Source organism: Hyperolius riggenbachi, chromosome 6, assembly GCF_040937935.1.
Source record: "Hyperolius riggenbachi isolate aHypRig1 chromosome 6, aHypRig1.pri, whole genome shotgun sequence".
In the NCBI taxonomy this organism is placed as follows: Eukaryota; Metazoa; Chordata; class Amphibia; order Anura; family Hyperoliidae; genus Hyperolius; species Hyperolius riggenbachi.
Window position 1 is genome coordinate 68593426 of NC_090651.1, and position 72089 is coordinate 68665514.

At 45.7% G+C, this 72089-nt stretch overlaps 1 long non-coding RNA gene across 1 annotated transcript; it reads left to right on the top strand.

Annotated features, from left to right (window-relative positions):
* The first annotated feature begins 12010 nt into the window (after window positions 1-12010).
* Window positions 12011-57574, top strand: LOC137522453 (uncharacterized). The gene is made up of 3 exons (XR_011022300.1): window positions 12011-12252; window positions 12987-13077; window positions 57493-57574. It is a non-coding gene; the product is annotated as an uncharacterized lncRNA (long non-coding RNA).
* Window positions 57575-72089: the final 14515 nt, after the last annotated feature.

The window sequence follows — 72089 nt, forward strand, 5'->3', positions numbered from 1 at the left end:
TGTTTGTTTGTTTCTCTTTACTCTATCTTTTATAACTATTACTCATCCTAAGCCAAAACCGTCACATAAAGTCCTAGTAGTCCAAAAGATCCAGGCACTGTGAAACATTTCCTTGGTATGCAGAACATGAACTTGTATTACTTGGACTACTATCCAGTGTATGATGTGGCATTGGGCCTGATGCTATTCCAGGTGATAAGTAGCTTGCAGATGCGAGCTACTTATCACCTTGCCATCGCACGAGGATTACCGGCAAATCCTATTGCCAGTTTCACTCGTGCGATGGCCGATCGTTAGGGAGCATTACTCAGGCGAAAGCCTGAGCGATGCTCCCTATTCCCGGGCGATGGGGAGCGAGGTTTACCCTGTGGTGCTGTCCATCAGCACCACGGCCTCGCTCCCCACACATGCGCACAACCTGCCGAACATCCGTCGCCATCTTCCGCCGCTGCATCTGGGGGTCTCCTTTAATAAGGAGACCCCCAGAGCTCCCCGCCGGCCGCCGCTCGTCTCCGCAACCCCCCACAAAGCTGAATGCTTAAATTCCTTACCGCTGCTTTACACCCGTCGGCCGCCGCATCTCGCCGCAAGTCCCCGCTGTGTAATTACAGTGTACGAGTTACTGTAATTACACTTACTAATAACAGAGTCCCGGCAAAGCATCTTTGATTCAGCCGCCGGGGCTCCCCATTGGTTCACAGGCTGGACCAATGAAAATTGGTCACTGGCGAGCCTGACAATTGCATCAGGCCCTGTGTCTTATTCCTTATTACCAGTATCGTGCTGTCTGTCACCCCTATTACCCTTTGTAACCTTATTTATTGTAAAGTGCTGCGTAATATGTTGCCGCTATATAAATCCAATTAATAATAATAATGTAAGGCAGAGAGAGAGAGCAGAAGATGGGAGTTTTCTTCTTGACCAAAGTCATAAGATAGAGGAAGAGTTTGAAACTTTCAGGATGAAAGATGCCAAACCAGCTAATTCTCGTATGGAAACAAAAATGAATAATCAAGGTGAACAATCAAGGTGAAGGTGACATGAATAATCAAGGTGCCAAACAACTGCCAAACAAAATTGGTCTTTGATCTTTCATTTTCCAAAGACTTGTATTTCATGTGTGTAGCTAGCTTTATAGCGAGATAGCCAGAGGATCATCATTACAGCCCCAAGGCTAGTATTTTTAGAAATCAGGTTCCATATAAAGCCTGGTACGCACATCCAATTTTGATTAGCCAATGATTGGACAATTTCACCACCTCCATGTAGTATGAGAGCCTACCCACGCAATGGGGTTGAATCACTATAACAAATAGCGTGCCTTATCAAAGTTTACACACCTTCTCAGAGTTAACACGCCTTATCAGAGTCGACATGCCCTATCTGAGTTAGCGTGCCTTATCAGAGTATCATAGCAAGCGCTACAATCTTATGCCTGCTAATTGGCAATGACGAGAGCTCCACTCGTCCTGCCCTGAGCCCCTGTGGGTCCAATCACTTTAAAGGACATTATCCCTGCACTTTGATTGGCTCAATAGGCTGCCTGTCAAGTTTCCTGTCAAGTAACAGGCAGCCTATTAGACCAATCAAAGTGCAGAGATAATGTCATTTAAAGTGATTGGACCCGCAGGGGCTCATGGGAGGACGAGGGGAGCTCTCGCCATTGCCAATTAGCAGGCATAAGTTCCTAGCACTCGCTATGCTACTCTGATAAGGCGTGTAAACTCTGATAAGGTATGTTAACTCAACCCCAATCTGTTCATAATATTAAAAAACTGTTATGGAGAGGTGGTAAAATTGGTCAGTGATTGGTCTAGAAAAATTGCATGTGTGTATGAATACTTAGGATTACACCTCAAGAGATAAAACAGGAGGAGCACAACACAGACCCATGCAGGATTTTAACCGAGACAAGATGAGATGAGATGTGCAGCTCCGAGGAAGACATTAATATGGAGATCAGATAGAGTGTTGATGAGTGAAGTGTCTGTGCAAATTATTATTACCTCATAATGCCAATCCTAACAGGATATGATAAATCTACCAACAGCTGAAATAACGTAAAACATGATGTCATAAAAGTAACTTAAAAAATATATATTAATACTGCTTACCATGTGTGTCAATAGTGGCCTGTGACTAAGCAGCATACATTAGCATGAGAATACTTAGCACACGCATGCAGTTTAAGAACATATAATAATGTTAAGAAAGAGGACAAGAGAGGCGGATGCTGGACTTTCTTCTGACAGTGATTAAGTTTATTTTGTAACTGTTGTATGTAAGGCCTCTACTGGTCCTACGTCTCATCATGCCATTTATTTGTTGCCATGGCAACACTGGGAAGGAAGCCTGTGGAGGGATAAAATTGCCCATTCGTAGAGAGATTTGATTGTTCACGTAAACAAAATAAGATTGGATTGGGGAACAAAAACCTAAAAGATTTCAATCAATCAATTTGAAAAAAATCAATAATTGTGTTCAGGAGTCAAGGTGGCCATCACTCATCGATTTTCTCATTCGATTCCTTGCAGATTTGATTCATCTGCTGGGAATCAAATGCTCAAAATGTCAGATTGAGTTTTTAAATCAATTTTTTGCTTAAAATCGATGGAAAAATTTAAAACAATCAGGGTGGGGCTAAAGCATTGGCCGATCAATGGCCAATGCCATGCACTGCATCGAAAAATGCGATTCTGCAGTTTGATGGATTTTCAATAGATTCCCTGCTGGAATCTATTGGAAGTTTATTTGCAGTGTATGGTAGGAATCAATTCTTTTCAGAAAGAAATTGATTGTTTTGGAACATTGGGTGGAAATCTATAAGTGTATGGTCAGCTGTAGTCTGTGGGTGTCTAGCATGGAGACCTTCAAGTGAACAAGTGTGCCGTCTACCTATGTACCTAAAGTTTTGTAGACGGAACTGTAGCTGCTGCTCAGCATCATAGCATTGTTCAGGCCAGCTTCAGACTGTTCAGACACCACCCCGCACTGCCAAAAACAAGGTAATCCCTGTCTGTCCCTTCCAAACAGGAAGTGATGCTCACTTGCGGTCAGTTCCTGTTTGGGAAACACGGAAGTCCTCGGAAGCGTATTGTAAAAAATGTGCTTACACTAGTGCCGCCATCCATTTTAAAATCCCTGCATCGCCATAGACTTACATGACTTCTAGTCCGCCGCACATCATCGCAGAGGTCACGCGGTAACGTCGGTTTGTCCGCATGGTAGATCAGTGACTTCCGGCGCACCCCACTACATCACATGCTGTATGAAAACACCCATAGGCTTTCATTAGGTTGGGTGCGGTAAAATTACCCTCCGTACAGCACCAGTGTGAAAGGGCCCTACAACTTAGCATCTCACGGCAATTTGTTTCTCTGCTGAATATCGGCAAAGCATGCCATGGCCGTGTAAGACCACCTGAAATGCGCAGCCAGGAGAGCTGCTCCAGTCTGACTCCCCCTCTGAGCTGTCCCCTTGATCATCTTGTCTATTAGGATCCCACGTGGCATCCACGGCAGTATCATCATCATCATCATCATCATAATCATCCTCCCCAGCTTTGCTTGCATCAGGCACTTCCAAAACTGCACCATCAGCAGCTACTTCATCATCCTCCTCCTCACACCTTACGTCCATAGTGTCGCCTAACTCAGACATATGAGGTGGTGTAACTTGCTTAGCGCCTTCATCTGGTTGTAACAATAATGGCTGTGAATCAGTTAATTCCCCACCAAATAACTCCTGTGAAGTGTCAAATGTAGTGGATGTGGTACTTGGAGTAGCACTGGTGGAGACGGAAGATGAAGTGTTCTGTGTTAAATAGTCAACCGCGTCCTGACAATCTAGGGAGTTGATGGGATGTGCCTTCTTCTGAGCACTGTACTTTGGTCTAGGGCCACGCGAAATCACGTCAGCACGACCTCGAACAGACCTGCTGGGTGGCCTGCCTCTGGGTCTGCCTCTGCCTGTTGTTTTGTCCATATCGGGGGGGATGAAGTGAAAGGTATGTACTGACTTGACTAATACAATGTGCAGTCACACAGGTGCAGTAAAAGGTATGCACGGACTGGTATATTAAACAGAGTGCAGTCACACAGGTACCGTGAACAATTATGCAATGACTAGTATTACAAATGTGCAGCTGTCACATACACAGGTACTGTGAACAGGTGCAGTGACTGATGGTATATAACACTGCGTGTGCTCACGTAGGTAGGTGCACTGAACAGGTAGGTATGGAGTGATTGGTATTTCAAATGTGCAGCTGTCACACACACAAGTACCGTGAACAACTATGCAGTGACTGGTATATAATATAACACTGAGTGCGGTCACGTAGGTGCACTGAACAAGTATGCAGTGACTGGTATCAATACAATGTGCAGCTGTCACAAACACACAGGTACCGTGAACAGGTGCAGTGACTGGTGGTATATAAGACTGCGTGCGCTCACGTAGGTAGGTGCACTGAACAGGTAGGTATGCAGTGATTGGTATTACAAATGTGCAGCTGTCACACACACAGGTACCGTGAACAGGTGCAGTGACTGGTATATAATATAACACTGTGTGCGCTCACGTAGGTAGGTGCACTGAACAGGTAGGTATGCAGTGATTGGTATTACAAATGTGCAGCTATCACACACACAGGTACCGTGAACAGGTGCAGAGACTGGTATATAATATAACACTGCCTGCGCTCACGTGGGTAGGTGCACTGAACAGGTAGGTATGCAGTGATTGGTATTACAAATGTGCAGCTGTCGCACACACAGGTACCATGAACAGCTGCAGTGACTGGTGGTATATAACAATGCGTGCGCTCACATAGGTAGGTGCACTGAACAAGTAGGTATGCAGTGATTGGTATTACAAATGTGCAGCTGTCACACACACAGGTACCGTGAACAGGTGCAGCGACTGAATGGTATATAATATAACATTGCTTGCGGCCACGTAGGTAGGTGCACTACTGAACAGGTATGCAGGGATTTGTATTACAAATGTGCAGCTGTCACACACACAGGTAGTCAGTGAATGTGCTGGGCCTGGCAGTGGCACAGTAGGAATTACCAAGGGGCCAAGGTCCAGCAGCTGCGACTGACTGGCAGGGCTGTATATGCAACACAAGTGTCTGTGGGACACACACAAAAAAAAAAGATCACAAGAACAAGATTAGCTCTCAAAAGAGCTGTTGAGGACGAGCAGTGCTTTTTAGCAATAAGTATCAGCAAGGAGCAAGCTAACAAGCCTAACACAAGAGCCTAAATAAGCTTTCCCTATGTCTACACAGCAGGCTCTCTCCCTTCTCTAATTACTGCAGCCACATGAGTGAGTGAAAAGGCTGATGCTGCCTGCCTTTTATAAGGGGGGGGGGCTCCAGGAGGGAGTGTAGCCTGATTGGCTACCCTGTGTCTGCTGACTGTGATATAGAGGGTCAAAGTTGACCCTAATGATGTAGTATAGGGGATGGGTCGAACTCGCATATAGTTTGCGGTTCACCGCGAACACGAACCACCGAAGTTTGCGCGAATAAGTTCGTGGTCAAACCATTCGGGCCATCACTAATGGTATGCTTGCATGACTAGGGGCCTGATTCACAAAGCGGTGCTAACCCAGTTAGCACGCCTAAAAGACTTTAGGCGTGATAACCATTGCACCACGCTGGTGAAAAGCCAGTTTAGGCGTGATAAGTTTAGGCGTGATAAGTTTAGGCGTGATAAGTTTAGATAAGTTTAGATCGCACGCAAAGTCCCGCACGCAAAGTAGCGCCATTAAACTCTATGCGAAGTGCACCAGACTTTGCTAGCGCAAAACCTTTGATCAGCTGTGCAGTGCGGTGCTAAAACAGTTGGTGCTATAGTTATCACGCCTAAACTTATCATACCTAAACTTATCACACCTAAACTTATCACGCCTTCACTGAGTTTAGGTGTGATAAAGGGCTTTTCACCAGCGTGCTAACTGTTAGCACCGATTTGTGAATCAAGCCCTCGGGGTGTGCCAGGCGCGTGACTTGGGGGGTGTCTGAAGTGTGCTTTCTTATCTCAAAAAGTTGGGAGGTACGGGAATGCCAGGCAACTGGTATTGTTTAAAAGGAGATAAATATGGCTGCCTCTCATATCCCTCCTCTCACTTCCTTTAATAAAGTTTGCTAAAATTCTTGCAGCGTATACAGCTGTCGTGCAGGGAATTGTTCCCTTTCTCCGTGATCGTTTACTTACACTTTAAATTGCCGTATGAAAGCATCACAATGGCGGTGCCAAATGCTGCGTCTTCTCCTCGCTTTGCAAAGTTCTCGTCTAGAAAGTGCTGAGTTCTGGCACAAATCATTGCGCACTTTTTTTTCCCCCTCTCCAGAATAAAAGCTTGAATGTAATAAATATATGTATGCCTCTTATGTCTGCCGCTGTCTGTCACCTCCCATCTCGAAGGGTGGCTCATAAATAATTGATAATATTAGGATGCTATCTGAGATTCTTTTTGGAGGAGGACATATGTGCTGTTAACACAGAATTTTAAGCAAGCCATTATCACAGCATATCAAATATCTCTGGGTGAGTTCATTGTATGACAGCAGCGACTGAGACTGACATCAGTACACGCTTTGAGAGCAAAACGTCAGGCACTGAGCAAGAGAAGAAACACCAGGCTCTGCAGATTCTACAAGAGGGACGGCTTGATGAATTGGGGAAAATTAATGGATTTTTCAAAAGGCCGCCATCCGTCCTGTGCTGTTCGGGGAGCTGGGACCTATTCATTTGGCGGTTCAAAGGGTCCCACCTGAGCTTTAATGATGTTACAGTGCTGAAGAGTGATCATAACACGACATTATCTATGGGTAAGCCAGGCGTGTGCTGGTGTGCTTTTGGAGAAATATGAGCAAATTCAACAAAACTTAAATTTTTTTTTTACTTAGTTGTTCACACTATTAGATCTATTAGGCACAAAGGTATTCCAAGTCCTGTTTAAGTGTTCAGTGATCATGTTTATCTTTGTCTAGCCTATTAGCTGTATTCAAGCAAACCACCTGCTCAGAAAGCCTCCACCAGCTACTTCCTGCAACTCAGATGATATAAACTGGAGGCTGCAGTTTTCTGAATCAACTTGTCCAAGGCCAGCCTAGAAGCCACCGGAATAATTCTAGGTCAACTCTGTGTGTGACTTTGTGTGTGTGTGTGTGGGGGGGGGGGGGATCTGGCCACTCTTCTTACTATGGAAGGGGGGAAGGCAGAAACTGGCAGCACTCCTTATCTGCTTGGGGGGGTCGGTGTGGTGGGCTTGCTTCAGGTGGCAAAACTTCCATGCCCACTCTAGAGCATAATAGTTCTGAACCAAGCAGCAGCATTCCTGCCCACAGCTTGCTGATAATCCCTTAAAGGGATACTGTAGGGGGTTCGGGGGGAAAATGAGTTGAATTTACCCGGGGCTTCTAATGGTCCCCCACAGACATCCTGTGCCCGTGCAGCCACTCACCGATTCCGCAGCGCTATACAGAGTACATTGTCTTGTCACTTAACTGTCCTTCAGAGGGGCTCACAATCTAATCCATTGTTAGTTGCACTTTGCACTTTATTGATTAATGCAATAATATGTGAGTTACACTTATGTTTATGCCCATTTTTTGCTGCGGCGAGCTACACGCGTCGCACATTAACACTGACCTGGTGCCCCAGATCTCCCTGGATCCTACCAATGCCCCTGGCAGCTTACATTTTCCTCTCAGTTTAGGTGCCCTTTAAGATGTTTATCCAGCCTTAACCACTTGCCGACCGCACACTCATACCGTGCGGCGGCAAAGTGGTAGCTGAAGGACCAGCGACGCAGATCTGCGTCGCCAGGTGCCTCCCTAATTGATCAGGAAAGGCCGCTCGCGCGAGCGGCTGTTTCCTGTTAGACCACTGATCGCGGCTCGCAGACTAAATGTAAACGCAGGAGACGTATGTCTCCTTTGTTTACATTGAACGGCGCTGCTGCGCAGCAGCGCCGTAAGGCAGATCGGCGATCCCCGGCCAATCAGCGGCCGGGGATCGCCGCCATGTGACAGAGGACATCCTGTCACAGGCTGCGCAGGACGGATAGCGTCCTGTGCAGCCCAGATCACCATGGGGGGCAGGTAGGAGAGGGAGGGGGGGAATTCCGCCGCGGAGGGGGGCTTTGAGGTGCCCCCCCCCCCGCAACATGCCTATTGACCGGAGCGATCAGACCGTCCCTGCACATCATCCCCATAGGGGGGAAAAAAGGGGGGCGATCTGATCGCTCTGCATGCCACCTGATCTGTGCTGGGGGCTGCAGAGCCCACCCAGCACAGATCACAAAAAACAGCGCTGGTCCTTAAAGCGGAATATAACCCTGCATTTCAACTTTGCTCTAAAACATTATTTACAGTATATTATATGCAACCAGCATTTTTTTTTTACTAGACCAGCATTGGAAGGGTTACACAGTGCTTTTAAGTTCCTGGAGATTTCTGCAGACGCATCCGAAGCTGACATAGATACATTTTGTTTACATAAATGTATCTAAGTGTTTAATGTGACTCATCTCTCTGACTGAGAAGGGGTTGGAGGACAGCCAAAGAGTGTGTAACATTTCTCAATAGATACATATAACTAAATAGAATGTAACAATCTGAACTTCTGCATATCTCTCCACGGAACTTTAAACCTCTGTGTTTAACCCTTCCAATGCTGGTCTAGTAAAAAAAAAATTCTTTTTGCATATAATATGCTGTAAATAATGTTTTAGAGCAAAGATGAAATGCAGGGTTATATTCCGCTTTAAGGGGGGGTAAAGGCTGGGTCCTCAAGTGGTTAAAATAGGCCTGTTTGCATATAGCAGGTTTCCAGCTGCAAATACAGCTATACCGGTAGTAACAGGGGGGGGGGGGGGGAGTTAAGGAAAAAGCCGACACACTCCTTATAAGTTATATGTGGCGCGTTAAACAAACTTAGAGCAGCAGCCCACCCTCTTCGGTTAGGGAAGTATGATGCTCAAGGAAAAGACAGGTTTATGAAGCCATCATCACTAGGGTTAGTGTCTGCTACCTGGTAATAGTGCCAAGATTTGCTTTTCTATCCATTAGCGGTAATAGCAACATTAATGTGCTTTTTACAATATTCTCTTGGGCGACCTCTCACTGCTGGCTATCATTTGCAGTGGTAAAATGCATACTAAAAAACCCTTATTTTTCTTCCTCTTATCTCTAAATATAAACTTAAAATACATCCTCCTTTTTTTCACTTTCCAGAACATGGCTAATGCTAACAACTTTAATGGCAGTATAAATAATAACGTTGCAGAGTGTTTGGCGTGGAGGGAAGTTGTCTCATTCTTTCACTGGATTCTGCAATCTGTCTGCGATCAGGCGGCTGCCAAGCCAGGCAAAATGGCTGTTTTTTGGTTTGTTTTCATTTTTGGCTTTGTTTTTTCTAATCCCAAATTCAGATACAGATTTATCAATACCATGATTAAAGAACACCTGTATGAAAGAAAACTGCCCCTGGGGGGAACTTACCTCGGGAGGGGGAAGCCAGGGGTTGTTCTAGTAACAATTGGGCCCCAGGGAGACACGCCAAACCAGAGAGACATAAGGGGTCCCTTTGTTGAAGTTGGGGGAAGACACCTTAGGGGACCCCTACAGACTCTGGGGTCATGGAGCAATTTCCCCTTTGCCTCTATGGTAGCACCTGCCCTGGGGAAGCCTCTGGATCCTAATGAGGCTTCCCTGTCCTCTTCAGCCTCAGGGATCCAGCACTGGCAGCCCCTAAACAGTACACAGCAATATTTACAATCTGCACTTCTGCGCAGGAGCAGTCCCAGCTTCCACTCGGGCTCTGGCAGAAATACCCGAGCCCGATCTGGTCCAAACTAATGCGCAGGCGCGGATTGGGCTTGGCTATTTCCCCCAGAGCCCGACGGGAAGCTTGCATTATGCCTGTGCAGGAGAACAGACTGTAAATATTGCCACAAGCTTCGGGGGCTGGAAGCGCTAGATCACTGATGCCGAGGAGGACGGGGGAATCCTTATTAGGATCCAGAGGTAAGTAACCCTCTTTTTGCATTACAGTTTACATTAAGCTTAGTAGGCAGGACCTCACTGGCTATGGGAAGGGGGGGGGGGGGGAGGTAGCCCCAGGTAAGCTCTGTTTTCCATTTTGCACCTCTGCTCAGGGTCCCTTTAAGATCACATGACTGACAGATGGTGATAGTTGGCCAATGGAATGACCTTAGTGAGACAGGTTGGGGCAGACACAATTTCCAACTCAGTCTCACTCCATACACACAAGTAAAAAAGCCTATGAGCAAATCACACTGACGGATGTCAGATGTCAAGATGGCAACTTCTATGTTTTCATAGTGCTTAAAGCGGACCCAAACCAAACATTTTTTTAATTAAAAATATTTAGTTGCACCACTCTGACACATACAAAGATAAATAAACACTCTTTCAAACCTATGATCATTTCAGTGCATGCTTTTCACCCTTCTCTTTTCATAACTAGGGTTATACAGGTGGCAGCCATTAGCAATTCCTCCATTGCCGGACACCACCTACTCCACCAGTTTGCTGGAAAAATCCCGGCAATTTGAAAGGAAGGGAGGGGTTCCTCCAATAAATGTAAAATATTTTATATTTGTCATCATGCAGCTGAAAAAAGGCTGCTATTTATTATTATAATTTAGAAAATAGATTTTATTTCTGAAATCTTGTATTTTTAATTTGGGTCCACTTTAACTGCATAGGGTTTGAGCATAGATAGTGCCCTGACACCCTTAATATACTGTACACACCATCAAGTATGACAGATTTTCACTGTGCTCTTTTCAATATCACCTTTCTATGGGCTCCCAATTCTTTTCTGTCTGGTTATGTGAAGAGTTGCTTACAAATATGCCATGCAGGTACTTATCCGTTAGCCGGGCGCATCCGGCAGGTGGCGCTGTTGTAGCGAATTTGGATGCGCTGTTGTATCTAATTTGTATCTAATTCCATTCATAGTTACTGAACGTAGTACTGTGTGAATGGAAGCGCCGCAGGTGGCGCTAATTACATTGTTGATACGCACGATACAGTGTGTTAATGGCAAGGAATATACATTGTATTTGAAGTGGCCGGAATGAAAATGAAGGCGGCGGCAATGTAACACATGAAGCCGCCGCCGCCGCCTTCGTCTGTTCTCCCCCTTTGCCCTCTCGCTTGTATACAATGCTGCCAGCCTGCGGGGACATGCGTGTCCCCCCAGAGTCGTTCGTCGCGGCAGGGAAGCCTGCTTGTTTCCTTGCGACGAACGACTGTGGGGGGACACGCGTGTCCCCCCCAGCTGGCAGTGTTGTATAGAAGCGAGAGGGCAAAGGGGGAGAACAGACGAAGGCGGCGGCGGCTTCATGTGTTACATTGCCGCCGCCTTCATTTTCATTCCGGCCACTTCAAATACAATGTATATTCCTTGCCATTAACACACTGTATCGTGCGTATCAACAATGTAATTAGCGCCACCTGCAGCGCTTCCATTCACACAGTACTACGTTCAGTAACTATGAATGGAATTAGATACAAATTAGATACAACAGCGCATCCAAATTCGCTACAACAGCGCCACCTGCCGGATGCGCCCGGCTAACGGATAAGTACCGCCATGCACAATCACAGTGCTGTATTGGAATCACAATAATGTAGGCATGTGTAGGGAGCTGTGTTTTCATCACTCTGTGAGCTGGTTTGTACTCTGGGATGATGTGGATAAAGTTGTGTGATGTTTACTACCCCTTGTTTGCTGGGTTGCAATCTCCAGCCTGGGAGGCGGGGTCTGCTGTTCCGAGGAGAGCTCCAGGAAGTCTGTGTTAGTGATGGGAATTCCGGCTCTTGTCAGAGAATCGGCTCTTCTGAATCGGCTCCCATTAAAGAGCCGGCTCTTACGGCTCTGAATCGACTCTTCATTAAATATCACTAGACGGTAAAAGCCCCGCCCCCGTCTCCATGACAACTCCAGACTGCTACTCTGACTGGGGCAATCCCTCCTGCTACTGCTCTGCTCCACCCCATACACTCCTACAAGCTGCAAGAGGAGGACTACATCTCCCAGCATGCCTCAGCGCCCTTTATTACATAGCAAAGCAGAGCTATGTGGGGTGGCTGAGACACCGGCTCTCCTCAAAGTGGGCGCCTGCTAATCCTGGGCTGCATCAGCTCTTTTATTTCCATAAATCTGTATTTTTTCCACACCAGACTGACAAGCCAGTGATACTGTGAGTGTGAACAAACTGCTGCTGCTGTACATAACCTCTATGTGTTTGCAGCATAGTACCCTATATTAACTGACAAGGCTGGATTTATACTTTTACGCGCCTGTGGCTCCCTTTCCATATACAGCAGCCCCCCTACCATTATGTGCAGCCTCCTCCTCCACGTAGAACAGCTCCTCTCTTTCGATGTACAGTTCCCCTGGAAAGCAGCTGCCTTATTCCATGTGTTTCACCGCATTTGCAGTATCCATTTTCCCTTTTCAGCCTTCTTTTCCTTATGCCTCCCCCATCTACCATGTCCAGAGACCTCATTGGGCAGCAGCCACCCAAGACCCAGGCCTATGTGGCCTATCCAGAAATGTTATTATTATTACTGGCACTGTACTCAGTATTTGTGAGTCTGTGCTTGGATATACAGTAGTATTATGTATATTTTTGTACCAACAGGGAATCATATAATCTTAGTCCTTGTCATTATTCCCTGGCGTGGAATATCTAGTTAGCTCTAGAATAGGAACCAGTATATAGCACAGAATAATGTCAGGTTAGGCATCTGACGGTCTATAGGGAGTAGAGGTCTGGTTACACTGACAGATTAGCCAAACAGTAGGGATTTAGTGGCAGTGTAATTAGGCATCCCTGACTGCTGAGAACATTGCATTGTACTTTTGTTGAAAAGTGAAGGATTACTATACCCTGAACAATTGCTGAATCGGTGGATATTCTAATTACTGCAGTCTCCAGTCTCATCTGTGTGGACTTAGCAATGGACCTCATCTCTACCACCACCTTCATCATGGACCCCATCATCTGGACTCCTCATCAGAGGTACCTTGTTTTCTGATTACTTACAGTGCTGGTCGTAATGGAAAAATCTACGCTTACGGATCATTACGCGTAATTTTATGCTATTACGCAATTACGGTTATGGTGTAGGAAATTATCTACGGTTCATCACTGTAATTACGCGTTAACTTACGCAGTTACGCGTAAGGATACTGTAATGTAGGCGCTTACACTACGATGTTACGCGTAGTGCCGTAATACCCATTAATGCGTATTTTTTGACGCATACGGACGATGTGAACGCAATAGCCATCAATGTGACAGCTATTGCGTACACATCATTCGTATGCGTCAAAACGTACACTTATATACTGAAGGGCGGGAGAAGATACTATTGGTTGCTTAGGATGTTGACTGATTGGCTACTCTTAGAAAAGGGGAGTTTTTACGTTAGTAATTACGCGTAAAATTACGCGTAAGTCTTCGTAAAATTACGCATACCTAGCAATTACGGTAGACAGTGTAATTACGATACCACTTAACTCCTTGCGCGTAAATAATTACACGTAAGACCGTAAGTTACGCGTATCGCTTACGTGTAAATTTACATTGAATTACGATGCGTAATTACGCTCATGCGTAATTTCGGCCCAGCACTGATTACTTATACCCAGGTACATTTACACACTTTACTTTCATGACTGTGTTGGAATGCCTTGATATTATTACTTTATACTGTGGATCAATTTACTGTTCTTCACCTTGTATCATATAACGTTAGTAAAGTCCTACTCCTGTGTGTACATATGCTGTGGAATTAAAGTGAACCTCCAGACTAAAAATTTACTCAGCAGCACGAAAAAGGCTCGGTGTTACTTTAACAGTTTCACAGATCAGAACTTTTTTTTTCTTACCCAAGCCAAATTTTTAGCTGCACAGAAGAAAACTGCCCAGGCATTTTTCCCCTGTTACTGTGCAAAGCATGATGTTGTTGATTTCTGATGTTGTTGTTCTCCTTCTGCTGTTTTAGTGCAGATTTGTTTTTTTTTATTGTGAATTTGAGATTTGAAGCCTAGCCTGTGCAGCTGGGAGGGGTTATCAGGACACAGGACAGTTGGAACTGTGTCTCATGCTCCCTGTCACCTCCTTTCAACCAAAAAGATGGCTGTCCCATGAAATCGCAAACATTTGCCTGTTCTTTTAAAACAGGGTGGGTAAAAGTTTATATTACCTATCTATTTTAATTAACCTAACCAATGTAACTTAATGACAGTATGTTTGTTTAGGCTTAAGTTCCCCTTCAATATCAACTACTGAGCACAGTGGTTCCTTAGTGTTACATATTTAACCACTAGTTAATTTCTCAGGAAGGGAGTCTTTTCCCTGCCATCAGGGGCCCTATTCTAGGTGGAGGAACAATAAATCTACGATTAGTCTCATGCTTCTATATAGCAAAGGCTCGGGTTTTCTGTCAAGGCTAATTCAAGCTCCAATGGGGCCCAGAGGAAAAAATAACATGGGACCTGAATCAGAACGTCCTTTCTGCTCTAAAAGATACGCAACAGCATTATAACCTTTAAAGAAAACCATTTCTTTGTTACAGCTGATACAAATCCTAAAATAAATCTGCACTGCTTCTACTTCCTGATTCATAGAAGCAGACATATTGTTTACAGCCTGTGCTTTCAAATGAGCTTATCTGCCATCTCTGCCATGGCAGTCATGTGACACAGGGGAGACATCAAATTACAACTTGAGATTAGACACAAATAAAAGGGAATTAAATAGGCTAAACTCTCTAAATACATACAGGGTGCATTTCTCTATGTTTTCCTTCTGTCCTGTGCAAGAGTTTAGGTCCAATTTAAATCCCCCCCAAGGCAGCAGGAATATCACCTCCAGGTTCCCTGAGCATTTCTGCCTCCCAGGTCTCCCTCAAATTTATGTTCCTTGGAGCCCCTGCACCATTTTTGGAAGCATGGAAACTTACCTGTCCTGACGTGCTATTCCATTAGTTCATGCCCTCTCTTCTCAGTAACCAAGCCAAGGAGGGGGAATTCCTGAAAGGTCTCCCTCAGCCCTACACAATACAGTATAAAAATCATGCTAGGTACACACAAGGAGCTCGATTCACTAAAGAGTGATAACTGCTTTAGTAACTGTGCGCGTGAACTTATTTCACCGTTCGTGTGTTAAAGGGACACTGTAGGGGGGTCGGGGAAAAATGAGTTGAACTTACCCGAGGCTTCTAATGGTCCCCCGCAGACACCCTGTGCCTGCGTAGCCAGTCACCGATGCTCCGGCCTCGCTTCCGGTTCACTTCTGTAATTTCAGACTTTAAAGCCTGAAAACCACTGCGCCTGCATTGCCGTGTCCTCGCTCCCCCTGATGTCACCAGGAGCGTACTGCGCAGGCCCAGTATGGTCTGTGTCTGCGCAGTACGCTCCTGGAGACATCAGTGTGATTGAGGTCATGGCAATGCAGGCGCAGTGGTTTTTAGACTTTAAAGTCTGAAATTCCAGAAGTGAACCGGAGGCGGGGCCAGAGCATCGGTGAGTGGCTGCGCCAAAATAGGATGTCTGTGGGGGACCATTAGAAGCCCCGGGTAAGTTCAACTCCTTTTCCCCCGACCCCCTACAATATCCCTTTAAGTTTTATCGCGCGAACTGCCTTACGCTTCATGCGCTAAGTGCGGAATTCCATTGAAAACTACGCCGCTTCGCACAATCAGAAGATAGAGTTTGGTAATGAAATCAGCAATGGTGAATTAATGTAATATGGCGCGCGCAAAGATTAACACACGTGGCTTTATGCACTGTATACAGTAATAATTCATGATCTACAGTCCGTTCACGTGATCTGCAGTGACTTCACGTAATAATGATACTTAGCACGTGATAATGATACCTAGCACGTGATAATGATACTTAGCACGTGATAATGATACTTAGCACATGATATCACGTGCAAAGCAGCTTATCACTGTCGTGCTAAGTGTTAGCACGCTTTAGTGAATCAAGCCCAATGTCATTTCCTGTACAACTGTAAATGGGATTGATCAGGAGCAGTTTGGATACAGATAATAATGAGGACAGCCGACATTGGTAATGTAGGGTAAAGTGAAGCATTCACACAGCAGGGCACAGAGCTGTGTTCATACCTGCTCTGTACACACACTGCTGCTCCATTCTCTGTACACACGCTGCTGCTCCATGCTCTGTACACACGCTGCTGCTCCATGCTCTGTACACATGCTGCTGCTACATTCAAAATCAACTGCAGCAGGGAAAGAAAAAGCCGGTGCTGTGAGCTGCAGGATGCCTGCAGATATTCTGGTGTCCTACTTGTGCCTGTCCCCAGACACTGTACCGGCCCTGGTCTGAGGGATGATTCCAGGCAGCTGTAATCCCCCCTGTGTTTTCCAATGCAAGTGCATGTTATTAGGTAATGATATGCACCAGGTCATAGCAAGGATGAAAACAGGAAGCCTGGCCTAACGGAGCAGCACGCCAGGACAGGTGAGTTGTTATGCCGCCAAAAACTTTGCAGGGACCCTGGAGAGCACAAGTCAGGGAGAGACCTGGGGGGTCGTGGCAGCACTTGGAGGCCCTGGGACAATTACCCACTGGCCCCGTTCTCTGCTTATTGTTTGGTTTGGGAGGGTCATCTGACATAGCCCCCTCCCTAGTAAGGGCTACACATGTCTATGTAAATATTGACTAACTATATTGTCTTGAGATATGCATAGCAGAGTGGGCAAATCATGGCGCAGAGTTACCAGGGCAGGAAACGTGAATATTTTAGAAAGCAAACCCATAATGGCAACTGTTGTGTACAGAGGGGTCAAAGAACCATGCAAGTTAGAGATCTAAGTTGCTTTCAAAATAAGCCTTTTGCTTAACCTGCAATTCTGTTGTGTTTTCTCCTGTTCAGGCCCCCATCCCTCTCATTTTTCCTCCAGCATCCTCCTGTATCTGTCGAGTGTCTGTAGAGAGGACTCTAGATGGCAATAGCGTAATGGATTCATCCATATGTCAGTTGGAGGGATGGAGCCTGGCTATAAACACAATAAATGAAACTGAAGATCAGGGACCAGTTCTGATATATTGCTTGTCTGCCCCAACGGCAAACATCAGTTTAAGCCATCTATTGTTTTTCTCTGCAGAACACAATGCTGATTTATGACTTTTGCCTGTGAACGTTGGGGGGACAAATTGACTCCCCTCCAAAGTACTTCATTCTGGGCTGAGTTACTTTTTAATTAGTTCCTTTGATGATTGTGGTAAAGGCAAATGAGCAGATTTGTGAACCTGTCAGTGCTCAGTCCGGGTCTGGGCTGGCTCAGTGGGCGAGTGTCTCTTGAAATACGTAATTGTCTATTCTGTTGCAACATTATTAATAATGTTGTCATTTCATTTAAAGCACATGAACATTTGTCAAAATTATTTTCACATTTTTTGCCGTCACCCTGTAAGAGGAAACTAGGGCATATGTACCAAAATTAAAGTGTACCTGTGATGGCGCAAAAGAAAAAATGTATACATACCTGGGGCTTCCTCCAGCCCCCTTTGGCCTTATCAGTCCCTCGCTGTCCTCCTTGTCTTCCTGGATCCCCTGCTACAGCTCCCAGTAATACGGCCAGTCAGGGCCAGTCAGCGCAGTCTTGCAGCGTGTGCTCCACCGTTGCGCTACCATGGCCAGGAGCATTCTGCACCTGCACAGTATTACTGCACAGGTGCTCCTGGTTGCAGGAGTGCGATGGGGCGTGTTCGCATGGCCGGGCCACGTTTGCGCACTATGCCTGACTGGCCTGACTACTATGTAAGGGTCATAGTCCCCTGTATTGGAGTAAGAGAGGGATAGTAGTTGGGGCCCACCATAGCCCTGGGCCCCCTGCTATTGTAGGGGCTGCTCCCCTCTAGTTACGCCCCTGTTGGCAATCAAGCACTGCTCGCCAATGGCTGAAATATGATTGCCTTTCTTACGTATTGCATTACACAAGTGGTGACAATCAAAGTGATTATCATATTTTGATTTTAAGAGTGGAGGAAAAAACATTATTGTGATTGTCACACAACATATGAGCCAATTAAATAACATTGCACAAATGCAAGTACTATGCATCAAAGAAAAAGCCATCCATCCGGCAAGACCAATAATAAATGAGAGTATTTTCTCCAAAATATAAAAATCTTCATTCAATAGGTAACGTAACAAGAATAAAGACAATTAAAAACCACCAAATACAGCAGGTCATGGTGTCATAAATAAGTACATAAGTCTCATAATACAGATTACAAAAGGATATGGATATATATGCACTATAACACACTGTAGGATGTGGGCTGATACACATAAAAAGTATAAACTGAGCCAAGTGAGCAAAGTAGGGGAATAAGGATAATATATACTATGACACAGTCCGCGTGAGAGAGATGTATCACATGTATCGCAACAATCTGTTGCTTCTTCAGAGGATCCTCTGAAGAAGCAACAGATTGTTGCGATACATGTGAGGGACAGTACGGCTGGTGTCTTCCTGTTGGGCGCTTGTGGTAAGATACTGTCTATTCTATATTTTATGAGGTTCCTGTGCCAATTGTATGCTAGTAGTTGAGTCATATCTTTTCATACATCTCTCTCACCTGGACCGGGTGTTTGTTTCATAGTATATATTATCCTTATTCCCCTACTTTACTCACTTGGCTCAGTTTATACTTCTTATGCCCGTTCAGTTTATACTTCTTATCCCGCATCTTACAGTGTGTTATAGTGCATATATATCCATATCCTTTTGTAATCTGTATTATGAGACTTATGTACTTATTTATGACACCATGACCTGCTGTATTTGGTGGTTTTTAATTGTTTTTGTTCTTGTTACGTTACCTATTGAATAAAGATTTTTGTATTTTGGAGAAAAATACTCTCATTTATTATTGGTCTTGCCGGATGGATGGCTTTTTCTTTGATGTATGGAGGAAAAAACATGGCGATTTATTAAAAAAAATATATTATTTTTTTTACAAATTGGACCAGATGTGTCTCTGCTATAGGTTTTCATCTATTGTTTGATGAAATGACAAGGGCAACGTTTAACCACTTGAGGACCCACCCTTTACCCCCCCTTAAGGACCAGCGCTGTTTGTTGTGATCTGTGCTGGGTGGGCTCTGCAGCCCCCAGCACAGATCAGGGTGCACGCAGAGCGATCAGATCGCCCCCCTTTTTTCCCCCCTATGGGGATGATGTGCAGGGGGGGTCTGATCGCTCCTGCTGGTGGCATGTTGCGGGGGGGGCACCTCAAAGCCCCCCTCCGCGGCGACATTCCCTCCCCCTCCCTCTCCTACCTGTCCCCCCAGTGATCCGGGCTGCACAGGACGCTATCCGTCCTGTGCAGCCAGTGACAGGATGTCCTCTGTCACATGGCGGCGATCCCCGGCCGCTGATTGGCCGGGGATCGCCGATCTGCCTTACGGCGCTGCTGCCGTAATGTTTACATTTAGCCTGCGAGCCGCCATCGGCGGCCCGCAGGCTATTCACGGAGCCCCCCGCCGTGAATTGACAGGAAGCAGCCGCTCGCGCGAGCGGCTGCTTCCTGATTAATCAGCCTGCAGCTGGCGACGCAGTACTGCGTCGCTGGTCCTGCAGCTGCCACTTCGCCGACGCACGGTATAAGCATGCGGTCGGCAAGTGGTTAAAGTGAGGCTGTGCAAAGTCTTTGGTCTGTGCAAATGTAAAATGTTTTCAACTCTCAAGTTAACAACTATCCCAGAGACCTGATATAGTCTTCATAGTATGCATATCTCAGAACATTTTTAAAAACTCTTTTAGATTGGGATTCTGTCAACGAGGTGTAGATTTCCCAAATGTTACCAATTGTTTGGACTAAGTCCAAAATATTTGCTAGATGTGCACCATCCATACTTGTCAAATGGCCATCAGTGTTTCTACTTGATTGAAGACACAAGGGCCCATATGCAATTAATATTTTCACCTGAGTTATCTCCTAGGAGATAATTGCACACCTTGTTAATAAAATGCCCTTTACACCACCAGCAAGCGAAAAAAATACTCAAAATAATTTGGATGGGACATTTTCACCTGCTTTTTGTTCTTTCTTTTTTTTTAAATGCTGAAAAGTTATTAAAAAAAAAAGAAATTATCTCCTAGGAGAAAACTCAAGAGAAAAAAATGAAAAGCATATAGCCCAAATGGCCCTTATTCAATTCACTTTTTCTCCTAGGTGATATTTTCTAACCTTATCAATAAAATGCCTTTAAGCCACCAGCAAGTGATAAAATACTAATTTAGTAAATTTTGTTAATTTAAAATGCAGAGGGCTGAAAAGTTATTTTTGAACAGAAGATGAAAAAATGACCTCCTAGGAGAAAACTTAGGAGAAAAAAGTGAATTGAATAAGGGCCAATCTCTTAATCTTCAAAACAGGTGTGCAACATCCATACCTGTCAAATGGCCATCACTGTTTTTCTCAGTTGAAGACACAATCTCCTGGACTGTGATTTGCACTGTATGGACTGTATGGAATTCCAAGAATTGATATAACCACTCAACCACAGACTTCCTTTATACTCTGTAGTTGGTTATTCAGATCGTTCAAATGGACCTCCTGGGTGCTCTAAAATGGAAGTGCTACATTTAATGGCCCGGAAACCATGTCCTTGAAGTGTACCTGAGGCAAATACATTAAAAGGATTTATACGTACTTGAGGCTTCCTCCAGCTCCTTGTAGTCCGTGGGCTCCCTCAGTATCCGTTTGGTCCCATCCATTCCGCCGGTGTCAGGTGCGGTAAGTCCCTAGCTGAGCCAGTCGGGGACTACTGTGCATGCAAGGCGGTGGCTGTATGCCTCCCTTTGTTGCGTTCTGCACCCGCGCAGTTGGAAGACTTAACAGAATGCTCCCAACCATGGGAGCACAGCCAAGGAAGCGCACAGCCACTGCTGAGCATGCGCAGTAGTCAGCAACTACCAAGGCTGACTGCATTCCAATGGAGCGGACCAGACAGACACCAAGGGGGGGGGGGGGGGGGGGCATTTTACTACAGAGGGTGGGAGGAAGCCACAGGTAAGTATAAATCCTTTTTCTATATACAGTATGTCTCAGGTTTACTCCAATTACGTAGATCCAGAGACAACCAACTTGCAAGAATGTATTGTACATTCACCTTCACCTATGCTACTGAATGGCAGAGGGTAGAGTTCTACTTTAACTGCAAAGCACAGAAGCAGCCAGTCAGTTTATCTTTCCAAAGTCTTAGCACTGAAAGACACATTTTGATTGGCTGCACGGAGTTTCCACAATGCGCACTTATTGACTGTGCCATAAAGAGTATGCAGTTCACACAAACAAAACCACACAAGGACAGAGGTGTCATGCCATTATACTAATGACATACTAATGAGGGTTTGAGAGTTTACTGGAACTGACAAGTTTCTTTGTGATGGAAAGTTAGAAATCCCCGAACATATGTGCTCTGCGGTGAGCCTAATAAATCTTATGCTTTCAAGTCAATTTAAGTCATTTCTGTTAAAATTCAGACAAATGCGGAACAGTCTGTAATGTATTTGGCTGCTAGTCGGCTATGGGTTGTGGGTGAAGCCAAGCAATGTTGGAGTCCAACTTAGTTTTAAAATCCCAAAAAATGTTCATGTAGAGATGGGGTTACTAGAATGCCAGCTCAGAGATCTTGTTGTCCCAGCTGTCTACAGGAAGGGACATTCTGTGCCTTATTAATATTATTGCTTCATGGTCATTTTTTTTTTCGCTCTAGAGCTGCCTTTCTGAACTGAAATGAGAGGGATATGGAGGCTGCCATATTTATTTCCTTTTAAATGATACCAGTTAGCCCTGCTGATGTTCTGCCTCTAACACATAGACCCTAAACAAGCATGCAGCAGATCAGGTGTTTCTGACATTGTCAAATCTGACAAGATTAGCAGCATGCTTGTTTCTGTGTTATTCAGACACTTCTGCAGCCAAATAGATCAGCAGAACTGGTATTGTTTGAAAGGTAATAACTATGACAGCCTCCATATACTTCTCACTTCAGTTATTCTAAGGCCTGTACACATGCAGGATTAAAGTCACCTAAGGTGGGAGATAACAACCAATAATCCGGTGTGTGTACAGCAGACCCCGATCCCCACCATGTGACTTTACACCTGTGCCGCTCCATTGACTCCATTGACTCTCTACCCCCACCCAAATTACAACAGAACACATCTGTATAGTCTCAACCCAGTGATGTTGCCTGCAGGATCGGTTCCTGGTCACCATCGAGCAACATCCATCTAGCATGTGTATGGGCCTTCAGGGGGTAAACGAGGTATAGGACCTCTAAACCAGCTGGCAACCTCACAGTGACATAGCAATAGGGGATGCAGGGGTAGCATTTGCACGAGTGCCTCTGAACCATATTGGTGCTATAATAAAAATGGTCACCTTTATGTGTGATTTGAACAGTGGTTTGGTTATCATTATAAAAACCATTCATTGCCTCTGCTTACATCTTTTACACACAGTGGCTTTACTTGGATAGCCAGTTCTGGTTGTCTAAATTAGGAAATTATCATATATACAGTGCTGGGGGAGGGCTCACTGTAAAATTTGACTTGGGCCCATGGCTTTGTAGATACGTTAATGCAGCCTCACCTAAGTCCAAGCTTTGCGTCCATTCATTTATGTGACCCATTGTGGATGCGTTCATTCTCTGTGTAGGATGCATCAGAATGACATTGGCCTTGACGTTGGCTCGGGCTCATCCTCATATCGATGGATATGCAGAGTCAGCAATGTCTGATTTATTGGAGGAGATGTGATATCCTATATCCTATATATATATATCATTTTTAATATTTTTTGTTGTGTGATTAATTGCCCTGCCCTTTGAGCTCCTCACGTGTAGGTTTTTAGCTTGGTTGTGCCATATACTGGTACTTCTTTTTGCTTTTGTTTTTTACTTTTTGTTTGGCTGATTGGTTTGTGCAGTAACTCAAAAGGGATCTTTGCTGCCCCAAATACTGTTAATTCTATCATGCAAGGTTTAGAACCTCTGGGTAAAACCAGGTTGGTTCACACTCACTTTTGCTGTCTGTATAACTATATGTACCATGTGTTGTGTACCCTGGTCAATTGTTTGTGTAGGATGGGTTATTCACCTCTAGCATAGGGACTCCTTAATGAGACTGGCGTTGACACTGGCTCTGAAGCTCACCCTCCTACTTATGGACATTTGGCATAAGCAATCTCTGCTTTATTGCAGGTATTATTGTCGCCTGTTATAAATTGTCGCCTGGTCAGTTGGGCACAGGGTAAGCTGAGTGATGGCTCACCTTGTGGCAGATGAAATTCCAGGCAGCGTTAAATACTACAGTGGCTTGCAAAAGTATTCGGCCCCCTTGAAGTTTTCCACATTTTGTCACATTACTGCCACAAACATGAATCAATTTTATTGGAATTTCACGTGAAAGACCAGTACAAAGTGGTGTACATGTGAGAAGTGGAATGAAAATCATACATGATTCCAAACATTTTTTACAAATCAATAACTGCAAAGTGGGATGTGCGTAATTATTCAGCCCCCTTTGGTCTGAGTGCAGTCAGTTGCCCATAGAAATTGCCTGATGACTAAATTGAGTGCACCTGTGTGTAATCTAATGTCAGTACACATACAGCTGCTTTGTGACGGCCTCAGAGGTTGTCTGAGAGAATCTTGGGAGCAACAACACCATGAAGTCCAAAGAACACACCAGACAGGTCAGGGATAAAGTTATTGAGAAATTTAAAGCAGGCTTAGGCTACAAAAAGATTTCCAAATCCTTGAACATCCCACGGAGCACTGTTTAAGCGATCATTCAGAAATGGAAGGAGTATGGCACAACTGTAAACCTACCAAGACAAAGTCGTCCACCTAAACTCACAGGCCGAACAAGGAGAGCGCTAATCAGAAATGCAGTCAAGAGGCCCATGGTGACTCTGGACGAGCTGCAGAGATCTACAGCTCAGGTGGGGGAATCTGTCCATAGGACTATTAGTTGTGCTTCGCACAAAGTTGGCTCTTATGGAAGAGTGACAAGAAGAAAGCCATTGTTAACAGAAAAGCATCAGAAGTCCCATTTGCAGTTTGCCACAATCCATGTGGGGGACACACCAACCATGTGGAAGAAGGTGCTCTGGTCGGATGAGATCAAAATGGAACTTTTTGGCCAAAATGCAAAACGCTATGTGTGGTGGAAAACTAACACTGCACATCACTCTGAACACACCATCCCCACTGTCAAATATGGTGGTGGCAGCATCATGCTCTGGGGTTGTAGAATAGTGAAGGAAAAACACAAAAAGGTCCGGGAGCCCAATCTGGTGCAATATCGTTAGTTGGTATAGATATATAAAAAAGGCAATTGAGTATATACTCGCAAAGGCGGGTTGCAGCAAGGCAACCACTTGTGTCCGGAGGTGGAGAAAAACCGTCCCCACTAGGCCTTTTGTTTCCAAGACGGTAGCTGCTCCTAACAAAAAACGATTCTTTCATCGAGAAACTCGACTGAATCACCCTCGATATAGGATATATATGAGGGAACACAGTTATATTTCAAGTGGGTAGGAGGCGCCCGGTCTGGGTTGCATCAAGTTATTAAATAGTACTATATCAAGATATCAAATAGTAACTGATCCAATCCCTATAAAGTATGGGATAATAAGATTCTTCTACCTTATAGATGGTTGGCAGAATATGAAAACAAGTAAAAGTTTATGATTAAAGAATCAGTTTTTTATTGGTGCACTTTGACAACGTGTTTCTCAGCTCACAGCCGCTTCCTCAGGTCAATACAAGTGCCTGTGAAGAGTTCGGAACGAATATCCGGGCGCCAAGGATATTCGTTCCGAACTCTTCACAGGCACTTGTATTGACCTGAGGAAGCGGCTGTGAGCCAAGAAACGCGTTGTCAAAGTGCACCAATAAAAAACTGATTGTTTAATCGTAAACGTCTACTTGCTTTCATATTTTGCCAAACATCTATAAGGTAGGAGAATCTTATTATCCCATACTTTATAGAGATTGGATCAGTTACTATTTGATATCTTGATATAGTACTATTTAATACCTTGATGCTGTAACGATCGGTGAAGCACAGAGAGGTCTGATTACCGGTGATCTGCAGTATCACGGGGAATACAGACGTATACCAGATTATAAGTGATCTGCAGTCTCACCGATAATCCAATATACTAGCTAACCTCTGTTCACCTGAGTAGAGTGTAGTGTTTTGGTGTAACAGTAACAAGCCTCAGCGCAGTCGGAAGTACTGCGCTGATTCCTTCCGCAGATCTGGACTCTCCAAGACGGGAGGAGTCAGACTGATAGTAGGAAGGTTAGTCTGAAAGTGACACTCAGGAGGAGATGCCACTGACAGGACGGGGAACCGCCTCCAATAGTGAGGTCGGTTCTCGAGGTCGGACAAGCCAGGTCGATACACACGGACAGATAAGGTACAAGATCAGGAGGCAAAAGCGGAGTCGAAGTACAGGCAAGGTTTGGCAACAGGCTATCAGATATATCAAGGTACAAAATCAGGAGACAGAAGCAGGGTCTAGGACGAGCCGGGGTTCGGCAACAGAGTATCAGAGATATCGAGGTACAAGATCAGAGTTCAGGAGGATAGTCGAGACAGGCAAAGGGTCATAACAGATAATCACAATCAAACTAGTACTTTAGCTATCAACAGAATCTAGCTAAGTGTAGGATTACAGCTCCAGCTGGTCCCGGCACACTTGCGGATCTGACTACGGATCTGAGTGCTCCCACGTATGTGATCGCACGCCAGACAAGGAACAAGTGAACAGCCAGCAGTATATATACTCAAGGACCTTTCCAGGACCTCCCTAATTGCTGGACCAATGAAAGTTGTGGAAAATGTCAGCTGACCAGCCTGGTCAGCTGACTACTTCTGGCTGTTATATAAGCTCTGTCTCTGTGCGCGCGCGTGTGTCACTCTTAATCCTGGTGGACTATCAGTCCCAGCCACACCAGAACTGTCTTGTAATGTATCTTGAGCACCACATGTGGGGGCCGCTTCCAATGCGGATTCCGCCGTTTTCAATGCGGACACCGCCGTTCCCAATGCGGATTCCGCCGCTCTGCCTAAGCGGCATGTGGCGGTTTTTCCGCGTTGTGACGCCCTGCTGGACGCGGAAACAGCGGCCTCACCTTGAGAGACGGCGGCTTTTCTGCGTTTCCTTACAGTACCCCCCCCCCCCCGAGGAGTGGACTCCGGACAGCTCCTACCAGGTTTCTCGGGATGTAAGGCATGAAACTCCCTCCTTAAGTCGTCTGCATGCATGCGTGTCCCCGGTACCCATTGCCTCTCCTCAATGCCGTACCCTTTCCAATGTACGAGGTACTGTACCGAGTTTTGTACCGTGCGTGAATCTAAAATCTTCTCCACCTCATATTCGGGTTGGGCATCTACCAACACAGGAGGATGAGGAGTAGGACCCACCTGGACTGCTGGTTTAAGAAGGGACACGTGGAAGGACCTTACCCCCCCGCATGCTGGTGGGGAGATCAACGGTATAAGTAACATTGTTGATCTTCCTGGCTACCGGGAATGGACCCACAAACCTGGGACCTAGCTTGTCAGAAGGTTGTCTCAGGGTCAAGTGACGTGTGGACACCCAGACCAAGTCTCCAGGTTGAAACCTTCACTCCAATGACTGTCTTTTGTCAGCTTGACCCTTCTGACTCAAAAAAGCCTTTTCCAGGTTACTCTTTACTGTTCCCCAAAGGTCCTTAAGTGACCTTTGCCAGGTCTCCAGGGCTGGGAATGGAGTGCAGGCTACTGGCAATGGGGAAAATTTGGGTGATCTCCCCGTCACTACCTGAAAAGGAGAAAATCCGGAGGACGAATTTTTTTAAATTATTTTGCGCAAATTCTGCGAAGGGCAAGAATCTAACCCAATCGTCTTGCGCCTCAGCAACGTAACACCTCAAAAACTGTTCTAAGCACTGGTTTATCCTCTCTGTCTGGTCATTTGTCTGTGGATGGTAGCCTGACGAAAATGACAGCTTTATGCCCATGAGCTGGCAAAAAGCCTTCCAAAATCGTGAAACAAATTGGACTCCCCTGTCTGAGACTATGTTTTCAGGAATGCCGTGTAATCGGAAAATATGAGTTATGAATAACTCGGCCAATTCCTGAGCTGAGGGGAGTCCTTTCAATGGCACGAAATGGGCCATTTTGCTAAAACGGTCGACTACCACCCAAATGACCGCCATGCCCTCAGATCTGGGAAGCTCCCCTACAAAATTCATGGACAGGTGAGTCCATGGCTCACTCGGGGTGGGCAAAGGCTGCAGGGTACCGATAGGTGCCAGCCGGGAGGGTTTACTCTTGGCACAAATCGCACATTCCCTCACGTACTCCTTGCAATACGCTGCCAAGGACGGCCACCAGGCGCATCTGGCTACCAAATCCTGTGTTCTAGATGCCCCAGGATGCCCAGCATTCTTATGCGCATGGAACATCTCTAGAACCTGAAGACGAAATGGCAGAGGAATGAACAGCACCCCTGCGGGCTTCCCTTCCGGGATGTCTTGTTGAAAGGGAATCAAAGTCTCCTTCCAATCCTCCCAAGTCTCTGTTGCGGCCAGTACCAAGCTCTGGGGAATAATGGTCTCTGGAACGGAGGGCTGTGCTGTCTCTGACTCGAAGCATCTGGATAAAGCATCCGCCTTGACAGCCTGATGGGGGCTCAACCTCTTAGCCCCCTCGATGTACTCTAAGTTCTTGTGGTCAGTGTAGACCGTGACCGTATGCTCAGCTCCCTCTAACCAATGTCGCCATTCCTCGAAAGCCAGTTTAATGGCTAGGAGCTCTCTGTTGCCAATATCGTAGTTCTTCTCCGCAGGAGAGAACCTACGGGAGAAGTAAGCACACGGGTGCATTCTGCCCTGCAAGCCAGATCGCTGAGACAACACAGCCCCCACCCCGACCTCCGAAGCATCCACCTCAACAATAAACGAAAAAGACGTATCCACATGTCTGAGGATGGGTGCTGAACAAAATAGGCCCTTCAGGGTGGAAAAAGCCTGTAACACCTCAGGAGACCAGTGCGTGGTATCTGACCCTTTCTTGGTGAGACTGGTAAGGGGAGAAATGACCGTAGAGTACCCCTTTATGAACCTCCTATAATAGTTGGCGAAGCCAAGAAACCGCTGAAGAGACTTCAACCCAACCGGCTGAGGCCACTCCAGAACAGCGGAAACCTTGGCAGGATCCATAGACAGGCCTGTGGTGGAAACTATGTACCCCAAGAAAGCGACAGAAGTTACCTCAAATATACACTTTTCAAGCTTTGCGTACAAAGAGTTCTGCCTTAGTTTGTTCAAAACGAACCTCACATGGGTCCTATGTTCAGAGAGGTTGTTGGAGAAGATAAGGATATCGTCTAGGTAGACTAGGACAAATTTCCCCAACACCTCCCTGAAAACCTCTTTGATGAGTTCCTGGAAAACGGCCGGGGCATTACATAGCCCGAAGGGCATCACCAGGTACTCATAATGCCCGTCTGGTGTATTAAAGGCCGTTTTCCACTCATCGTCCTTTCTTATGCGTATCAGGTTGTATGCCCCCCGCAAATCCAGCTTAGAAAAGATCTTGGCGTCAGTGATCTGTGTGAACAAATCGTCTATCAGAGGTAGCGGATAGCGATTCTTCACTGTAATCTTGTTAAGACCGCGGTAATCAATGCAGGGCCGCAGGCCTCCGTCTTTCTTTATTACAAAAAAGAAGCCTGCCCCGGCAGGCGACCGGGACGGGCGAATAAACCCCTTGGCCAAATTCTCCCTGATGTACTCCTGCATAGCCAATTTTTCGGGCCCCGACAAATTGTACAAATGACCCGGGGGGGGGGGGGGGGGTACACAACCGGAACGGAGATCAATGGGACAGTCAAAAGGGCGATGGGGAGGCAATTTATCGGCTGCTTTGGGACAAAATACATCAGAATATTCAGAATAATGGTCAGGTACACCCTCCACCTGGACTCTGGTTTGCCCCAATGTTAACTTCCCCAAACACCGAAAACAATGCGGTGACCAGGTGGTTAACTGACCCGTGGCCCAGTCAATATGCGGTGAATGGACTTGCAACCACGGCATGCCTAGGATGATAGTGGAGGTTGACATATGTAACACAAAAAATTGTAATTGTTCCCCATGCAATACCCCTATTATTATTATTATTATTATTTATTGTATTTATAAAGCGCCAACATATTACGCAGCGCTGAACATTAATTTAGGTTGCAGACAATATTTAGGGGTGACATACAGCAATATGACAATACAGGAATAATAGAAAACCAGATCACACAGCACAGTATGAGTAGAAGGTAATGCTTAGTCAGTCACTGTATTGAGCATGGAGATTAGGCAAGTTAGGTTCACTCAGATGCATAGCATGGGTTCACAGTAATGGAGGTGCATGATCAGGTAGGACACAAAAGGAGGAGGACCCTGCCCAAAGGCTTACAATCTAGAAGGAGAGGTAAGGACACGAACGGTAGGGGACCAGAGTTCAGCTGTAGGTTTAGAGCACTTGTGAGGGGTAGTAGGCCAGAGTGAAAAGGTGAGTTTTGAGGGCTTTCTTGAAGATGTTGAAGGAGGGGGCTGCCCTAATGGGTGGAGGTAGGGAGTTCCATAGTGTTGGAGCAGCTCTTGAGAAGTCCTGGAGGCGTGCATGGGACTGGGTGATGCGGGGGGCGGTTAGGCGAAGTTCATTGGAAGAGCGGAGTGAGCGGCTAGGTGTGTACCTCTGAGTAAGATCGGAAATGTAGGTTGGACAGGTTTTTGGACCGATTTGTAGGTCAGACACAGTATCTTGAATTTGATTCTGGACTGGATAGGAAGCCAGTGGAGGGATTCTAGGAGGGGATCTGCCGTGGTGGAGCGATGGGAGCAGTGGATAATTCTGGCTGCCGCATTCATGATGGACTGCAGTGGGGCTGTTCGGGTCATAGGGAGACCAGACAGCAGGGCATTGCAGTAGTCAAGGCGGGAAATTATGAGGGCATGGATGAGGAGTTTGGTGGTGGCAGAGGTCAGGAAAGGGCGAATCTTACAGATGTTACGAAGGTGGAAGTTGCAGGACTTTGTGAGGATTTGGATGTGGGAAGTGAAGGAGAGTGCGGAGTCCAGGGTGACACCCAGACAACGGGCTTGAGAGGTAGGGCGAATGGTAGTGTGGTTAACAGTGACATGCACATCTGGGAGGTTCGTGGATGGCCGGGGTGGGAAGATCATAAATTCTGTTTTGTCTAGATTTAGTTTCATTGAAGGTTGTCGTAAGGGAGCGGTTGGAGAGGTAGGATGAAAGCCAGGACAGGGCGAGATCGTGAATGCTCAAGGACTGGAGGGACTGGAGGAGTAGGAGATGATCTACTGTGTCAAAAGCTGCTGAAAGGTCAAGGAGGAGGAGAATGGAGTATTTACCTTCAGCTTTAGCTAAGGCAAGGTCATTGACCACTTTGGTGAGAGCAGTTTCGGTTGAGTGTGCAGGCCGAAATCCAGATTGCAGTGGGTCTAGGATTGAGTTGGCATTGAGGTACTGGGTCAGGCGTTTGTGAACCAGACGCTCCAGGAGTTTTGAGGCAAAGGGGAGGAGGGAGATAGGACGGTAGTTGGAGGGTAGCGAGGGGTCGAGGGAGGGTTTCTTGAGCAGGGGTAGTACAGTGGCCTGCTTGAAGTCTGAGGGGAAGGTGCCTGTGGATAGGGAGAGGTTGAACAGGGTAGTGAGGACTGGGGCCAATTCCGTGAAGTGAGGCTGGAGTAAATCAGAAGGGATGGGGTCAAGGGGCGAAGTAGTGGTATGGGAAGTCTGCAGTAGGTGGTTGACTTCCTCGGTGGTAGCAGGGCCGGATTTGTACCATTTACCGCCCAAGGCCCACTATCAGCAGGCCCCCCCCCCCCCCCCCCCCCATCCTTAAAAAAACAGAGTTTTCAGAAGTGAGCAAGATTAGAGACTGGGATTCTCTATAAGGGCTGGTTCAGACGGACGTCTGCGTGGCGTCGCATCTGGGGGCGTTGCGGCGGCTGCGCGGTCAGGCTTTCAGTAGCCTTTGGTCGCGTTCCGATGCGGTTGCGTTTTTTTTTCCCCCTATGGGGAGCATTAGCCGTCGCGGTTGGCCGCTCCCTGGAAGCAAAATGTCGCTTCCAGGGGCAGCTCGAACACTAACGAAAATCGGGACCCGAACGCCGCAATCGGGTAAAAGCGCGCGAAAGCTCGGTGTACCGTGACGTTCCGAACGCTTGCGGTAAACGCTCCGCAAGCGTCCGTCTGAACCAGCCCTAAAATGGCTCATACTGTTTTTCTGGAGGCTGTCCTCCTGATAGTCTGATGTACAAATCATTAGCAAGTTACAAGCAAGTATTTCTTAATGCTAATTAATTCTGCTTTTGTCTTTGTTAAAAAAAAAAATACAAGTCTTGCTATATCCTCTCTCCACTTGCTGGCGCTGGAGTCTGTACATAACCATAGCTTTGTTAACAGTTTTAAACATATTTTGAGGATAAATAAGTATAAACACCTCCTCTAAATACTAAATGTATCTTTCAAGTAAACCTTCCATCACTCACTTTTAGTGGAAAAAGATATGCACCCTGTACATTAACATCATTATTATCTATTATAATTTACTATTTTAATATCTCAAGATGTAATACCCATCCCTGCTTGAATATCTGCACATTTTAATTTGCAGTTATGCTGCTAGCCATATTCTGCTACTGCTAGCACAGAGTTTGGCACATGATGTATTTACACATGTAGGGGACAGTGCAAAACAGCATGCCCCCAACCGAGAGCTGAGCAGTGACTCACTGGCTCCTGCTCTCCACAAAGTCCCTGCTCATTCGCCTGCCCTCCATACATTTTTTAACTGGCAGATTCATCACCTGTCACTTGGGTCCGCGGTACCGCTCCTGCTTGCCTGACCGGCTGTCCAAATAGATCCTCCTCCACAAAGTAATCCTTCTCGTTTACCTGCTCTCCTGAGACGTTGCAGCTGGCAGAGGAGCTGTTTAATTCCTGTCTGTGTCACTCGTGTCCTATTGTCGTGTCCTATTGGTCCTATTTGCTCGCCTGCACAATGTCCAGATAGATCCTCCGACCTCCACTCCACGAAGTTCTCCTGTTTTGCTGCGCTGCCTGGGGCCATACATAGAGCTGCATATTCTCAATGGTGCCCCTCTCATCATGTTGATGAGACAGCGGGCAATGCCTAGTGATGGCGCCATAGACTTTGAATACAGGAAGTGAGCAATTATGCTACTTCCTGTAAACGCCGGCACTGTCATTGAGCACCGCTCGGTCTCAGCACAATGATGAGAGGGACGCTGCTGAGTATATGCAGCGCTATCTATGGCCCCGGGTAGCGTAGCAAAACAGGTAGAACTTAGTGGAGTTCAGAGGATCTATCTGGACATTGTGCGGGCGGGCGAGTAAGTGCGGTACCGTGAACACAATACAATCGGCACAGACAGATAATGAAACAGCTGACCTGCCATCTGCAACGTCGCCCCAGCCAAGCTGCCGCCCTAGGCAATGGCCTCTGAGGCCTGCCCACAAATCCGCCCATGGGTGGTAGTAGGAGTGAAGGTTGTGAGGGGAGGATAGGGTGGAGGAGGAGCTGGTTGGGAGGGGGTGGGAGGTGAAGATTGGAGATTGGATATTTCTTGGCGGATGGAGACAATTGTGTTGGTGAAGTGGGTGGCTAAATCTGTGGCAGAGAGGGAGGAAACTGAGGGTGGGGGGGGGGGGGGGGGGGGGTGGGTTTAAGCAGGGAGTTGAAAGTGGCAAAAAGACGCCGGGGATTGGAAGCTTGTGCTCCGATGAGCTTGGTAAAGTATTCCTGCTTTGCATGAGCAAGGGCAGTGTGGAACTGCAGCAGGTTGGTCTTGTACTGTAGGAAATCCTGGTTAAGTCTAGTTTTTCTCCATTTCCGTTCAGTGGCGCGTGTTTTCCTCTGGCGGTTGCGAGTATGGGTAGTGCGCCAGGGCTGGGGGTTAGGGGGTCGGTGGCGGCGAAATATTGGTGGAGCAGCTTTCTCTAGGGCTGATGAGAGAGTTTGGCGATACTGAGCTGCAGCAAGATTAGGACAGGTTAGGGTGGGGAGAGTGGAGGAGAGGGCATGGAGGGGGTCAGCAAGGACACTAGGGTTGAGCTTGCGTAGGTCTCGCTGCCATCGACCAGGTGGGTGGGTTGGTAATTTGGAGGTGCTTTCCGTGAGGAGGTTGAAGGTGAGAAGGTGATGGTCTGAGGGTGGAAAGGGTGCGATGTCAAGATCTGCAATGGTGGTGGATTTAGTGAATATAAGGTCGAGAGTATGACCTGCAGTGTGAGTGGGGGTGTTGGCGTGTTGTACTAGTCCAAGTGAGTTGGCAATGGTGAGTAGCCGGGTCACAGCGGAGTTCTGGGCTTCATCGATGGGAATATTGAAATCCCCAAGGATGATGGTGGGGAGGTCAGAGGAGAGGATGTGAGGGAGCCAGGAGGCAAGGTCATCGAGAAATTGTGGGGTGGAGCCCGGAGGGCGGTATAAGACCGTAACAATGGCAGGGAGGGGGTGGTAGAGGCGGATGGTGTGGGCCTCAAATGATGTGAATTGTAGAGAGGTAGGTGGGGTGAGGACACGGAAGGTGCAGGATGGTGAGAGGAGCAGACCCACCCCTCCCCCGGTCCTATTGTCTGGTCTGGGGGTGTGACTGAGGTGAAGCCCCCCGTAGGAGAGGGCAGCCTCTACGGCAGAGTCAGAGGAGGTGAGCCATGTCTCAGTGAGTGCGAGGATGGTTAGGGATTTGGAGAGGAAGAGGTCGTGGACTGCTGTAAGTTTGTTGCGGACGGATCTGGCATTCCAGAGACCGCAGGGTAGGGGACAGTATGTGTTTGTGGGTGGGATGGATGGAAATAAGGTTGGAGCGAGGATGGGTGTTGAGGTTATTTGTGGACAGAGGGCTGTGAAGTGTATGAAGCAGGTCAGCAGGGGATGCTTGACTGGCAGCAGGCTGTGGCCCAGGATTGGGTGATATATCACCAGCTGCAAGTAAGAGTAGGAGGGAGAGAGTGAGCAAATGAATGGGATTTAAATGTTTGTGAGTTTTTTGAGCTGCTGGAGGGAGAGAGAGATTTCAGGAGAGCTAACAGTTCATGAGAAGCTGAGTAAGGTGAGGAAAGCAGAGCAGGTGAAATGAATATGGAGTGTGGTACACTGGGAGGGTGCATATTGCAATGCAACTTGTAGATGTTTGCAGACAGGCAGAACATAAGAAAAGGTGCAGTAAGCATGGTAATGGTCTCTGATTATAACCAGGAAGTTTCCAACCACTAAACAGTTTATATGAGTATGCAGTTAATGCAAGCAAACATGTGTAAATAAAGAAGCAGAGTCTACTTGGCTGTGCAACATATGTCCAGCAGTGGCATTTGTAGCAATAGCATTGGAGGCAGTTGTGGATGCAGAGTAGTTGTTTCCAGCAGAGACCTGTGGCTGTTGAATCCTGTTTGAATTCCTGGGTGAATTCTTGGTAAATTCTTGGTAAGTTGTAAAGCACTTTGTAATAAATGGCACTTCGGAATGAAATGGCACAAGTGACCTAGGCCACGAGTGACCAAGCTCCAGCGCTTAAATAGGTATGATAGCTAGCAAGGCTGAATTAGAAGTGATTCTCAATTAGAAATTGGGAAAACAGTTCAGCTGAGGATGGGAGTGCCTACCAAAAACCAGGCCTGCTGCAATAAATTATTACTGCTCACTGGGCCGGAACACACAGGATTCACAAATGTAATCTGGGAATTTACTAACACTGCTGAACTACTATGGTGATGTCAGGCTTGGTGGTGTATTCTCCACAGTCAGCATGCAACGCATGAGCTGACGTGGAGGAGGTACACACACTAGCACAAGGAATCAGGATATCCCCAGTTTAGTGGAGGAGAGGATTGACTCCAATAGGAGATTGTGGCGCACAGAGCCGGTGCAGATCCGAATAGCCACAAACAATACTTTCGTGATAACGCCTCAGCGCAAAGTAGCGCTGAGCGCATAAACCAGAATTGAGGAGATCAGGACAGGTAGACAGAATGAACGCTTGCTTAACTAGCCACTACTTAGTGACAGCAAGCGTCCACAACAAGACAGACTGGAATGAGGCAGCCAATGCGTTTGCAGCGATGGCGTGCCTCACAAAGACAGCTTGGTGTAATTGCCTTCTTAAAACAGAAGGAAATTTGCAATAATTCAGTTATAAATGAACATTTGTGGTTACCCACAATGCACACCTACTAAATATGCAAATTATCCCTTTTCGCAAAGACAGGACAGGATAGTCAGGAAATAGCAGGATCAAGATAGATGAACGTAACACAGACAAATATACAATAAGTATGTTTTCCTAGCGTATTACAATTACAGCTTTTAATGAAACTATTTGTAACGTCTGACTAACATATGTATATTCGGCAATGAACCGATATATGACATAAGCAGGAACACTGACTAGCACTGGAGCAATACAGGGAACAGGACTCAGAAGGATTCGCTATCTCTTCGCAGAGATGAACGCAATCCACAAACGGTAACAGGACAGGATTCAGAAGGATTCGTTATCTCCTCGCAGAGATGAACGCAATCCACAAACAGTACCAGGAACAGGATAACTAGCTCAGCACGGGTGATCACGATACGCGCAACCACCAAAACGTGCTGGAACAGACTAACTGAACACAGGATATAAACAGTTCGTGTACGTATATATCAGCGTCACTGATGTATCAACGTAACACGAATACAAGGAAAATAATAAACGTGCTGGTATGCATATATATGGGCAATGAACCAATATATGATGCAAAACCAGCAAAGTATCTTTAGAACAAGAAACACGATCGGGGGCTGAAGCGACAGCAAGACAGGCTTAAACTGAAGCTATGAAAACCCGAGGAGTCCTGCAGGAAGCAGATCTTTATACTGAGGTCATCCAATGGGAGCAGACATGCAGATTCCCACACAGGTGAATGATAATCAGTCACAAGCTGACAGCAGGGAAAGGCAGACAAAGCTATGCAGCTTGCATGGAAAGAGATCAGAACTGCCTGAGCTGCAGCACTACTACTTCCAGCAATACCTGCTGCAGCAGCAGCGATCATGACAGGTGAGCTTCACCACCGGGGTCTGTGACAGGGCACGATTCCGTTGCAGAGGGGAATCGTCCACTGCCGTGACCTGTATGGGGGGTCTCACAGGAGTGAGTGGAAGACCCAGCTCCTGAGCGAATTCGAAGTTCATGAAATTGGCCGCTGAGCCAGAGTCAATAAAAGCCTCAGTGGCTACAGATTTATCATCCCATGTAACAGTACAGGGGAGAAGCAATTTTCTTTCTTTAAGGGGTGAAAATTGTGTGCCCAGGGTGTCACCCCCCACTACTCCTAGGCAAACTCGTTTCCCGACCTGTTAGGGCAGTTTCGCACCCTATGCCCTGCTGCTGCACAATACAGGCACAGCTGTTCCGTCATTCTCCGCCTTCGCTCCACCTGGGTCAGTTTCGATCGACCAATCTGCATTGGCAAGGCCGGAGAGGGTGAGACAGGCGGAGAAGGTGCTACTAGAGGTGCAGCGGACGGTGCCGCGTAAGATGTCACCCTGACACGGTGACTGCCCCTAGTCTGCCTCTAAAGGCGTAGCCTGCGGTCAACTCGAATGGCCGATGAGATGGCCTCATCGAGTGTTTTGGGCTCGGGTACGGTTAGCATTAGGTCAGAGACCTCCTCCGACAACCCAGAAAGGAAGTAATCCATCAGGGCATAGTTGTCGAATCTGGCGGTGACTGACCACCTACGGAATTCTGCCGCATAATCCTCGACCGAGCCTCTGCCTTGCCGCAAAAGTTTGAGCTTCCGCTCAGAGGACGCAGCAAGGTCAGGGTCGTCGTAAATTACGGCCATGGCCTTAAAGAATTCCTCTACCGAGGTCAGAGCTGTATCAGTGGGAGGCAGGTTATATGCCCAGGACTGGGAGTCGCCAGCCAGCAAAGTTTTAATAAAGATGACCCGTTGGGTCTCAGTCTCCGAGGATCGGGGTCTCAACTCGAAATACGATAACACTCTACTCTTAAAATTCCGGAAGTCAGACTTATGGCCGGAAAATTTATCTGGTACGGGCATACGTATGTCATCACTAGGAGGGGATCGCACCGAATCAACTGACGTCTGAAGGGTTTGCACAGAGCCTGTTAGGGCATCAATCAAAGCTTTGTGCTGGCCCAGTGCTTGATGGATAGTATCCACCGAAGTGGCAAGCACGGTCAGAGGGTCAGCGCGTGCGTCCATCAGTTTATTGGTCTAGCGTTCTGTAACGATCGGTGAAGCACAGAGAGGTCTGATCACCGGTGATCTGCAGTATCACGGGGAATACAGACGTATACCAGATTATAAGTGATCTGCAGTCTCACCGATAATTCAATATACTAGCTAACCTCTGTTCACCAGAGTAGAGTGTAGTGTTTTGGTGTAACAGTAACAAGCCTCAGCGCAGTCGGAAGTACTGCGCTAATTCCTTCCGCAGATCTGGACTCTCCAAGACGGGAGGAGTCAGACTGATAGTAGGAAGGTTAGTCTGAAAGTGACACTCAGGAGGAGATGCCACTGACAGGACGGGGAACCGCCTCCAATAGTGAGGTCGGTTCTCGAGGTCGGACAAGCCAGGTCGATACACACGGACAGATAAGGTACAAGATCAGGAGGCAAAAGCGGAGTCGAAGTACAGGCAAGGTTTGGCAACAGGGTATCAGATATATCAAGGTACAAAATCAGGAGACAGAAGCAGGGTCTAGGACGAGCCGGGGTTCGGCAACAGAGTATCAGAGATATCGAGGTACAAGATCAGAGTTCAGGAGGATAGTCGAGACAGGCAAAGGGTCATAACAGATAATCACAATCAAACTAGTACTTTAGCTATCAACAGAATCTAGCTAAGTGTAGGATTACAGCTCCAGCTGGTCCCGGCACACTTGCGGATCTGACTACGGATCTGAGTGCTCCCACGTATGTGATCGCACGCCAGACAAGGAACAAGTGAACAGCCAGCAGTATATATACTCAAGGACCTTTCCAGGACCTCCCTAATTGCTGGACCAATGAAAGTTGTGGAAAATGTCAGCTGACCAGCCTGGTCAGCTGACTACTTCTGGTTGTTATATAAGCTCTGTCTCTGTGCGCGCGCGCGTGTCACTCTTAATCCTGGTGGACTATCAGTCCCAGCCACACCAGAACTGTCTTGCAATGTATCTTGAGCACCACATGTGGGGGCCGCTTCCAATGCGGATTCCACCGTTTTCAATGCGGATTCCGCCGTTCCCAATGCCGATTCCGCCGCTCTGCCTAAGCGGCATGCGGCGGTTTTTCCGCGTTGTGACGCCCTGCTGGACGTGGAAACAGCCGCCTCACCTTGAGAGACGGCGGCTTTTCCGCGTTTCCTTACAGATGCAACCCAGACCGGGCGCCTCCTACCCACTTGAAATGCTCTGGGGTTTCTTCTCTTCAGCAGGGACAGGGAAGCTGGTCAAAGTTGATAGGAAGATGGATGGAGTCAAATACAGGGCAATCTTGGAAGATAACCTCTTGGAGTCTGCAAAAGACTTGAGAATGGGGCGGACGTTCACCTTCCAGCAGGACAACGACCCTAAACATAAAGCCAGGGCAACAATGGAATGGTTTAAAACAAAACATATCCATGTGTTAGGATGGCCCAGTCAACGTCCAGATCTATATCCAATCGAGAATCTGTGGCAAGATCTGAAAACTGCTGTTCACAAACGCTGTCCATCTAATCTGACTGAGCTGGAGCTGTTTTGCAAAGAAGAATGGGCAAGGGTTTCAGTCTCTAGATGTGCAAAGCTGGTAGAGACATACGCTAAAAGACTGGCAGCTGTAATTGCAGCAAAAGGTGGTTCTACAAAGTATTGACCCAGGGGGCTGAATAATTACGCACACCCCACTTTGCAGTTATTTATTTGTAAAAAATGTTTGGAATGATGTATGATTTTCGTTTCACTTGTCACGTGTACACCACTTTGTATTGGTCTTTCACATGGAATTCCAGTAAAATTGATTCATGTTTGTGGCAGTAATGTGACAAAATGTGGAAAACTTCAAGGGGGCCGAATACTTTTGCAAACCACTGTATTCCCCCCCCCCGTCGTAGCAACGGTAACACAGCACCCAAATTACATGTAAAATCTTGCTGGGCCACTAAAGCCATAATAACATTACGTCTATGGTGTCACCCAGGTTAGGCTCTACGCAGCTGTGAGGGCACCCTGAATTGACCTGTCTCGGGGGTTATGTGTACCTGTTGATTTTTCACATGTGAGTAGACCCAGAGAATGTTATATTTTGGAGTGAGACTTCAAGTGAGCCTGAGTGAGAGTGATATGGAGGCTGCCATATTTATTTTCTCTTAAACAATACCAGTTGCTTGGCAGCCCTGCTCATCTATTTAGCTGCAGTAGTGTCTGAATTATACCAGAAACAAGCATGCAGCTAATCTTATCAGATCTGACAATAATGTCAGAAACACCTGATATGCTACATGCTTGTTCAGGCTCTATGGCTAAAAGTATTAGAGGCAGAGGATCAGCAGGGCAGCCAGGCAAGTCATATTGCTTAAAAGGAAATAAATATGGCAGCCTCCATATCACTCTCACCTCGGGTTCACTTTAGGTTAAGTCATAAATTGTACTCACCTCTTCCTTCCTCAGTAAACTGCTTCCATTGTCCAACTGTCACCATCTCTAGTGCTATGATTTGGGTCATTGGATTAGTGAGATGAGCAAGCCCGAATTTACATCACAGGAGCCTATAGTAGCAGATGTCCTGGCACCCTAGACTTTGCCCTCCATGAGCCTACAAACCCTTGCCAAACTGTACCACAAGTGTGCTGGCTGGCCAGATGTCACTTCTCCCTTACTTCCCTTGCCCATCATAGGTAGCTACAGGTGCCCCTTAGCAGTAGCCAGAGGTACCCTCAGTATTAAGTAGTTAGCGGTGCCCCCGACTGAAGGGAGATCTTGTCAGTGGAATGCCAAGACCCAGATGAGAGGTTACCTCTTATATATGCACTGCTCGGAACTCTGCATAGCGAAGGAGGGAGGCACTTGGAGAGGGAGCCACTTTTCCATCATCAGGCGCCTGTAGGCACGTGCCCACAGTGCCTTATGCAAATCTGGCCCTGGAGATGAGCACTGGTCTTTAAATAACTTAGCATAGACTCCTCTTGAAAAAGAGATGAAAACTGCCATCCAGGGCCCCATGTTCTGCCCAAATCAACAAGTCACATTCCTTGTTGCATTTGCAAATCAGAACTATAAATGTACAACTGGAAGAAGGACAAACACATCAAGAAAACCAACAGCCACTTTCACACAAATTAAAAAAGAAAAAATGCAGAGTCCTGACCTCCTGCTCTCATGTACAAAAGTAAGAGATTTTAACCATGAATAAGAAACCCTACAGGCTACAAAAAAAAAGATAAAAATAAATAAAGGAAACGGATAGCTGGCACAGTGTTATCTGTGATTACATCTATGCATATAAGTAAGATGAGAAGAGTCTGAGGAGAGTCACTGATGGGCTGAGCAGTCACCGGACAACTGACAAAGAAGAGTCAGGGCCTATCCTCAGACTGCTTATCTGAAATTACATGATGGACAGTTTATTTTAGTGAAAAAAGTAGGCGGCTAATTTTAAGATAACAATTTAGAATTACTTTTAAATGGGCAATTAATACAATTTTAAAATAAAAAAAGTCACAGTAAATGTATACATGTTCCATACAGTTAAAATTATTATGATTGGATTTATAAAGCACTAACATATTCTGTGGCCTGCACAAAGTAAGTAACGAGCATGGGGTACATAATAATACAGACAATAATACAAACCAATATACAAAGTACAGAATTGGTACAAAATTCAGAATTGGTAATTACAGTGACAAAAGTAACATGATAAATAAAATGTATAACAAATTCCAAGACACAAAAGGGTGCGAGAGCCCTGTCCTTGCAAGTTTACAATCTAAAGGAATAGGGGGAAACAAGAGGTGGGGTAGTATACAATAAACATACCTTAAAGAGACACTTAAGCGAAAAAAAAAATTATGATATTATGATTTGTATGTGTAGCACAGCTAAGAAATAAAACATTAAGATCAGATACATCAGTCTAATTGTTTCCAGTACAGGAAGAGTTAAGAAACTCCAGTTGTTATCTCTATGCAAACAAGCCATTAAGCTCTACGACTTTCAAAGTCGTGGAGAGGGCTGTTATCTGACTTTTATTATCTCAACTGTTATTGAACTATTTACTTTTTCTCTGCCAGAGGAGAGGTCATTAGTTCACAGACTGCTCTGAAAGAATCATTTTGAATGCTGAGTGTTGTGTAATCTGCACATATAAGAGAATGATGCAATGTTAGAAAAAACACTATATACCTGAAAATAAAAATATGAAAACATTTTATTTGCTGCCAATCTTCTAGTAATTATTCATAGTACTCAACCAATTCATTATATCATATATTTTTTTTCGCTTCAGTGTCTCTTTAACCACCCTGCCGTTCTGATAAGATCGCCAGGGAGGCTGCGGGAGGGTTTTTTTTAATAAAAAAAAAACTATTTCATGCAGCCAACTGAAAGTTGGCTGCATGAAAGCCCACTAGAGGGCGCTCCGGAGGCGTTCTTCCGATCGCCTCCGGCGCCCAGAATAAACAAGGAAGGCCGCAATGAGCGGCCTTCCTTGTTTTGCTTAGATCGTCGCCATAGCGTCGAGCGGAGTGACGTCATCGACGTCAGCCGACGTCCTGACGTCAGCCGCCTCCGATCCAGCCCTTAGCGCTGGCCGGAACTTTTTGTTCCGGCTACGCTGGGCTCAGGCGGCTGGGGGGACCCTCTTTCGCCGCAGCTCGCGGCGGATCGCCGCAGAGCGGCGGCGATCAGGCAGCACACGCGGCTGGCAAAGTGCCGGCTGCGTGTGCTGCTCTTTATTTCATGCAAATCGGCCCAGCAGGGCCTGAGCGGCAGCCTCCGGCGGTGATGGACGAGCTGAGCTCGTCCATACCGCCAGGCTGGTTAAGGTAGTGTGTTTTTAGGATATCTATTAGGATTGCATTTTGGCTTTAGGTCAAAGGGGCCTAAGTTAGAGCGAATGCTTGTCATAAAAAGTGAGTTTTGAGGGAGAGTTTAAAGATATCAAAGGTTGGAGAGTGACGGATGTGTTGTGGAAGGGCATTCCAGAGCAGGGGTGACGCACATGCAGAATCTTGTATACGTGAATGTGAGGAGGTAAATCTAGAGGAGTACAAAAGAAGGTCATGTACAGATATGAGATTGAGGTTGGTTTGGTATCTGGAAACTAGTGAGAAGGTATACAGTGGAGAGAGATTGTAGGTTAGGGTTAAGACTTTGAACTGGATCCTGTGGTTAATTGGTAGCCAATGAAGAGCTTGACAGAGAGGAGCAGCAGAGGAAGGGTGAGAAGAAAGATCAATGAGACAAGCAGCAGAGTTCAGTACAAATTGGAACAGTGCCAGTCTGTTTGTATTAACATTAGTATTAAAATGAGTATTTATAATTGTATAATTTATTTTAATAATTATAATGAGCTCATCATTACCAATGGTTTGGCAAATTCTCAATGTACTTTTAGCAGGTTACATTCTCCCGCAGGGCATGATCAGTAAAGCCATTGCTCTAATGTGATACATTCTCCCTATGAGACTATATAAGTAATAATGGTACAGTAGAGTCCAGGTTATCTGGAACTCAACAAACCTTAAGTCTCAACCAACCAGCAGAAATCCTCAGCAGTGCTCACAGTGGCGAAGACCAATTTCTTAAGATGTTTGTGGGCTCTGCTGTGGTTAAAGACTGGGTTACACAGCCAGGGCCGGGCCGAGGCAGAGGCGAGAGAGGCTCCAGCCTCAGGGCGCAGTGTAGGAGGGGGCGCACAACTCACTCAGCTATCATTCCCTTATTGTGTTTGAAGCAGAGAGAAGTAAGAAAAGGGGATGCATGGCAGAGACTGCAAGCCAGATAACTAGAGATTAAGGTGTTGAGGGAGGTTAGGGACCCTGGGGCACCTCTTAGTCTAATATCAATCAGTGTGTGAAGGCTGTGGTGGGAGGGATGGAGGGGCGCAGTTTGGTGTCTCAGCCTTGGGGGCTGGATGACAATGTCCCAGCTCTGTACACAGCTCCTCTCAAGGTTAATATACCTTAAATTACTGCATTTTAACATTTAATACAGTGTTTATGGTATGTATATAGAGTGGGGTTATAGTACTGTACAGTATTAGCTAGGCCTATCTTTAATATTGAGTCTCAATCAACCAGAAAGCAAACTTATCCGGCATCAGCCAATCCCTGTCGGTGCCGGATAACTGGGACTTTGCTGCACATTCCAACAATTTCCACAGTACTGCTGGAAACACCCGATTCAGGACTATTTTCAGCTTGCTGTGCTACCCTTACAAAAGTGTACCATATCAGGCACCCCCGCACTTCATCATGTATAGTATGTTACAGCTTGCTATTTACTAGGTAGGTGAAGTGTCAGAGATCAGGTGGCAAGTAGAGTTCAAGGCTAGTTTTAAGGGTTAGGTAAAGTGACAGAGATCACATAGTGAATAGGGATCAATGTTAATTTTAGGGGTTAGGTATAGTGTCAGAGATCATATAATGAATAGGAATCAATGCTAATGTTAAGGGTTAGGTAAAGTGTCAGAGATCAGGTGACAAATAGTGTTGATGTTCAAGGTTAGGTGAAGTGTTACAGTTCAGGTGAGGGTTATACTAAATGTTAGAGTTCAGGTTAGGTTGGAAAAAAGTTAATTTTAGGACTTTGTCCAAATGTTAAGGTCTAAAGGACTTGTGCACTCATACAAAAGAACACCTGTTGCATAAGTGCAGAATTGCCCCTCAGAGTGAGAGTTCAGCAAAATGGTCAGAAATGCAAACATCAAACCAACAAACGTTGATTCAGTAATACCTTTGACTAACTGTACGTGATTTATTGCAAGCTTTCCAAACTTTAAGTTTCTTCATCAGGCATTATACAGAACTGGATCAGAACCGTATAACAGTGAATATAACATACAGAGACTTACATGTGACTCTGTAGACTCAATCTAACATGATGCTAAAATGGTCAGTGAGACTGTGTATGTGAAATGTGTAGTTTGTCCGAGAGTGAGATAGTCTGAGCAATTTCAGTGGTGGCTACATAATTTATATCTGGATACTTGCACTAAAAGCATTCGCTTTCGAGACAGGCTCCACCACTGAAATTGGCCATTACCTTCAAATTAGATAATTTGCCCAGAAGATGGCAGTAAACAGTGAATTCTTACTGGCAATGGCTTTGAGAATATATGTTAAATAATATATACTGTATTAAAGAGACTCTGTAACAAAATTTTCAGCCTTATTTCGTCTATCCTCTAAGTTCCTATACCTGTTCTAATGTGGTCTGTGTTACTGCAGCCTTTTCTAGTTGCACAGTGGCTGTGTTATCTCTGTTATATAATCTAATCTTCTCTCTTCTGTGGCTCTGTCGGCTGAGGCTGGAATGTGTGGGATGTGCTGCACTGCTTTTGTCATTGGAAGAAGCTATACATACCCTCTCCAAGCTCTGTATGAGTCAGAGACTGAGCTACTCTCAAGCCTATCACACTCTAGTTAGAAGCCATGTCTTTTGTTTGTAAACACTGCATAAAACTGGCAATTAAAAGCCAGGATTGCAGCAGGGAGAGGCAGAAACAGCACAGTGGGACCCAGGAGAACATAATGAATAGAATGGTATGGTTTTTATTATAAGAATTTTAGAGTACAGATTCTCTTTAACCTACCGCGGACCGCCGCAGTATGAATCTACGTCGGGCAGGGGGCGCTGCGGTTCTGACCGGACGTAAACTCTACGTCGCATTGACCGCGCGCCCCCGCCCGTCTCCGCCGCTCTGTCTGCTCCGTCCCCGCTGCAGTCAGCTGCCCTGCTGCCTCTATGACGGCAGAGCACTGTGAGCCGGGCAGGAGCCGTTTTCATTGGCTCCTGGCCCTGTCATTTATGTAAGCCGTTCCCATTGGCTTACATGAAGTGACAGGGTCAGGAGCCAATGAAAGCGGCTCCTGACCGGCGCACAGCGCTCTGCCGTCATAGCGACGGCAGAGAGAGCAGCCTGCGGTGGGGACAGAGCGGCGTGACCGTCGGGAGCGGCGGATTTTGCGGCGATTCGTCGGGAAGCGGCGGTTTACTGGACCAGCACCCTTTGGTCCTTAAGGTGGCAGAGGGTGCTGGTCCTCAAGTGGTTAAACAAAAAAATTCTTTAAAACCCAAAAGAAGCACTATTTTGTAGAAATGACCTGTGTTGCACAAGATATCAATATGCACTAATAACACAGATGTTTACAACTACAAAATAAGCTATTGCAGCCAGGATGTGAAAGATGCTCAAGTTTGAAAAGGCCAGAAGAAGATTGCTTAACACCGAACTGTAAAAAAAAAACAGAAAAAAAACCCAAAACAATAAAGAACCATAATCTCTTGTAGTTAGTAACTATAAGCAGAGGCTTGGATGTGCTATGAAGCACTAATGCAGGAGGTATCCAGATGGCAAGCAATGGTCCTTGTAGTGGCTGCCTGGCCCACCTCCCAGGCCCTTTCTTTCCTTCGTGGCCCTTTTGTAGCCGAACTGAAAACCTTGCAGCTAAAATGAAAACTCGGACGCCCTTTTCGCCACCTTGTAGTCGAGATTTGCAGAAATAACATTAAAGTCTTTGGAGGCGTCCTTTTAATGCAAATGGCTCCGGGGCCCTTTTCAATTCTATTTCCAGTCCCCTCCGCAAAAATGTTCCTAGGATGCAACACTTTTCCCACCCCCACCAAGTACAGGCCCCATATCCCCCAAGCTCCCCCTCTTCCCCCAGTGTTGTGGGAGTTGGAAGGCCTAAAACAATGCCCAAGAAGAAGAGACAACCTATTAAAGCTATAAAATGGCCTCCTTGTCTTTGCATTCCTGCTTACTGGTATTTAACCACCCTGGCGTTCTATTAAGATCGCCAGGGCAGCTGCGGGAGAGTTTTTTTTTAATAAAAAAAAAACTATTTCATGCAGCCAACTAAAAGTGGGCTGCATGAAAGCCCACTAGAGGGCGCTCCTATCCCATATTTCTGATCGCCTCCGGCGATCCGCAGTAACAAGGAAGGCCGCAATGAGCGGCCTTCCTTGTTTCGTTTTGCTCGTCGCCATGGCGACGAGCGGAGTGACGTCATGGACGTCAGCCGACGTCCTGACGTCAGCCGCCTCCGATCCAGCCCTCAGCGCTGGCCGGAACTGTTTGTTCCGGCTGCGCAGGGCTCGGGCGGCTGGGGGGACCCTCTTTCGCCGCTGCACGCGGCGGATCGCCGCGCTGCGGTGGCGATCAGGTAGCACACGCGGCTGGCAAAGTGCCGGCTGCGTGTGCTGCTTTTTACGGGGAGCAAATCGGCCCAGCAGGGCCTGAGCGGCAGCCACCGGCGGTAATGGACGAGCTGAGCTCGTCCATACCGCTAAGGTGGTTAACTATAAAGAGAAACTGTAGTGAAAAATACAACATGAATAAAAAAAAAAAATTTAAATATCCATTTATATATTATTTACTCAGTGTCTGCCCATTGTAAATCTTTGCTCTCCTATTTTACATTCAGAAATGTATCATAGGAGGCAACATGTTTAGTCCTGCCAGGTGATCTCAGCGGAATGTTTGTTTACTGACAGTTCTATGCACAGAGGGAGATACTGCTTGCTTGGCAGTTGGAAACAACCGTTATTTTCCACAATGCAACGAGGTTCACAGACAGATAACTGTCAGGGCCAATTTCCCTGACATCACACTGGGGGGGGGGGGGGGGTGTTTCACCAGAATATCAGCCATACAGATGTTCCAGTTCTCTGGAGGAACTGCATCAAAGACTAAAATTGTTGGAATAATGTCACTGTCTCCTGCTCACCTTTGCTAGCAAGGAAAAATGCAGGTGGGGGAACTAGGGCTTTAAGTATATTGTTGATGTATTGCTAACATCAGTACAAGATACTTTCCCGTGTTGACTGCTCTGACATGCCTCAATTGTTAGGATTTACTATTTACAAAAGATGTAGTGAAAAAAGGAATTGCCTTTGTTGTAATAAGTATAGTTATGTAAAGAAGAGAGAACATAAATTGTATTATGTTTGTCAAATTTTTAAAAGTTTTGAAACAGGAAACTGCGGACTGAGTGATTTCCCTAGTGAGTTTGGCTGCTCCCTCTACTGTATATCGCTTATAAACAAAGATGGTGGATGCATAGTTCCAGGGGAACTCCACTGCACAAAGTGGTGGCCAGTGGTAATTATTCTCTGTGGCTATGGAATTGTGGCTATGGAATTGTGGCTATGGGCAGCACAGTGGCGTAGTGGTTAGCGCTCTCGCCTTGCAGCTCTGTGTCCCCAGTTCGAATCCCAGCCAGGTCAACATCTGCAAGTATGTTCTCCCCCTGTCTGTATGGGTTTCCTCCAGGAACCCTGGTTTCCTCCCACATCCCAAAAACATACAGATAAGTTAATTGGCTTCCCCATAAATTGGCCCTAGACTACGTTACAAACACTACACAATACATACATAGACATATGCCTATAGTAGGGACTAGATTGTGAGCCCCTCTGAGGGACAGTTAGTGACTAGACAATATATACTCTGTACAGCGCTGCGTAATATGTCTGTGCTATATAAATACTTACTGTATATTCCTGCGTATAAGACTACTTTTTAACCCTTGAAAATCTTCTGAAAAGTTGGGGGTCGTCTTATACGCCGGGTGTCATTGATGCCGGGTGATACGCCCTATCCTGTTACCGCCACTTAGATCTCCCTGCTGAGGGAGCGCAATCTATTCTTCCATACCGCTCTGATAAACTGGTAGATAAGGAGAGCTGACCAGTCTACTTAAGGAGAGCTGACCAATGCAACAAGTCAATTGACTATATACTGTTATATACTGGATAACACATACAGTACAGCACTAGTATCTGTTCATACACAGCACCAGTACATGATTTTTTTTTTATTTTTAATTTGGTGTGCATTGGAAGAGGGGTAGTCTTATACGGCGAGTATATCCCAAACTCTATATTTTAACTGGAAAAGTTGGGGGGTCGTCTTATACGCCCAGTCGTCTTATATGCCGGAATATACGGTAAATAAATAAATAAAATAAATTGTGACTTCTGTCCTCTTGAGTAGGACAGAGTGTTTCTTTATTTACAGAGGTTCTGCCATTTATGTTTACAAATGACATATAGTGGAGGAGAGGGAGAGGGCAGTCCCAATGGAAGTCAAATCACATCCGTAGCATGGAAAAGTTGGACTAATTGATTTACGGGTTCCTTTTTTTAAGTCAAGTCTTTTTTTTTCTTCTATAAGGCCCCTTTTACTCTAGCAGGCTAAACCTGCGGAGCTTTAACCTATTTTGCCACAAGAGGCCACAAAAGCAATGAAAGTCTATCACATTTATTGTGGTCCCTTGCGGGGTGCCGGAAGTATCTGAGCCAACACAAGGGCAACAGCGCATTACCCCAAGCACCATGCTGAATGCTCAGTGCTTGGGGTAATGGAAGTCTATGGGCGACGCACGTAGTGTAAACGACAGAGCGCGGTGTATTGCAGCGCCCATGCACGGACCAACAGGAATCCCAGTGACGTACTTCCTGCCCAGCTGGGAGTACATCACTGAGCGCGGGGCGGTGCTATGCATATGACCCTGTCAGTGCACTCTGCCATAGGGTCATATGCAATGCAAAAAAAACTACGTAAAAAAGTGGCCTAAAGGCTCCCATTTATCCAGGTCATGGTATATCAACATAATGTTCCTTCCTCCAACTGGACACCATTCTTTATTCTATAAGATATTTAATCACTCCTAGAGTAAACTTTTTAACTCTAATGAGTGAAAGAGTCTAGAAAAGGTTCAAAGGGCCAATTATATCTTTTAAGAAGACCCTAAAAAAACTGCTTAATGAAGGTCTAAGATACGGCCCACTGAGGCGCTGAAGGAGAAAGTGGACAGTTTTACACTATGTTGACATCTAGAATACCTGCTGTGATTGCAGAAGAGGTGCTGAGGCTTACAGAGCGTGTCCAGCTAGCCCAACACACCAAAGGCAAGGAGAGACAAATGAACAAGTTCAGCATTACTACTGCAAACAAAACAGCAGAAAAGATTATGATTCCAGAACAACAAGGATCAGTGGATAAAGAAACCTTCTGAAACAAAACGTACTTACCCAGAATAGGATGTCCTAGCCAAGGAGTTAAACTTTGCTGTGACAGCCCAGCATGTTCCAGCATTGAATTTGATCACAACCCAAAAAAATCAGCCACCCGTAACATTTAAATAAAGGGATGAGGTTGAGCAACTCTGCCTGAAAGCATCAGCCGTCTTAGCGAGGGCTAGAGCACCGCCGTCAAGGTTAGCCATGCAGCAACAGAAAGTACTAACATTGCTCAACAGGGACACAAACATCACCATCCTGCCTGCAGACAAGGGAAGGTGCACTGCAGTATTCAACACTTCAGATTATAACTCCAAGGTGATCACATTTCTCAGAATCTCAGTGCTTGCAACACGTACAAATGACTAAAGAGGGACTTCATTAGTGGTTAGAAATGAAAGGTCATTGATTACAAGGAGAGAAAGTTCCACAAATGAGAAAAACTTCAAGCAAATGCTGACTGGAGCAGTCTGTGCAAATGAAAACAGTCAGGCATCTAGGAACCAATTTGTTTCACACTATTGTTATTATTTAGTATTTCTATAGTGCTAACATCTTCAGCAGTGCTGTACAGAGTATATTGGCTTGTCACTAACTGTCCTTTAGAGAGGTTCACAATCTAATCCCTACAACCAGGGCCGGATTTGTACTTTTTACCGCCCAAGGCCAACTATACCATCTGTATGGTTGTTATCTCTGTGTGCCCCAATGAGAATTCTTCTTACTTTCCATCATTGGTGTCACAGACAATAGCTATTTTAGTAATACGTGTATAGATTATAAGTTATGTTTTGAAATTCTATGTTATGCTTGCCATCTCATTAATGATGGACCCATTGCGTCACCATGAGAGTTAGGCTGATGTATACCTGCAGGATAGAGCTTACAGGTCTTGCAGGGACAGCACAAGTACAGGACAGAGAGTTCAAATGTTAAAGCTGTTCTTGTAGATAGGGATGACTGCATAGAACAGCTTTCCTGCCCCTCACTGAGCCGCCCCCTAAACTTCTGGTGCCCTAGCCCATGGCCTATGTGGCCTTGCCAGAAATCCGGCCCTGCCTAGAACAGCACTATGGGGTTGATTCACTATAACAAATGGCGTGCCTAATCAGAGGTAACATGCCTTATCAGAGTTAATGTGCCTTATCAGAGTAGCATAGCGAGCGCTAGGAACTTATGCCTGTTAATTGGCAATGACGAGAGCTCCACTCGTTCTTCCCTGAGCCTCTGCGGGTCCAATCACTTTAAAGGACATTATCCCCACACTTTAACCACTTCAGGACCACAGTCTTTTCGCCCCTTAAGGACCAGAGCCTTTTTCTCCATTCAGACCACTGCAGCTTTCACGGTTTAATGCTCGGTCATACAACCTACCACCTAAATGAATTTTACCTCCTTTTCTTGTCACTAATACAGCTTTCTTTTGATGCTATTTGATTGCTGCTGCGAGTTTTACTTTTTATTATATTCATCAAAAAAGACATGAATTTTGTCAAAAAAAATGACTTTTTTAACTTTCTGTGCTGACATTTTTCAAATAAAGTAAAATTTCCTATACATTTGAGTGCGAAAGTTATTCTGCTACATGTCTTTGATAAAAAAAAACCCATTCAGTGTATATTTATTGGATTGGGTAAAAGTTATAGCGTTTACAAACTATGGTGCCAAAAGTGAATTTTCCCATTTTCAAGCATCTCTGACTTTTCTGCGCACCTGTCAGGTTTCATGAGGGGCTAAAATTCCAGGATAGTACAAATACCCCCCAAATGACCCCATTTTGGAAAGAAGACATCCCAAAGTATTCAGTGAGAGGCATGGTGAGTTCATAGAAGATTTTATTTTTTGTCACAAGTTAGCAGAAAATGACACTTTGTGACAACAACAACAAAAAAAAAAAAGTTTCCATTTCTTCTAACTTGCGACAAAAAAAAAATGAAATCTGCCACGGACTCACTATGCTCCTCTCTGAATACCTTGAAGTGTCTACTTTCCAAAATGGGGTCATTTGTGGGGTGTGTTCACTGTCCTGGCATTTTGGGGGGTGCCTAATTGTAAGCACCCCTGTAAAGCCTAAAGATGCTCATTGGACTTTGGGCCCCTTAGCGCAGTTAGGCTGCAAAAAAGTGCCACACATGTGGTATTGCCGTACTCAGGAAAAGTAGTATAATGTGTTTTGGGGTGTATTTTTACACATACCCATGCTGGGTGGGAGAAATATCTCCGTAAATGACAATTTTTTTATTTTTTTACACACAATTGTCTATTTATAGAGATATTTCTCCCACTCAGCATGGGTATGTGGAAAAATACACCCCAAAACACATTATACTACTTCTCCTGAGTACGGCGATACCACATGTGTGGCACTTTTTTGCACCCTAACTGCGCTAAGGGGCCCAAAGTCCAATGAGTACCTTTAGGATTTCACAGGTCATTTTGAGAAATTTCGTTTCAAGACTACTCCTCACGGTTTAGGGCCCCTAAAATGCCAGGACAGTATAGGAACCCCACAAATTACCCCATTTTAGAAAGAAGACACCCCAAGGTATTCCATTAGGAGTATGGTGAGTTCATAGAAGATTTTTTTTTTTGTCACAAGTTAGCGGAAATTGATGTTAATTGTTTTTTTTCACAAAGTGTCATTTTCCGCTAACTTGTGACAAAAAATAAAATCTTCTATGAACTCACCATACTCCTAACGGAATACCTTGGGGTGTCTTCTTTCTAAAATGGGGTCATTTGTGGGGTTCCTATACTGCCCTGGCATTTTAGGGGCCCTAAACCGTGAGGAGTAGTCTTGAAACCAAATGTCGCAAAATGACCTGTGAAATCCTAAAGGTACTCATTGGACTTTGGGCCCCTTAGCGCACTTAGGGTGCAAAAAAGTGCCACACATGTGGTACCGCCGTACTCAGGAGAAGTAGTATAATGTGTTTTGGGGTGTATTTTTACACATACAGATGCTGGGTGGGAGAAATATCTCTGTAAATGACAATTATTTGATTTTTTTTACACACAATTGTCCATTTACAGAGAGATTTCTCCCACCCAGCATGGGTATGTATAAAAATACACCGCAAAACACATTATACTACTTCTTCTGAGTACGGCGATACCACATGTGTGACACTTTTTTGCAACCTAGGTGCGTTAAGGGGCCTAACGTCCTATTCACAGGTCATTTTGAGGCATTTGGATTCTAGACTACTCCTCACGGTTTAGGGCCCCTAAAATGCCAGGGCAGTATAGGAACCCCACAAGTGACCCCATTTTAGAAAGAAGACACCCCAAGGTATTCCGTTAGGGGTATGGTGAGTTCATAGAAGATTTTATTTTTTGTCACAAGTTAGTGAAAAATGACACTTTGTGAAAAAAACAATAAAAATCCAATTTCCTCTAACTTTTGACAAAAAATAAAATATTCTATGAACTCATCATACACCTAACAGAATACCTTGGGGTGTCTTCTTTCTAAAATGGGGTCACTTGTGGGGTTCCTATACTGCCCTGGCATTTTACGGGCCCAAAACTGTGAGTAGTCTGGAAACCAAATTTCTCAAAATGACTGTTCAGGGGTATAAGCATCTGCAAATTTTGATGACAGGTGGTCTATGAGGGGGCAAATTTTGTGGAAGCGGTCATAAGCAGGGTGGCCTCTTAGATGACAGGATGTATTGGGCCTGATCTGATGGATAGGAGTGCTAGGGGGGTGACAGGAGGTGATTGATGGGTGTCTCAGGGGGCGGTTAGAGGGGAAAATAGATGCAATCAATGCACTGGGGACGTGATCGGAAGGGGGTCTGAGGGGGATCTGAGGGTTTGGCCGAGTGATCAGGAGCCCACACGGGGCAAATTAGGGCCTGATCTGATGGGTAGGTGTGCTAGGGGGTGACAGGAGGTGATTGATGGGTGTCTCAAGGTGTGATTAGAGGGGGGAAATAGATGCAAGCAATGCACTGGCGAGGTGATCAGGGCTGGGGTCTGAGGGCGTTCTGAGGTGTGGGCGGGTGATTGGGTGCCCGCAAGGGGCAGATTAGGGTCTAATCTGATGGGTAACAGTGACAGGTGGTGATAGGGGGTGATTGATGGGTAATTAGTGGGTGTTTAGAGGAGAGAAGATCTGCGGGCGATCTATTGGTGTGGGTGGGTGATCAGATTGCCCGCAAGGGGCAGGTTAGGGGCTGTTTGATGGGTGGCAGTGACAGGGGGTGATTGATGGGTGGCAGTGACAGGGGGTGATTGATGGGTGATTGACAGGTGATCAGTGGGTTATTACAGGGAATAACAGATGTAAATATTGCACGGGCGAATTGATAAGGGGGGGTCTGAGGGCAATCTGAGCGTGTGGGCGGGTGATTGGGTGCCCGCAAGGGGCAGATTAGGGTCTAATCTGATGGGTAACAGTGACAGGTGGTGATAGGGGGTGATTGATGGGTAATTAGTGGGTGTTTAGAGGAGATAAGAGATGTAAACAATGGATTTGGGAGGTGATCTGATGTCGGATCTGCGGGCGATCTATTGGTGTGGGTGGGTGATCAGATTGCCCGCAAGGGGCAGGTTAGGGGCTGTTTGATGGGTGGCAGTGACAGGGGGTGATTGATGGGTGGCAGTGACAGGGGGTGATTGATGGGTGATTGACAGGTGATCAGTGGGTTATTACAGGGAATAACAGATGTAAATATTGCACTGGCGAATTGATAAGGGGGGGGTCTGAGGGCAATCTGAGCATGTGGGCGGGTGATTGGGTGCCCGCAAGGGGCAGATTAGGGTCTAATCTGATGGGTAACAGTGACAGGTGGTGATAGGGGGTGATTGATGGGTAATTAGTGGGTGTTTAGAGGAGATAAGAGATGTAAACAATGGATTTGGGAGGTGATCTGATGTCGGATCTGCGGGCGATCTATTGGTGTGGGTGGGTGATCAGATTGCCCGCAAGGGGCAGGTTAGGGGCTGATTGATGGGTGGCAGTGACAGGGGGTGATTGACGGGTGATTGACGGGTGATTGACAGGTGATTGACAGGTGATTGACAGGTGATCAGGGGGGATAGATGCATACAGTACACGGGGGGGGGGGGTCTGGGGGGGGGGGGGTCTGGGGAGAATCTGAGGGGTGGGGGGGTGATCAGGAGGGAGTAGGGGGCAGATTAGGGACTTAAAAATAAAATAGCGTTGACAGATAGTGACAGGGAGTGATTGATGGGTGATTAGGGGGGTGACTGGGTGCAAACAGTGGTCTGGGGGGTGGGCAGGGGGGGGTCTGAGGGGTGCTGTGGGCGATCAGGGGGCAGGGGAGGGGGAAATCAGTGTGCTTGGGTGCAGACTAGGGTGGCTGCAGCCTGCCCTGGTGGTCCCTCGGACACTGGGACCACCAGGGCAGGAGGCAGCCAGTATAATAGGCTTTGTATACATTACAAAGCCTATTATACTTGTTACATGCGGCGATCCGGGTGCTAGTAACCCGCCGGCGCTTCCGAACGGCCGGCGGGTTACAACGAACGGTGGGCGGAGCCAGTCCCCGGCGGCTGATCGCGTCACGAATGACGCGATCGCCGCACAGCCACTCCCGCAGCCGCCCCCGCCGATGGGCGTATTGCGGTCGTTTGGGCCTGGTCTTTGCCGCCGCCCATCGGCTGGGTGCGGTCGTTAAGTGGTTAATTGGCCCATTAGGCTGCCTGTCACTTGACAGAAAACTTGACAGGCAGCCTGCTGGGCGAATCAAAGTGCAGGGAATAATGTGCTCGCTATGCTACTCTAAAAAGGCACACTAACTCTGATAAGGCATGTTAACTCTGATAAGGCACACTATTTGTTATAGTGAATCAATATATTAATTGTAATCTAGGGCAAATGTAGGGGGAAGCCAGTGAACATATATCCGTATGTTTTCTGGGATGTAGGAGGAACACAGAGTTTGAAGAAAAATGGCCGGGTCTACAGCGTGGCCCATCCCAGGAGGGGCACTAAGATTAATTTGAACGGTAATTTTTCTTGTCTTACTTCCAATGTGGTTTATTTTTTGAAGTGCCCCTGTGGGATGGGCTACGTGGAACAAACCTCTAGGCCTATCAGAATGAGACTTAATGAGCATTGCAGCAATTTTAGCTTGTACAAGAAATATGTGAATGATCCTGAAAAACATTTTGATTCCCCTTTAGGTAGACATTTTTACGAATTGAACCATGTGGTGGGTGACTTACGCTGGTGTGTACTTGAGAAGGTCACTGCAGGTGAGGGAATGGACAATGAAACCATCCTCCTTCAAAGGGAAAGTAGGTGGATTAATAAGTTGGATACGTATGTTCCAAATGGAATAAATGAGGAATTCAGCCTAAAATGCTTTTTGGATTTTGTGTCTTGCCCTTTAAATCTCTCTTATTAAGTTTGTGCACACCCCTTTGGGGTGTGTTTTGTGATACATTGTATGGCTTAAATGTGAGCATTTGCTCAGTCTGTTTTAACACTTGATACAGGCCGCAGGCCGAAACGTTGTGTGTATTTTTGCTATGGTATAATAAACTTTAAGCATTTTTGCATAAAATCCAGGTAGAGACCCAGCCATTTTTCTTCAAATTCAGTCTGGTCATTGACACCCCCTGGGGTCCGGGTGTGGACTGGTCGACTCCCAGGTGAAAAAAGTTTTTACGCAGTTGAGCAAGTTTTTCTTCTTACTGTGAAAAACACGGAATGCCTGGAGGAAACCCACGTAAACATAGGGAGAACATACAACATATTCTTGCAGGTAGTGCTCTGGCTGGAATTCAAATTGGAGACCCAGTGCTGCAAAGCGAGAGTGCTATCAACTACTCCACCAACATGGTGGTATGGTGGATAGCACTCTCGCCTTGCAACGCTGGGTCCCTGGGCAGCATGCCCATGCACACTGATGTGCTTAATCGTGGGGTAAAATAATCTGTCAGATGACCTAGTACAGGAATGGAAATAATGAAAAATGTATCCAACTTAAAGTGAACCTGAACCAAGTAAAATTATTTAAAATAAACATATGATGTACCTGCAAATGTATATTACATACTTATCTCACTGTCTGTTCCTCTCAGAAGTTTACCATTTTCTTCTGACAACGATTTCTTCCATTTTTGACAAGATTTTGTCAGAACTGAAATATATCAGTTGCTGTCAGGTTTACATCCTCCTCCTGAGTTTGCATGATCAACTAGAGGTAGAGGTTGATTGGCACAAGACGATCATAGACCGCAGACAGGTAGGGGGTAGCAGGTGGCTCTAGTCGTGCCTCCAGATCAGTAAACCAACATCCATCAGTAAAAGGTAGAAAGAAGTATCCGAGCACCAACAGCAGCAGTAATGCTAGTACACCTTTAATACATCCCCAAACCGCTTGACATACAGGTAAAGCCTAACAGCCGTTTCACAGGAAAAACCTGCTTCTTCAGAGGCAACCAATAGCAAAGTGTCACAGAAACGAACATTCTTAAATACAATACAATAAGGTTAACCGGCTTACCACACCTCTTTCAACCGCCCCACCGCCGAGCGTGCGTTCGTATCAGCGCACCGCCCCGAGCCACTAGCTCCATGCATAGTCCAGAGTTCAACATGACCATTATAGGGAAATATTTCCCCGAGCAGTGCGACCTCAAACATGTAAGGTCGTCATCCAGGGAAGGGTCTGGGATACCATTAGTATATTGCATTTCCTTTTTCCCGTCTCTCTTTTTTTAGCCTTAAGTGAAACATAAGGTTACGCTTCACTGTCACCCGAATTTCATGGAAGGATGACGACCTTACGTGTTTGAGGTCGCACTGCTCGGGGAAATATTTCCCTATAATGGTCATGTTGAACTCTAGTGTAGTTCAGCAAAGTTCCAGGAATTTGAAGGGTGTAGGCTGAACGTTGCTGCTCCATTCTGATTCCCCCTTCACTTTCTATCCTATTTCTATATATTAGGCTGATTAGGCTCCTCTATATGATTACTCTGCATATTTATATCTGCAAATGTTGGTTTTAATGCTGCTTTGTGTATATTGCTTTTAATAAGGCTGTTCTCTGTTTTGTTTTGTAATTCCAGGCTCGCCACGCTGCCTCTCCGGTCGACTAGGTTACTAGACGCCGACTCCTCCCTTCACCGATACCATTAGCTACTGCGAACGGGCGGAAGTGATGGGGTAGTCATGTGACACCCCAACAACCAATCAGGCGAACGCCTGAACGATCCACCCGGAAGTGACTCACTGGACTATGCATGGAGCTAGTGGCTCGGGGCGGTGCGCTGATACGAATGCACGCTCGGTGGTGGGGCGGTTGAAAGAGGTGTGGTAAGCCGGTTAACCTTATTGTATTGTATTTAAGAATGTTCGTTTCTGTGACACTTTGCTATTGGTTGCCTCTGAAGAAGCAGGTTTTTCCTGTGAAACGGCTGTTAGGCTTTACCTGTATGTCAAGCGGTTTGGGGATGTATTAAAGGTGTACTAGCATTACTGCTGCTGTTGGTGCCAGGATACTTCTTTCTACCTTTTACTGATGGATGAGTTTGCATGATAAGTAGTAGCAGATTTGCATCTGAATTGAATGCGAAGTGTGCAGAAAATCTATTTAGGTGCTGCACACTGAGCTGGTGGTCATTTCAGATGCAGCCTTAGTGGTTAGGCTGGCGGAGTCCTCCTCGCTGTTCAACCAAATGTAAGTTACACATGTTTTTGCTTAGCTGCTCCCAAGGTTTTACATTTAGGTTAGGTCACTTGCCCGGAGGTTTGCCTCACCGTGGCGCAAGTGTCTAGTATAATATACTTTGCATGCAAACCATATTGGAAGCTCAAGTTCCTCCTAGTTTAATAAATGTAAGCACTTGTCTTGGATGCAGGGCATGCATTTTTCAGTCTGGCAGAGGCGGTGTATGCCTGTGCGATTAACCATTCAATTGCAACATGTGTTTAGGGATGCGCAGCCTTTCCCCCCACCTTTCCTTAACTTTGTAACTATGTAACTGTCAGGTTAGCTGCTCCCAGACCCTCCTCCTGAGTTTCCTGTTTGCATGATAAGTAGTAGCAGATTTGCATATGATTTGCATCTGAATTGAAAGCAAAGTGTGCAGAAAATCTATTTAGGTGCTGCACACTGAGCTGGTGGTCATTTCAGATGCAGCCTTAGTGGTATGCGCTGGCGTTCTCCTCGCTGTTACATCAGTTACTGCAAGTTATAATTGAAAGGACAACTGATGAGCAAGGTAATGTCCATGTTTCCCTATAGCTGAAGTGGGCGTTATTACAGTTTAACAGTGTAATGACCAGGAAGCTGTTAAAGGGTAACAGCCATTTCCAAAATGGAGGACAGATATTCCATTGATCACAGTGGTCAAACAGGACGCAGAAGAGGAGAAAGATTAATGAGTAAACTACGCGGGAGGTAAGTGTGACATGTGTATGCTTACTGTGACTTTAAATTTTCAGTTCAGATTTCTTTAAGATAGAACCTCACTATAACACACTATAGAGATACTTGGGCACACAGTTAGTGCAGGTATCGCACAGTGACAAGGTATCGCACGTTGCACAATAAGCACAACCCACATTACCTAAGTATTATGAGCGTTCCTAAGGTAAAGCGTGCTGGGCTACCTTGTCATTGCAAGTTACAGTAAAACTTCCATACACTCCCTGCGTATGGAAACTTTACATTGCTTTTGAGAGTATGCGTTTCTACAAACAATCAAGAGTCACACACCTGTATGCAGTGGATGCTGGTACAGGATCCCAATAGCAACATAATCCATCTATGATAATGCCTGCACCAGCCAGAGATCTGCCTGGATTAGCTTAACAGCCAACGCAATAACTCTAGCCTATTTTCTCAACCCATACAGCTTGAGGTAGGGACCTCATTGGTTAACCCAAGTTGGGGGAGGAAACCTAATGGTCCAACCTCGTTGGGATTCATAAGCACTTGCCACGCCCACTTCTGGTGGGAGACACCACGAACGGACTGTGCTTGTTAGGTACATCCCTGCAGAAACAGGTATGGCAAATAGAATAACTGGTCATTTGGCCAATGTTTAAAATGTTACCTATACTTTTTTTATGGTTACCCCACCCACCCCACCCAGTGGGGGCGGAGTTAATGGTAAAAGGAGGAGTAGTTAATTTCATGGTAACTTTATATGTAGTGTTAAGCACCATTGGGGTATACATGTTTTTGTCTGCCTACAACTTCACAAAAGGGACCCTAGCAGCACTGAAAATCGGCTGTGGCAGTCAGATGGCATAACAAGTGTGCTGGAACAATAAAGGGTTTATACCTTAAGAGAACATGCCTTATTACCTGGGCTTCAGCTGTGGATACTGTCTTACTAATTAATGCTAGGGATGATTAATGAGATGCAAAGTGTTCTGAAATTATGCAAATTTGTATGCAAATATTTTCAAGCTGCATACATTTGCATACAAATTTGCATAAATCTGCATCAACTCAGAACAATTTGCATATCTGTGATCATCCCTAGTTAATTCTAATGGTTATGGTCCGTTATTGCTTGTGAGAATTAGAAATTCATGTTAAGATTTAGTTACAAATTTGCCTTGGATTTATTTGAATTTTCTCTGCCTGTAAACCTGCCAAGCCTCACCATGGTGACGCCACCAGCAGGTTAAAGCTGTAATGTATTAATATTTACTGCATTCGTCAATGAAAACTTATTCAGCAGTAGAGTAGAAACTGAAGTGGTTCTGCAAACTAGAAAACATATTTCAAGCACTTCTAATGGCCACTTTCTGCATTTTTTACTATACAGCTCTATTTGTGCACTCCATGAAATAGAGCTTATTTACCCTGACGAAAGCAGCCATAGTTTGTGAATCGATATTGTTTCGCTGTGTTTGTAAACCACCTCAATCCTCTCCCTCGGCTCCAGAAACATGACACTGTTAGAGCTTCAGTTTAAGCACTTTTGATGAGTATAGATGAGCAGAAAGTAAAAAGGCCAATTCTTTGTGCATTCTGCTGTCTTTATCACTCTGTACAGAAACTGCCGTTACAGATCTGAGGAGCTTACAGTCTAAAGGCCCGTACCTACTATGCGATTTTCCGTCCATTTTTCCAATGACTGGCGATTTTTTGAGCGATGAGCAATCGTGAAGCGAATGACACTTAGGGACAGCAGATAATGACCGTCACAGCAGATCTGATCTTTATGATCCCCAAAAACTTCACGTAAAGTACCTTGATTACTTGACTTCCCCTTTGCGCCTGTTGTATGCCATCACATTGCAAGTACACACCCACAAGAGGATGGATTGGGGAACGCTCGTTGTCGGGGAGACGTCGCTGGGATCCATCTTCCTGAGTCATCAGGTGAGTATGCAGCTTAAAGGAATACTGTAGGGGGGTCAGGGGAAATGAGTTGAACTTACCCGGGGCTTCTGATGGTCCCCCGCAGACATCCTGTGCCCGCACAGCCACTCGCCGATGCTCCGGCCCCGCCTCCGATTCACTTCTGGAATTTCAGACTTTAAAGTCTGATAACCACTGCGCCTGCGTTGCCGTGTCCTCGCTCCCACTGACGTCACCAGGAGTGTATAGCACGAGCCCAGTATGGTCTGTGCCTGTGCAGTACGCTCTTGGTGACATCAGCGGGAGTGAGGACACGGCAACGCAGGCGCAATGGTTTTCAGACTTTAAAGTCTGGAATTCCAGAAGTGAACCGGAGGCGGAGCCGGAGCATCGGCGAGTGGCTGCGTGGGCACATGATGTCTGCGGGGGACCATTAGAAGCCCCAGGTAAGTTCAACTCATTTTTCCCCCGACCCCCCTACAGTATTCCTTTAAGAGCGGCTACCCACATTTTCCATTCTTTCACAAGCAACATAATCATTGGATCGGCATCAAATCACCAAATGTTCAATTGATTGTGGGATCCAAATAGACTAAGACTATAAATTCCTGTTTTGCTTTGTAAGTCACTGATGACAACAAAACGTGTTTCATAATTAGTTGGGTTGAAAAAAGACAAACGTCCATCAAGTTTAACCAGAAAATAAAAAGGGAAAACAATTCCTGACTTCAGATGGAACAACATCACCAGGAATTACCTAGGAGCCATGGATGTCCTTCAATGCAAGGAAGGCATCCAAGACCCCTTTAAATGATATAGAATGTTTCCTTAACTACTTCCTGCGATAATACATTTAAAATTTTACTCTTACTATAAGGATCATTTCCTAAATAAATGGCAAAACTTTTTTTCCCTACCTCCATTGGCAGATTATGTACCTTAGTCCTATGCACAAACCTAGGGACAAAAAGCTAATCTACCAAGCTCTTATCTGGTGTATTTATGTTAATTTGATATCCTCTAAGGCGTCTTTTCTCCATATTAAATAAGCTCAGTTTACCTAACCTTTCCTGGTAAGTGAGACCTTCCATCCCTCTAATCAATTATGTTGCTCATCTCTGCACCTGCTCAAAAACTGATATTTCCCTCCTGTAATGTGGTGCCCAGAACTGAATTCAATATTCCAGATATTGCTTAACAAGAGTACTAAACAGGAGTATTATTATACTATGGTAGCACCCTGAGTTTTAATTTCCCTTTTATTGCATACCAAATTTTATTTGCTTTAGCTGAAGCTAGTTGGCATTGAATACGATAATTTAACTTGTTGCCAACATGTACTTCTAAGTCCCTCTCAAAGTTTGATGTTCCCATCAGTATCCCGTTTATTTTGTATGCTCTTAGACGGTTGGCATGACAAAGATGCTTAACATTTTTCAACATTGAATTTCATCTGTCATTTTTGTGCCCTTATAGCTATCTTATCCAAATACTTCTGCAGTATGTCACTATCTTTCTGTGTGTTGATAATTCTGTATGACATGGTATCATCTGCAAAAATAGCAACATTACTTTCTATTACTTTCATTAATAAGTAAATTGAACAGTACTGGACCCAGTGCTGACCCCTTTGGGACCCCAATGTTAACAGTCACCCATTTTTAATATGATCCATTGACCACAACTCTTTGCTCCACTGACCACGACTCTTTGCTTTCTGTCCATTAGCCAGTAACGTATCCATGCACACAGATTCTTCTGCAATACTTGCATCTTAAACTTTTGCACCAGACTGTTGTGGGAAACAGTATCAAAGGCCTTTTCAAAGTCCAAGTATAGCACGTCTACAGAATTCCCAATATCCATATTAGCATTCACCCCCTCCCCCCATAAAAGCTGAGCCTGTCCTTAGTAAACCCATGTTTATGCAGATAAATGAGATTATTCTATAATACGAACTATTGTATAGTATCTCTTTAGGCTGCCATACACTGGTCGATTGCCACCAGATCCACCAGCAGATAGATCCCTCTGTGATCGAATCTGATCAAAGAGGGATCTATTGGCTGCCTACACTGCCAACAGATTTTGAATCAATTTCACTATGAAACCGATTCACAATCTGTGGAGCTGCCGCTGCCGCCGCACCCCCTGCATACATTACCTGATCCGGCCAGCGCGAGACCCCCGGTCTCCGCTGTCTTCTTCTCCACTCTGGGCTCCAGCTACACTTTACTTCCTGTCTGGGGAAGTTTAAACAGTAGAGGGCATTCTACTGTTTAAACTTCCTTACGGGACAGGAAGAAGTGAAGCCTGCCGGTGCCCAGCGGGAAGGAACAGCGGGGATACGCGCCGGCCGGATCAGGTAATGTATTGCTGCTAGCGTTGGTCGTCGGACATTCGAACGCTGCTATCGACGCACTCCCGACCCGCCGGCAATCTAGCGAAATCTTCCGCGCGGGCAGATCGATGGGAACGATCGATTTCGGACGGAAATCAATTTTTCGGTCAGCGTTTGCGCAACGATTTCACAGCAGATTCGGTCACAGTGATCGAATCTGCTGTATATCGGCGGGAAATAGTATAAGTGTATGGGCCCCTTTAGGAAACCCTCAATTTGTTTGTGCACAACTGATGTTAAGCTTACAGGTTTATAATTTTACAAATCTGATTTTTTGCCTTTCTTTCATAATATGAAACTATGCACTGTACCCTAGTTTAGTGAAACTATCCCCCTTGAAAGAAAGTCACAAAAGATAAGATGAAAGAGTTTATCCATAACTGAACTCAATTCCCTTAGCACCCGAGGATGTATGCCATCCAGGCTTGGTGCCGTACTGGTTCGGATTTTATTTCACCTTGCCTTCACTCCTTCCTGTTTTAAGCATGTAATATTTAAATCAGAAGACTAGGACTTTTCCGCATCTGTAATATGCAACAAAAATGTTTCCCTTGTGAATAAAGAAGCAAAGCAAGCTCTCAATAGCTCTGCCCTACTTTGACTGTCCACCATTGTGTTTAGGAGTTCTATACAGATCACCTTTCTTTCTTAGAGTTCACATACTTGTGAAACATCTTTGGGTTTGATTTGATTTCCCTAGCAATTTAATTTGCAACTTTAGTCTTTGCCAGCCAAATTTCTTTTTTTACAACTTTTATTGCGCTCTTTATAATTGCTTAATGCAGTCTCGGTCCCCTCCTGTTTTAAGCCCTTATTAGCATTCCTTTTCAACTTCTTTCTATCTCTAACCTTTCTACTCACCCATAGAGGCCTTTTTATTCCTAGAAGTTTTTATTTCCATTTAAGATATATTTACTATAATATTCATTCAGAATATACCAGAATATACCAACAAGCAATAACCAAGAAAAAATCAAACTTCATCTCGCACAAAATATCTACAGCCAACAACAGAGCTGCTCAACTCTTCCACACAGTGGAATCACTCTGCAATCCTTCCTGCCTAAAAGCCCCAATCACATTCTCCAGGGAAAGGTGTGAAGAATTCTCTGCCTTCTTCACAAACAAGGTGTCTGTCATCCGTGCAAGCATTATACCAACAACATCAATTGACCACTGGACTTTACATATGCCTACTACGTACGTACCACCATGGCAAGTCTTTGACACTCTGAGTGAAGATTTTGGAATTCTCATTCAAAGTCTCCGCCCCACTACCTGCGACCTGGATCCTGGCCCAACTGGATCCTTAATGCAGTGCCCAGAGCTGATCAGGCCAGCACTTCACAAAATAACTCAGTGCTCCTTGCAAAGTGGACTTTTCCCAGAAGAACTAAAGAAAGCAATCATAAAACCCCTCTTGAAGAAACCATCACTAGATCCTGATTCTGTGGCCAACTACAGACCTGTGGCGAACTTACCATTCCTATCAAAAGTTATCGAGGAAGCAATTGCCAACCAGTTAGAAGCCAGGCTTACAGATAACAACATTTTTGATACTTTTCAGTCAGGATTCAGGAAAAGGCACAGCACTGAAACGGCATTAGTCCGAGTAATAAATGATCTACTTACTGCAAGGGACAAGGGTGATTGCTCAATTCTGATTCTTCTTGACTTGTCTGCAGCATTTGAAGCAGTGGATCATGAAATACTAATCCAGAGACTGAAGAATTACTGTGGCCTAAGGGGTACTGTTCTTAGCTGGTTTCAGACCTTCCTATCTGGCAGGACACCGCAAGTATGTCTGGGCACACACTACTCTAATCCAGTGCCACTTGCCTATGGAGTTCCACAGGGTTCTGTGCTATCACCATTACTCTTTGCAGTCTACATGCTCCCACTGGGCAAAATAATCCAGAACTATGGCCTAGGATACCATTGTTATGCAGATGACGCACAACTGTATCTGTCCTTCAAGCCTGGCACCTAGGGCCGGCCCTAGACTTTTTGCCGCCGGAGGCAAAATTAGAAAAAATTGAAGCCCCCCCCCCCTCCCCACCCGTCCGTGGGTGGGGGGTCCGCAGAGCTGGAGGGGTAGCGGAGGGGTAGCGGGCAGGAAGGGGGTATTGGGCCTAGCGGTGGTGGGGGTCGGACCCCCCCTCCCTCGCCTGGTCCCCCGATCTGCGCTCCCCTCCAGCTTTTGAAAAGTGAAGTACCAGCTCTATGATTAAGAAGCAACGGGCGGGGATCATTCACCTTTTCCGCGTTCCATTGTGCGCTTCACTGACGTCACTTCCTGCAACGCCGTCCACTTACAATACAGGAAGTGACGTCAGTGGAGCGCACGCTGGAATGCGGAAAAGGTGAGTGATACCCGCCCATTGCCTCTTAATCATGGAGCTGGTACTTCACTTTTTAAAGCTGGAGGGAAGCGCAGATTGGGGGACCCAGGCGAGGGAGCGGGGGGTCTGATCCCCCTCCCCACCGCTAGGCCCAATAGCCCCTTTCTGCCCGCTACCCCTCCAGCTCGGCGGGCGGCCCCCCGCACCCATAGACAGGCGGGTGCCGCCCCCCAGAAATGCCGCCTGAGGCAAATGTTTCACCCCGCCTCATGAGTGGGCCGGCCCTGCTGGCACCCAAGACCCATCAGCATCCATAAATGCGTATCTAGTGGATTTACAAAATTGGATGAACACCAGCTGGTTGAGGCTGAACTCTTACAAAACAGAGGTGTTGGTGGTAGGTGGTCCATGCATGATAGATAAAGTTCAATACGCTCGCCACCTCAAAATAGCAATTGGGGGAGATACCGTACAGTATAAAGACTCTGTGCAAAACCTTGGGGTGATCCTGGATGAAAATCTAAAACTCAGACAGCAGGTATCAGCTGTCGTCAAGTCTTCCTTCTTCCATCTAAGAAATATAGCGAAAATCAAACACCTTATCCCAGCTGAAGACCTACCTGCCCTGCTCTAGTTCATGCATTTGTATCCTCCCACCTAGATTACTGCAATGCCCTGTTCATCGGATCTACAGATAAGGTTCTGCGCCCCTTACAGCTAGTACAGAATGCTGCAGCCAGACTCCTAGCCAATGCCCCCCACAGCTCACACATCACCCAGGACTGCAAACTCTTCACTGGTTGCCAGTAAAATGGATAATCCATTTTAAGATCTGCCTGCTGACATTCAAGGCTCTAAACCACATTGGACCCAAATACATAGCGGATCTATTGGAACTTTATGCCCCTCAACGCACCCTCCACTCTGCCAACAAGATGAATCTGGTTATTCCCAGGACACACTTAAAGAGACACTGAAGCGAGACTAAATCTCGCTTCAGGTCTTATATATAGCAGGGGCACGTGTGCCCCTGCTAAAACGCCGCTATCCCGCGGCTTAACGGGGGTCCCTTCACCCCCAACCCACCCCCCCGCAAAAGTTGGTCGGAAAATGGTCGCTCGTATTCTTCTTCCTGGAGGCAGGGCTAACGGCTGCAGCCCTGCCTCCAGTCGCGTCTATCAGACGCGCATCGCCGCCTCTCCCCCGCCCCTCTCAGTGAAGGAAGACTGAGAGGGGCGGGGGAGAGGCGGAGATACGCGTCTGACAGACGCGCATGGGGCAGGGCTGCGGCGGTTAGCCCTGCCCCAACCAGGAAGCGCTCCCCCGCTGCACGGAGGGGGTTTGGGGGGACAGGGACCCCCGTTAAGCCGCGCTATAGCGGCGTTTTAGCAGGGGCACGCATGCCCCTGCTAGCTATGAGGTCTGAAGCGAGATCTATTTTCGCTTCAGACTCTCTTTAACATTTGGTGCTCAGGCCTTTTCCTATGCAGCCCCTACTCTATGGAACTCACTTCCACAATCAGTACGAGAGGCTCCTTCTCTGGACAGCTTTAAAAAAGGCTAAAAACTTACCTCTTTTCCTGAGCCTTTGAGATTGCATAATGCAGCGTCACAGTGCTTTGAGTCCCCCCCAGGGAGAAAAGCGCTATAAAAATATTATTGTTCTATTTCAAAAATTGCTATTTCCCATCAGTGTACTTCCCTTGAAGTATATTATACCACAATTGATACATTATCTTGTCTATTTGTAATGACCAAATCCAGTAGCGCAGTCCCTCTAGTTGGTTCAGTTACCATTTGAGTCAAGTAACTGTATTGTAGTGTTGTTACACATCTGCTACTTTTCCTAGAATGCGTAGCTTTAAAAAGGAAATGCAAGTTGAAAATTAACTCACTGTCATTGTGAAGCCCATGTCAAGTCATTGGGAAAAACCTGGCTTTCTGAGGGAGAGAACTCAAGCATCCAATGAAAATACAGCTTTATCGGACAACTCTTATCCACTAAATGACATTTATTCTAGACTTATTAAAGTCAAGCCTAGGACACACAGCCTTGTGGGTAAGGACATCACATGAAGCTCTTCCTTAGTTTAAAAATACCAGTGGAACATTGGTTTGCGAGAATAATTTGTTCCAATAACATGCTCGTAATCCAAAGCACTCTTGTATCAAAACAAATTGCGACATAAGAATGAATGGAAACCTTGTTGATTCGTTCCATAACCCAAAAACAATTATAGTAAAATAGTATAAAATAAAAATGTCACTAACAGCATCCTTGTTATCTGTTGGCTCACCCCAGCCTTTTTTGTGTGTGGCTTTAACAAGGAACTTATCCATTGACGGTTGCTTTTGCCTACTTTTGAGGATTTCATGGAAATGTGACTTTGCACAGTCTGTACACTCAGATTGAGTACAATTAAGTACAATCCTGCAGCACCAAAGGGAGAAGAACCATCGTTGCAGTTGTGATCATGTGATGCATGTATACTTTTTTTGCTTGTATATCAAGACGTTGCTTGTATATCAAGTCAAAATTTCACAAAAATTGTTGCTTGTATTGGTAAGCACTCTTAAACCAAGTTACTCTCAATCCAAAGTTTTACTGTAGATTATACTGCTGATATGTAAAATCCCCTCTCTCTCTCTCTCTCTGCACTCATACCTCCTACACACACCAATTTTTTTTTTTTTTTTTTTTTTTTGCTGTGCCAAAATGCAGCCTTGCTGGTTCCCATGATAACTTCATATACCCTATCCCAGGAACCAGCAGAGCTGGGGGCTGTCATTTGGCACAGAGGAAATTCATGGGGGGCGTTCCCTCTGTACACTCAAAATTGGAGTATGTGGGTAGTATGAGTGCAGAGATATTGAGCCTTAAATATCAGCAGCATAATCTAATAGACAAATGTGGCTACAACACAGGATCAGACACAGCCCCGGCATAGCAGCCTAGTGGAGAGCAGGAAAATAGCAGAAAGAAGAGGCAGAAAATAACACAGTGTCTGTTTCACACTGAAAATTACAGCAAAATGTTGCCGTGATTGCGTTAGTGATTCTCGTTCCAGAGAATCGCTATGAATATTTACCAAAATACTCCACATGTTAACATTCTCCATCCAGTTCTTATAGGCTACTTACAGTGGCGTAGCTTAGGAAGTTTTACATGGGCCCCCCAAGCATTCGATACCTAACAATTCATATGGCACAACAATACCTGGCAAGGACATACACAGTATGAGAGGTGTAAGCAGAGTAGGGGAACAGTTTGTTAATGATAACCACTATTCAAAGCATATATAGAAGTTATCATTACCAGCATAGCACCATTGAAGAGCTAATACTGTGGTTGAGGGAGGGTCCCTAGAGGGCCTCTCTGGTCCAAATGCCCCAGTGTGGCTGTAACCTCTGCATCCTCTATTGCAGGGGTCCCCAAACTTTTTTGGTCGAGGGCCGGGTCAACATGCTTGAGAATGATGGGGGGCCAGAGTATACATGAAATGATGTAGAAAACATTACATTGAACCTAGGTAATGTAAACTATTACCTATTAACACATGCAGCCCTTATGTCTCCCATTTAGCCAAATCAGATATTATGCCCTCCAACACAGCATGTGCAGGTAGTACGCCCCTCAACACAGCATGTGCAGGTAGTACGCCCCTCAACACAGCATGTGCAGGTAGTACGCCCCTCAACACAGCATGTGCAGGTAGTACGCCCCTCAACACAGCATGTGCAGGTAGTACGCCCCTCAACACAGCATGTGCAGGTAGTACGCCCTTCAACACAGCATGTGCAGGTAGTACGCCCCTCAACACAGCATGTGCAGGTAGTACGCCCTTCAACACAGCATGTGCAGGTAGTACGCCCCTCAACACAGCATGTGCAGGTAGTACGCCCTTCAACACAGCATGTGCAGGTAGTACGCCCCTCAACACAGCATGTGCGGATAGTACACCCTCAACACAGCATGTGCGGATAGTACACCCTCAACACAGCATGTGCTGCTATTGTGACTCTAACACAGCAAGTCATATGTGAGCCTTAATATCACCCAATGGCCTGCAAAATCTCACCCATACACGCACACGATCACTATGGCAACATATACTGCACAACCCTCCAAAGCATAGCATTCCTGCACAGCACTGACCAAAATGCATGTGGTTATACTTGTTACAAGTCATCCCCTCCACCTGGTAACCACTTTCCCAGCAGCCTGAAACACACTCCCCCGCGCAAAGCCTTGAGTGTTCATAATACATATTTTCAAAAGTCCCTCTTTACCCAATAATCATATGAACTGCTAATTAGCAAGACACACGCCACACACACACACCTTTTACATTACCTCTAACCCCTTCAACCATACCTGGAGGAGAACTCCCTGCAACATTTTGAGAGTGGGGGGCTGATGAAAAAGCTTCAGGGGGCAGCATTCGGCCCGCGGGCCTTCGTTTGAGGACCACTGCTCTATTGCTATGCGACCGGCTACTTATAGGAGGAGGACAAGGGAAGGGGTCAGGCTTTATCAGGGCAAAAGGTCTATGGACTGCTAACAGTCTGGTGTGTGTTCACAGACATGTTGGATGCACTCGGGATAAGGGGGGAAATTGGCTGTGTGAGAATACATAGAAGCAAGAAAATAGAACAATTATCCTAAACTGCTCTGCAGATACAAGGCTGGCCATTGGTGATTGGCAGTCTTCTATCTGCAGATCAAAGCATCACATCTGCAGGAAGTTTTAAAAAGATAAGGCACGTACACACGCTTGACTGATGTTGCCCAACCGGAATCAGGACCCAATTCCTCAGGCGACATCGCTGGACCATGGCTGTACAGACGTAGAGTCAGTTGTACAGCTGAAAACGTGTACTGTTGTGCTATGCAGGGAGGTGAAGGGCCGACAAAGGGGGCAGACATGACATCACATGGTGGGCAGGGCGAGCCGTGAGAAGAAAAGTATCGGCTGTTGCTTGAACAAGTTGATCCGCCTGACGGATTGCTTGTCGGGCAGTGTTCGGGGGCCACTGTACACAAACCGGATTATCAGCCAAGGCGGTCGTTATCGGCTGTCACAGCCGACTTTGATCAAGCGTGGGCTATAGAGTGAGATTTTGAAGTCTACAGAGACTCAGACCCTCCACCTACTAATGAGGTTTTCCCAAAAGAAATACATGTCTATACTTCATAAGAAAACTGATACAGTATGTATATATATATATATATATATATATATATATATATATATATATATATATCTGGGCTTATATGAAAAGGGCGCCGGTAAAAAAGGGCGCCTGGTGGAGCCCATATATACCAACTTCGGCTACAAAAAAGGCACCTGGTGTAGCCCATATAAAAACTTCGGCTACAAAAAAAGGCACCTGGTGTAGCCCATTTAAGAACTTCGGCTACAAAAAAACTCCAGGATGTGTTAATTACTATTCCCCCTCCAGGCCGCCATGGATAGTGGGGGAATGAAATAATTCGGCTTCCAGCGATTGTAGCCCATATAAGAACTTCGGCTAGGAAAAAAACTCCGGGATGTGTTAATTACTATTCCCCCTCCAGGCCGCCATGGATAGTGGGGGAATGAAATAATTCGGCTTCCAGAACTTGTAGCCCATATAAAAACTTTGGCTACAAAAAACGCGCCTGGTGTAGCCCATATAAAAACTTCGGCTACAAAAAAAAGAGGCAATAATATGGACTACAAAGGGGCACCCTACTGTAGCCGAAAACCTTGTAGCCGAAAAAAATATGGGCTACAAAGGGGCGCCCTACTGTAGCCGAAGACCTTGTAGCCGAAAAAATATGGGCTACAAAGGGGAGCCCGCTTGTAGCCTATATCAAACTCGGGCGCCCTTTTCTACACCTTGTAGCTCATATTTCCAGAAATAACATTGATGTCTATGGCGGCGCCCTTTTCATACAGGCAGCTCAGGCGCCCTTTTCAACCGATACCATATATATATATATATATATATATATATATATATATATATATATATATATATATATATATACTTACAATTAAAATGCAGGTGTTTCTTAAAATGTGACTAACTTGGTTACAAGTTTTTTCTGATTAAACTTGTATAATACAGAGACCTTTTGCTGCATGTGTATAGTATTAAATCAAAAGTAGAGCTATCAAATGCACCTGTAAAGAATCTGTCAATTTTAACTGGACCAATAAAGTGTGACTCACATTCATGTACACTGTGCCATTTAATACTAATGTTGCAGAAGTATCGTTCCCGTTTATTTCAGGCCACACATTCATTTTCCGTTCTTTTGTGTATGTATCTATGCACAATACAAAGCTAATACAAAAAAAAGTATACAAAAAAAGGCAAACTACAGAGGGATCCTGTACTCTATACAGACATCTAATCTGTGCTTTGTACTGGCTGGCAGGATATTACAGGGCTTCAGAATATGATTTGATCTGTAATCTGAACTTGGTTGGCAGACACAACCATTAGTGTATACTAGTCTTATCATACACTTCTACAGGATGTAAGGTCAACATTTTGATGTGAAATCCAGTTATATAACTATGCTATAAAGTAAGTAGGAGGCACCAATAT